This window comes from Triticum urartu, chromosome 3A, assembly GCF_056163025.1.
Source record: "Triticum urartu cultivar PI428250 chromosome 3A, HENAU_Tu73, whole genome shotgun sequence".
NCBI classification, from domain to species: Eukaryota; Viridiplantae; Streptophyta; class Magnoliopsida; order Poales; family Poaceae; genus Triticum; species Triticum urartu.
This window is the reverse complement of record NC_141875.1, coordinates 108,472,621-108,544,709: the sequence shown is the minus strand read 5'-3', so window position 1 is coordinate 108,544,709 and position 72,089 is coordinate 108,472,621. Positions and strand designations below refer to the sequence as shown.

General features: G+C 45.1%; 1 protein-coding gene and 1 pseudogene across 3 annotated transcripts; one reads left to right on the top strand and one right to left on the bottom strand.

The window, feature by feature from the left end:
- The first annotated feature begins 26,049 nt into the window (after positions 1–26,049).
- On the top strand, positions 26,050–55,282 carry LOC125543113 (putative RNA-dependent RNA polymerase 3). 3 transcript variants are annotated; one of them, XM_048706362.2, is made up of 19 exons: positions 26,069–26,623; positions 28,823–29,582; positions 29,808–29,937; positions 30,614–30,697; positions 31,119–31,290; positions 35,538–35,754; positions 36,096–36,183; positions 36,254–36,385; positions 37,269–37,343; positions 37,435–37,506; positions 43,011–43,177; positions 45,932–46,080; positions 46,233–46,455; positions 47,321–47,546; positions 47,973–48,124; positions 52,334–52,493; positions 53,436–53,574; positions 54,412–54,587; positions 54,678–55,282. In XM_048706362.2, exons 1-19 carry the CDS (start codon positions 26,290–26,292, stop codon positions 54,924–54,926), a joined length of 3,705 nt encoding a protein of 1,234 aa, XP_048562319.1. In that variant the 5' UTR covers positions 26,069–26,289; the 3' UTR covers positions 54,927–55,282. The 3 variants fall into 3 exon arrangements, 2 of the variants coding, with proteins under 2 accessions (XP_048562319.1, XP_048562320.1); XM_048706363.2 differs by having other exon boundaries at positions 26,070–26,623; positions 31,242–31,290; XR_007298297.2 differs by lacking the exons at positions 53,436–53,574; positions 54,412–54,587; positions 54,678–55,282 and adding an exon at positions 48,266–48,363 and having other exon boundaries at positions 26,050–26,623; positions 52,334–52,469.
- Positions 40,990–42,275, bottom strand: LOC147978813 (uncharacterized; annotated as a pseudogene).
- Positions 55,283–72,089: the final 16,807 nt, after the last annotated feature.

Sequence of the window (72,089 nt, the reverse complement as noted above, 5' to 3'; positions counted from 1 at the left end):
TGATTTATTTATTGATTGTCTTCCTTATGAGTGGCGGTCGGGGACGAGCGATGGTCTTTTCCTACCAATCTATCCCCCTAGGAGCATGCGCGTAATACTTTGCTTTGATAACTTGTAGATTTTTGCAATAAGTATATGAGTTCTTTATGACTAATGTTGAGTCCATGGATTATACGCACTCTCACCCTTACACCTTTGCTAGCCTCTCTAATACCGCGCACCTTTCGCCGGTATCATACACCCACCATATACCTTACTCAAAACAGCCACCATACCTACCTATTATGGCATTTCCATAGCCATTCCGAGATATATTGCCATGCAACTTTCCACCGTTCCGTTCATGACACACTCCATCATTGTCATATTGCTTAGCATGATCATGTAGTTGACATAGTATTTTTGGCAAAGACACCGTTCATAATTCTTTCATACTTGTCCTCATGAATCATTGCATATCCCGGTACACCGCCGGAGGCATTCATATAGAGTCATATCTTGTTCTAAGTATCGAGTTGTAAGAAAAATAAAAGTGTGATGATCATAATTATTAGAGCATTGTCCCAGTGAGGAAAGGATGATGGAGACTATGATTCCCCCACAAGTCGGGATGAGACTCCGGAGGAAAAATAAAAAGAAAGAAATAAAAGAGGCCAAAAAAAGGGAAGAAAAAAGAAAAGGCCCAAAGAAAAAAATGAGAGAAAAAGAGAGAAGGGACAATGTTACTATCCTTTTACCACACTTGTGCTTCAAAGTAGCACCATGATCTTCATAGTAGAGAGTCTCTCATGTTATCACTTTCATATACTAGTGGGAATTTTTTCATTATAGAACTTGGCTTGTATATTCCAATGAAGGGCTTCCTCAAAATGACCTAGGTCTTCGTGAGCAAGCAAGTTGGATGCACACCCACTTAGTTCTTTTTGTTGAGCTTTCATATACTTATAGCTCTAGTGCATCCGTTGCATGGCAAACCCTACTCACTCACATTGATATCTATTGATGGGCATCTCCATAGCCCGTTGATATGCCTAGTTGATGTGAGACTATCTTCCCCTTTTTGTCTTCTCCACAACCACCACTCTATTCCACCTATAGTGCTATATCCATGGCTCACGCTCATGTATTGCGTGAAGATTGAAAAGGTTTTGAGAATGTCAAAAGTATGAAACAATTGCTTGGCTTGTCATCGGGGTTGTGCATGATTTAAATATTTTGTGTGGTGAAGATAGAGCATAGCCAGACTATATGATTTTGTAGGGATAACTTTCTTTAGCCATGTTATTTTGAGAAGACATAATTGCTTTGTTAGTATGCTTGAAGTATTATTATTTTCTATGTCAATATAAACTTTTGTCTTGAATCTTTCGGATCTGAATATTCATACCACAATTAAGAAGAATTACATTAAAATTATGCCAAGTAGCACTCCGCATCAAAAATTCTGTTTTTATCATTTACCTACTCGAGGACGAGCAAGAATTAAGCTTGGGGATGCTTGATATGTCTCCAACATATCTATAATTTTTGATTGCTCCATGCTATATTATCTACTGTTTTGGACATTATTGGGCTTTATTATCCACTTTTATATTATTTTTGGGACTAACCTATTAACCAGAGGCCCAGCCCAGAATTGTTGTTTTTTGCCTGTTTTAGGGTTTCAAAGAAAAGGAATATCAAATGGAGTCCAAACGGAATGAAACCTTCGGGAACGTGATTTTCTCACCGAATACAACTCAGGAGACTTGGACCCTGTTGGAAATATGCCCTAGAGGCAATAATAAAATGATTGTTATATTTCCTTGTTCATGATAATTGTCTATTATTCATGCTATAATTGTATTATCCAGAAATCGTAATACATGTGTGAATACATAGACCACAATGTGTCCCTAGTGAGCCTCTAGTTGACTAGCTCGTTGATCAACAGATAGTCATGGTTTCCTGGCTATGGACATGGGGATGTCATTGATAACGGGATCACATCATTAGGAGAATGATGTGATGGACAAGACCCAATCCTAAGCTTAGCTCAAAGATCGTGTAGTTCGTTTGCTGTAGCTTTTCTGAATGTCAAGTATCATTTCCTTAGACCATGAGATTGTGCAACTCCCGGATACCGTAGGAGTGCTTTGGGTGTACCAAACATCACAACGTAACTAGGTGACTATAAAGGTACATTACAGGTGTTTCCGAAAGTGTCTGTTGGGTTGGCACGAATCGAGACTGGGATTTGTCACTCCGTATGACGGAGAGGTATCTCTGGGCCCACTCAGTAATGCATCATCATAATGAGCTCAATGTGATCAAGTGGCTGATCACGGGATCATGCATTACGGTACGAGTAAAGTGACTTGCAGGTAACAAGACTGAACAAGGTATTGGGATACCGACGATCGAGTCTCGGGCAAGTAACGTACCGATTGACAAAGGGAATTGTATACGGGGTTGCTTGAATCCTCGACATCGTGGTTCATCCGATGAGATCATCGAGGAGCATGTGGGAGCCAACATGGGTATCCATATCCTGCTGTTGGTTATTGGCCGGAGAGCCGTCTCGGTCATGTCTACGTGTCTCCCGAACCCGTAGGGTCTACACACTTAAGGTTCGGTGACGCTAGGGTTGTAGAGATATGAGTATGCAGTAATCCGAAAGTTGTTCGGAGTCCCGGATGAGATCCTGGACGTCACGAGGAGTTCCGGAATGGTCCGGAGGTGAAGAATTATATATAGGAAGTGTAGTTTCGGCCATCGGGAAAGATTCGGGGTCACCGGTATTGTACCGGGACCACCGCATGGGTCCCGGGGGTCCACCGGGTGGGGCCACCCATCCCGGAGGGCCCCGTGGGCTGAAGTGGGGAGGGGAACCAGCCCATAGTGGGCTGGTGCGCCCCCCCCCCCACTTGGGCCCCCTTCGCGCCTAGTGTTGGAAACCCTAGGGTGGGGGGGCGCCTCCACTTGCCTTGGGGGGCACTCCACCCCCCTTGGCCGCCGCCCCCCCTTGGGAGAACCAATCTCCAGGGCCGGCACCCCCCCAGGGGGCCTATATAAAGGGGGGGAGGGAGGGCAGCCGCACCTGAAGTCTTGGCGCCTCCCTCTCCCCTGCTACACCTCTCCCTCTCGCAGAAGCTCGGCGAAGCCCTGCTGCGATCATTGCTGCATCCACCACCACGCCGTCATGCTGCTGGATCTTCATCAACCTCTCCTCCCCCCTTGCTGGACTAGGAAGGAGGAGACGTCAGCCGCTCTGTACGTGTGTTGAACGCGGAGGTGCCGTCCGTTCGGCACTTGGTCATCGGTGATTTGGATCACGGCGAGTACGACTCCATCATCCCCGTTCTCTTGAACGCTTCCGCTCGCGATCTACAAGGGTATGTAGATGCACTCTCCTCTCATTGCTAGTTGACTCCATAGATTGATCTTGGTGAAACGTAGGATTTTTTTTGTTTTCTGCAACGTTCCCCAACAGAACCTACGTCAAGCCAACTAACAGGAGGCCACGAGGTAGGGGGGCATGCCCTCCACCCTCGTGGGCCCCCTGTTGCTCCACCAACGTACTTCTTCCTCCTATATATATCCACGTACCCCCAAACGATCAGAACAGGAGCCAAAACCCTAATTCCACCGTCGTAACTTTCTGTATCCACGAGATCCCACCTTGGGGCCTGTTCCGGAGCTCCGCCGGAGGGGGCATCGATCACGGAGGGCTTCTACATCAACACCATAGCCTCTCGGATGAAGTGTGAGTAGTTTACTTCAGACCTACGGGTCCATAGTTAGTAGCTAGATGGCTTCTTCTCTCTTTTTGGATCTCAATACAATGTTCTCCCCCTCTCTTGTGGAGATCTATTCGATGTAATCTTCTTTTTGCGGTGTGTTTGTTGAGACCGATGAATTGTGGGTTTATGATCAAGTCTGTCTATGAATAATATTTGAATCTTCTCTGAATTCTTTTATGTATGATTGGTTATCTTTGCAAGTCTATTCGAATTATCAGTTTGGTTTGGCCTACTAGATTGATCTTTCTTGCAATGGGAGAAGTGCTTAGCTTTGGGTTCAATCTTGCGGTGTCCTTTCCCGGTGACAGTAAGGGCAGCAAGGCACGTATTGTATTGTTGCCATCGAGGATAACAAGATGGGGTTTTCTTCATATTGCATGAGTCTATCCCTCTACATCATGTCATCTTGCTTAAGGCCTTACTCTGTTTTTAACTTAATACTCTAGATGCATGCTGGATAGCGGTCGATGAGTGGAGTAATAGTAGTAGATGCAGGCAGGAGTCGGTCTACTTGTCTCGGACATGATGCCTATATAGATGATCATACCTAGATATTCTCATAACTATGCTCAATTTTGTCAATTGCTCAACAGTAATTTGTTCACCCACCATAGAATACTTATGCTCTTGAGAGAAGCCACTAGTGAAACCTATGGGCCCCGGGTCTATCTTTATCATATTAATCTCCTACTACTTAGTTATTTACTTTGCTATTTACTTTGCCTATATTTTACTTTGCATCTTTATCATAAAAATACCAAAAATATTATCTTATCATATCTATCAGATCTCACTCTCGTAAGTGGCCCCATAGGGATTGACAACCCCTATTTGCGTTGGTTGCGAGGATTTATTTGTTTTGTGCAGGTACGAGGGACTCGCGTGTAGCCTCCTACTGGATTGATATCTTGGTTCTCAAAAACTGAGAGAAATACTTACGCTACTTTGCTGCATCATCCCTTCCTCTTCGGGGAAAACCAATGCGATGCTAAAAGAGGTAGCAGGCGCGCCTGCCCCCCTAGGGCGCGCCCCTACCTCGTGGGCCCCTGTTGCCTCTCCTACAACAACTCCAACTCTATATATTGTGTTTCGAGGAGAAAAAAAATCAGAGAGAAGAATTCATCGCGTTTTATGATACGGAGCCGCCGCCAAGCCCTAAAACCTCTCGGGAGGGATGATCTGGAGTCTGTTCGGGGCTCCAGAGAGGGGAATCCATCGCCATCGTCATCATCAACCATCCTCCATCACCAATTTCATGATGCTCACTGCGGTGCGTGAGTAATTCCATCGTAGGCTTGCTGGACGGTGATGGGTTGGATGGGATCTATCATGTAATCGAGTTAGTTTTGTTAGGGTTTGATCCCTAGTGTCCACTATGTTCTGAGATTGATGTTGCTATGACTTTGCTATGCTTAATGCTTGTCACTAGGGCCCGAGTGCCATGATTTCAGATCTGAACATATTATGTTTTCATCAATATATGAGAGTTCTTGATCCTATCTTGCAAGTCTATAGTCACCTATTATGTGTTATGATCCGTTAACCCCGAAGTGACAATAATCGGGATACTTATCGGTGATGACCATAGTTTGAGGAATTCATGTATTCAATATGTGTTAATGCTTTGTTCCGGTACTCTATTAAAAGGAGGCCTTAATATCCCTTAGTTTCCGTAAGGACCCCGCTGCCACGGGAGGGTAGGATAAAAGATGTTATGCAAGTTCTTTTCCGTAAGCACGTATGGCTATATTCGGAATACATGCCTACATTACATTGACGAACTGGAGCTAGTTCTGTTTCACCCTAGGTTATGACTGTTACATGATGAACCGCATCCGGCATAATTCTCCATCACCGATCCATTGCCTACGAGCTTTCCATATATTGTTCTCCGCTTATTTACTTTTCCGTTGCTATTGCTATCATCACTACAAAATACCAAAAACATTACCTTTACTACTATTACCTTTTGTTACCGTTATCACTACTATCATATTACTTTGCTACTAAACACTTTGCTGTAGATATTAAGTTTCCAGGTGTGGTTGAATTGACAACTCAGCTGCTAATACTTGAGAATATTCTTTGGCTCCCCTTGTGTCGAATCAATAAATTTGGGTTGAATACTCTACCCTCGAAAACTGTTGCGATCCCCTATACTTTTGGGTTATCAGAAATCGCGCCCAGCGAAGATGAACATGCCCTCATATACTCTGAAAGGAGACCACCATGATCAAACCCTCCTTCTTCAATTCCGAAGGGGACCCCTGCCCCTCGCCCTGGATCGAAGGGTGCCAAACCGTCGCAAATTGAAGCAGCTCACCGTAGAGCAAAGAATGGTAGAGATGCTGTGGCACCTTGGGAGAGATACTTAGCGTGACCAACCCACTGTGCAAGATCACCAAGAGAAGAACCTCACCGCAGCTCAATGGTCCATACACGAAGAAATGAAGCTGTTTAAGGACGAGGGCATCAAAGAAACAAACGCAGAGTTGATAAACAACTGGAGCATATGCGAGAATAGAGCTCAAAAAATTATAATCCATGTCCGAGGCACCCACGCCATGTAGTTGCACATAGGGGAAAGGAACCCTATCCCCTCCCCCAACCATGGCAACCATAAGTGAACACGGACAGCCACAGGGAGCTAATCTTGCGAATCCCAATGAAATCGGCAACTACGATGTCGCTGCGCGCCGGAGAACCGCATCCAAGTGCCAACGCACACCCCCAACTCGCCCAAGACGACACCTTCAGGAAGGTGATGACGCAAGCCGCACCGCTGTCCCCCAGACCAGAGTTGGCTGAGGTTTTCACCCGGGTATGAGAGGGGAGGGAGATGGGAACGAACCTCGACGGCGCCTCCGAGAAGGGGAACGGCGCCAGCAGGCGTCGCCGCCGTCGTGGCCGGAGCCATCGGCCAAAGATTTCTCCCGGTCCGAGCACGCAAACTCCGGCATCCCCACCTTCAACAGATCCGGCGACCGGCGACCGCCACGACCCAGATCCAGAGGGGAAAACGCGTAGGAAGGGGGAGGAAGAGAGAGGATCGGCGACCGGCGGCGGCTTGTATGGTTTAGTTAGGGCACACGTGGAGGACGCCTAGGTGAGTTTTTTCTAGGTGTTGCAATCGTGGGTAAAAAAGATAGAAGGAACAATGTGTCCGCCTCAACACCTGAGTCGGCAAGCCTCTTTTCTTTCCCCGATTGGAACTCTCTGTGCGCAAGGATGCAAGCCGGCGGGTTGTAGATCTACTATTAAATCTTAGCCGTCAATCTTATAAAACTAACGGATATTAAGAGGTGACGTACAAAAAACTATGAAAGGTTTCATCCTTTAATATTAAGTAAAGATTTTTTCCAAAAATATGCACTAGTGGGTCGGCCTGATACAGTAGCACTCAACGTGAGAGGTCCTTCCTTTCGTTTAATGCGAGATAGAGCTCACCCATTTTTAACTCTATTTTTTCCAAAAATATACATTAATGGGCCGGCCTGATACCGTAGCACTCAACGTGAGAGGTCCTTACTTTCTTTTAATGTGAGATATAACACTCGTGTCACCGATCAGCCAACCGTGAACTAGTTAGATCATCTCCAACCGAACCCTCCATAGCCGCCCTCTAGGTGGGCTGCCCGATCAATTCCCGGACAAGAAAATGTCATCAAACCAAATGCACCATATCTCGCCCAAACGCCCATATTAACTGACACTCCCCATATCCGGCCCATATATGGGACGGATATAGGGACGCCCGGCTGCGCCTGCCACATAACACTAGTGAGAAAATGGCTAGCCACAACTTTTATTGGTGGCGTGCCATTTTCAACCAATGCCAACACTATTTTTTTCTAAATAGTGGTGGCGTTGGTTTATTTGGTACGTCAAATTTTATGGTTAGTGGTGGTTGGCGTTGGATTTTGTTAACACGTCACAAATATGTTGGCCCAGCTGTAATCACCCATTGAAAGATAGTGGTGGTCCTTCCTTTCGTTTAATGCGAGATAGCGCTCACCCATCTTTAACTCTATTTTTTCCCGAAACTATACACTAATGGGCCGACATGATACTGTAGCACTCAACGTGAGAGGTCCTTACTTTCGTTTAATGTGAGATATAACACTCGCGTCACCGACCAGCCAACCGTGAACCAGTTAGATCATCTCCAATCGGACCTTCCATAACCGCCCTCTAGGTGGGCTGCCCGATCAGTTCCCGGACAAGAAAATGTCACCAAACCAAACACACCATATCTCACCCAAACGCCCAGACTAACTGACACTATATGGGACAGATATGGGACGCCCGGCTGCGCCCGCCACATAGCACTAGTGAGAAAATGGCTAGCCACAATTTTTGTTGGTGGCGTGCCATTTTCAACCAATGCCAACACTATTTTTTCTAAATAGTGATGACGTTGGTTTATTTAATACGTCAGCTTTTATGGTTAGTGCTGCTTGGCGTTGGATTTTGTTAACACGTCACAAATATGTTGGCCCAACTGTAATCACCCATTGAAAGATAGTGGTGGTGTCGGGTTTCTATGCATGCTGTAGTTAATTAGCTATTATTGGTGTGCTAACTTATGTTACACCAGAAACAATTTTTCGTTTTATCAACTGTTTTAAGTATTTAGTGAACATTTTATATTATATTTTAGCCTTTATTATTAGTAGTATCTTTATCATTTTGGGTCTTTTATTTCTTTACTACTAGTTATCGTTTTCATTTTCAAATTATTTTTGAGTCTTTTATTATATTAAGTTTTTTATTACTTATAGTCTTTTATTAATCTTAGTCTTTTTTTATTTGGGATGTAGTTATCTATGGCATCGCGTTTTAGGCTCATGCCAGCACTGGCCCACGTCAGTAGTCGTCGCCCTTCATTTCACCCACACACGCTCGACCCTCCTCGCGCCGCCAGTGCCTACGGACCTCGCCGCCCCTCGCCACACCGCCAGCAGCAAGATTTGATCCTCTCCTTCCCCTCGCAGCGCTTACCTCCTTCCTCTCCACTCGAACCTCCTCCGTCCACAGACGCTACAGAATTCATAGGATTCATGTATAATTAGTAGATTGTGTACAATCTAAGTAGTATTGAGTCAACATTTTTAGCGATGTAGAGTCCAAAGTTAGTTCCGTGGATTGCTTTGTGTAGAAATTTTAGTGGTGTAGAATCGGATTGCTATTGTGTATAATCTGTTTTTATCAGTGTATTTAGTGTAGAAATTGGTTATACTTGGTGTTGATTTAGCATTGTAGTATCTGATTATGTTTAGTACAAATTGATTTATTAGTGTAGAAACCAATTGTACTTAGTGTTGATTTAGTAGTGTAGAATTCGATTATACTTAGGGAGCCGCTACGCGTCCGCCGGCGGATGTATTAGAAACATCCGCCGCATGGAGCTCCGTTGGATCAGCCTATGACAGCCGCCAGATCTAACACCACACGCGTGACCACCTCCTTACTTCCTACAACAACCGCTCAGTTTCGGAAACATACTCCCTTTTTTGCCGCCCTACACCACTACAAAATCGCTGCCGCCGGCGCACCGGGGGAACTAGTCCTTGTCGTGCTCGTCGGAGTTGCCGCTCCTCCATCGTCTCAGCCCAGCGAGCAACTGCTATCTCCAATCGAGCACGACGGTGGCAACCTCTCATGCCCGACGCTTCTTCGGCGTTTTCTGCAACCGGAGCTATGTTTCTGAAACATGCCTCATGTTGCAATGTCTGACCACTCACTCTCTAATGTCGGGCGCTCCTGCGGCGCTGCAACTCGGGCTATGTTTCTAAAACAAGACCCTTGTTGCAGAAAAAACCCTTCACAACCAAAACATTTCTTTTCTTTCTGAAACAAAAGATATGTTGCAGAAATCTTTTGAAACAAGCCGCTAGTTGCAGAAAAAAAAACATCAGCGCTGAATCATTTTTTCTTTCTTTCTGAAACTAGTCATGTGTTGCAGAAATCTACTGAAACAAGACCCTTATTGCAAAAAAAGACTGGCCGCGTGGGACTGACTTGTGTCCAGCGTGGCCGCTTGATTAGGATTGATCTGACGGCTACGTGAGGGGCGGACGCTCGCGCGTGCATCAGCCGGCTGAAGGTAAGATTTTCCGTTATACTTAGTGTTCAATATCTTTTGTGTAGAATGGCACAACAACGCCATGTTGAGTGTGCAAGTCAAGATGCGCCATCAGCCTTGCAACTAGCATACTGTTCGGCATCTACTTTCAACCGAGTTTTGTTCCTGTTGTGGTAACGAATTATATGAACCTTCTATATGTTAATCCTTTTGTTTTTGTTGCTATATCCATTAATGCATTGTGTGTGTTTTTTGTTTTTTCTTACACAGATTGTCCCATGCAACGTGAGATTCGAATTCAATGAGCTAATCGGAGACACTGTTATCTTCAACACTCCTGGGGGCCCTACACTATGGAGGTCAAGAAGGGACGAAAGATGTCCTAGATTGGAGGCGATGAATGAGATCGTTTCATCGCTCACAACAAGAGTTTGTATTTATATCAGGCAGGCTTGTTAGCATGAAGTACAAAATACAGGTCATATGGCATACTACCTCTCAACTCATGCAGCTAGATGGAGGGGAAAGTACCCAGATGAGTTCACGTAGTTGGGATTGGCACAGTGCCCATTAAGCTCAGGAGCCTTGCCCTCCAAGGCAACTTTCGTGCATCGCCGATCATTTTTCACAATCATCTCATTGAAGGTATCTGGGGTTATGACGAAACCCCAAGCCAGGCCCCGTGTCTCATGCTTGAATAAGTTCAGGAAAATCCTGACACTATCCTTTTCCAGGATGGGCACCAAGCGGGGTAATTTATTGACAAAGGCATCATTCACTGACTAGATTTATCCATACAGAAATGAAAAGGGTGAAGAGGCAATCAATTTCCAATCAACAAAGCAAAATAGGAAAAACAGAAGACATGCTGCAATACATGGCCATCTATGGTACAAGCTGCTTAGAAAAATAAGCCGGTTTTGCTTAAGCACGTTTGCTTATCGATAGAGGGTGGCGACTCCTCCTTCCCACTCGCCCCCTGCGAGGCGACGGGAGGAAACCCTACCGCGCCGCCGCCAACTCTTTCCCTGTCTCCTCCTCCCCCCTTGCCGCCGCCAAAGGGCGCGGCCGGGCGAAGCCTAGCCGGCGGCGGCGGCGGCGAGGCCTCCTCATTCCCCATCCCAGCGGCCTTGGCACGGGCCGACGCGGCTGGATCGGGGTGCCTCACTATCCCAAGGCGAGGCGACACTACGGCACGGAGGCGTGGTGATGGCGCTGTGCATGGCGGTGGCGCGACGGGCTGGGCGTCGGAGGGCGCGCCGGTGCATGGAGCGGCGGGGGCGGCGAGCGGCTGGTGTGGGTGGTCCTAGCGACGGGTGGATCTGGCGTGACGATGGTTGCGTCAAGGCAGGGCATCGGTGGTGGGCTCCGGTGGCCTGGGCTGGCTCCTGGCTGGGCGCTGCGATGGTGTGGGTCGCGGGCGACAAGGATCTGCGGGCGGCCGCCCCTACCCTGGCTTCGGGCTGGTGGGGGTGGCGGCGCAGTGGTGGTGGCTGGCCAGGCGTGTTGGTCGAGTTCGCGTCAGATTCTTCCTGGTCTGGCACTCGGACGTCGGCGGACGGCGCGAGGAGGCATCTCCGGTGAGCTTTCATGGCTGCAGCTGCGGGTTGATTTGGTCTCCCTCGTCGGCGGGCACGCGGTTGCCGATGGCCTCGCGAAGATGTGTGTCAGCTACCATGGTGGGGCGACATGGGGGTGCTCGCGGGGGAGCTTGGTAGGAGGGATAGGTGGCCTCGATGCGGTCGTGCCACCTGTCGCCGACACGGTTTGCCGGTCCGGATGCGTCCGCTCCTCCTTCTTCCCCTTTCCTCGTGTTCAGTGGGGAGCTTGGTTGGAGGGATGGGTGGCCTCGATGCGGTCGCGTCACCCGTCGTCGGCACGATTTGCCGGTCCGTATTCGTCCGCTCCCCTTTCTCCCCCTTTCCTCGGCCGCGGGCGGGTTGGCGCAGGTTTACCAGCGGAGCGTCTGCGGGTGGTTCCATCGGTCGAGGGCCATCGGTTGATCCAAAGCTAGGGCCTATGTGTAGGTCTTGGGGTTGTCTGGTTGCAGGACGGCGGCTCTGGCGGCGGGAGGCGCGACATTCATGGGCGGAGCGTGCGTCTCAGGTGCAGGCAGGCAAACATGGCCGCATGGGTGGCATGGTTGCGGGTGGTTGGCGGAGTTCAGGTTCAACGGTGGAGCGTGAGTGCCGGGGTACACCACTTGTCCAGTCCTTTGACTGGCCAACGGTGACGGTGGCCGTTGCCGCCGTACCCTTCCTGGAGGCTCCGTCGCGGCGTTTCCACTCTTGTCTTCTTTCTCCGGGTGAAAACCTGATCTTCGTTGATCGGGCGGTGGCTGCTTTCCATGGTCGTATCCTTCTTGGAGGAACCGCTTTGGAGGCCAGGCTTCGTTTTGGTCTCGTTCACCTCTCTATTGGTAGTCGGTGGGGTGGTGTGTCGGTGCCTGGCACCATTGTATCTTGCCTTGGGTGTGTGCGTTGTTCGGTATCTCAATTGTACTCATGGTTTTCAATTTCAGTTTCAGAAAAATTTCAGCACCAACCGAAATCACCGAAATTCAGTGAATTCCAGTAATTTCAGTTTCCATTTCAGCCAAATGACTGAAATATTCACTCAAATTCAATTAGAAATTTGAAAATTTGAAAAAATATTTTGAAAAATATTTGAATTCTTGTGTTGTACTGAAACTGCTGAAATATTTTGGCTGAAATGTAATATTTCAGTGTCTACTGAAATTCAGTGAATTTCACCGGAATCTCAGTGAAAGTGAAAACCATGATTGTACTCGGTGATGTTCGCTTTATAATATAAAGCAGGGGGAAACCCTTTTTTAGTATTGATAGAGGGTAGGTGCTTAATTAGGCACCCCGGTATAGAAATAAGCACATGTGCTCAACAAAACACAAACACTGGATAGACCAAGTTAAATATTCACAAGTACTGCAGGTTAAATACTATAATGATTTGGCAATCCAATTATAGTAACAAAGACAGCAAATACCTCAGGAGTACGGTCTGGGATGATCGAATGGGTTGTTCTGGAGGCATCAAGAAAAGCATGTTTCTGATTCATCCACTGAGACAGAGAATGTGCCAGCATGAAGAGGCATGAGTAAGAAAAAGAACAAGAGAGGAGAGAACTATCATAAGGGTGGTTTAGTCCCTCCACCTGCTTGATCAATTTGATATGCTCAGACATGTCTTTTTTTAGATGAATAGGGAGGATCTCCTCCCCCGTTCCATTACTCAGCATGAAACCAAAAACGTGTTCTCCAGTTATACAACAGCTCACTTAGAGGAGCAGTTCAGCCTTAAACGGCACTACGAGAAAAGGGAAACCGAAATACAGATCTTTGAAAAGATCGGTCGGCACGCAGGCCCGAAACTAGAGCAACACAAATCAGACTGAAATCTCCAGGTTTGAGTCTACTTCCATCTCCGCAGCCTTTCTGAACTAGAAAGGTGGCGCTGAAGCTGCTTGAGGAGACCAGCAGACAAGAGTCGAGACTGGGCTACTCAGCATGTTTTTGCTCTTCAGGTCCCCCTGCTTCTTTGGGGAATGGAAACGCCAGTCATCTTCATAGATCTTCAGTCTGCCCCACTGATTCAGAACCCCATCTTTCACACAACCTCCCAACATCAGCCACTCGTTATTCTCAGCGGCTGTAGCAAGAAAGTTGTTAGTGCTGTCAGGAAAATCTACAGACGAGCCTTGCCATTTTCTGGTGCCAAGATCGCCCAGAACTTCAGGGTTCTGAGGATCAGCCTCCAAACCTACAAAATCGAGGTCCAAATGGTGTTGTTAAAGATGATAGAGTTCCTATACTTCCACAAACACCAGAGGACAGCTGAAGAAACTATGTTTAGAGCAGAATTCTTCTTGTTAGATACCCATAATCTGGCTACAGATTCATATCCTGTTCCTATTCGGACCTGAAAGTGGTCAGCCACAAACGACCAAATGTTTTTTGCTACGATGCATTCAAAAAACAAGTGAGTGTTAGTTTCTCGATCAGAGCAGAAGACACAATCAAGGGGTTTAAGGATGTGCTTTTTCCTCGGGTTGTCTCTGGTCATCAGTTTGTTATAAGAGAAAAGCCAAAAGAAAACATGGATCTTCGGGGGCACATAAAGTTTCCACACCGCAGGGATGAAAACTGGTAGCACCCCACGAAAATTGATCACATGATACAGGGAGCTTGAGGAGTAACCCCTTTGCTTTCAAGCTGCCATATCAGCGAATCTATGTCCTCACAGAGAGCAATGCTCCTGGCACATTCAACTAGATGGTGCCATTGCGGCATGAGTTTGTCATTGAAGTTCCTTCTGAAAGTCAGCCTGAGAGTTTCCCCATCCCAGACCTCTTTGACAGTTTTAGTTTGCTCATTATAGACTAAGTAAATAGGCCAAAATTGGGTGGCTAGGGGGGAAGTCCCAAACCAAGTATCTTCCCAGAATCTAATCCTCTCACCATTGCCTACTTTCCATCTAAATCCAAACTTCAGGTTTTGGATGATGGATTGGAATCCTTTCCAAAACCTAGAAGAGTTAGGAGTGGGGTTACAACAAATAGATTAGGCTTCCTAGACAAATATTTTTGTTTTATAATGGATCTCCAAGGTTTCTCTCCTTCCTCATAGAATCTTTTGACCCAAGATCCTAAAAGGCAGGTGTTCACCTCTTGAAGGTTTGGAATTCCAAGACCTCCAAATTCTTTCTTTATACATATCATCTTCCAACTAGCAAGGTGAAGTTTTCTATGCCCTTCAAAATCATTCCACAGGCAGTTAGCCATCTGGGAATGATCATGCCTATGGCCCACTTAGGGAATTTGAAAAAAGATAGAAGATAAATTGGGATGCTAGCCAGACATGCTTGAATTAGCACAAGCCTGCCTTTGTAGGAGAGCAGCTTCCCTCTCCATCCAGCAATCCTTTTCATGATCTTATCTATAAGGGTTTGTATATCCTCCTTTCTAAGCTTGTCATAGTGAAGGGGTATCCCCAGGTACTTAATAGGGGAAGTCCCTTCAGCACATCCTAGAGCTTGAATGAAGCAAGTTGTTTCCTCTATTTCCATGTTAATAGGGATCAACTCACTTTTTCTGTAGTTGATTCTCATCCCAGAAACCTGTTCAAAGCAGTTCAAAACCATCTTAAGGTTTGAGGCATGTTGTAGGGTTTTGTCTAGGAAGAGGATGGTATCATCTGCATATTGTAGGCAAATGATCCCCCCAGGGCAGGCTTCAGGGCAAAGCCCTGTGATCATATCCTGATTAGCTGCTTTCATCAGCATTCTGGTGAGAGCATCCACTACTAGGTTAAATAACAGTGGGGAAATGGGGTCTCCCTGCCTGAGCCCTTTCCCTGTGAGGAAGAAGTCACCCTCACTGTTATTCACCTTGACACCAATGGATCCCCCATAGGTAACCTGCTTAATCCATTGGGTCCATCTCCCCCCAAACCCTCTAAACTTAAGAAGTTCCTCTAGGAATTCTAGGTTAACTTTGTCAAAGGCTTTTTCATAGTCTAGTTTTAGCACCAGACCTTGTCTCTTACTAGAGTGAATTGAGTGCAGCACCTCATGTGCTGTGACCACACTTTTCTAAGATATACCTGCCTTTTAGGAAGGCAGATTGGTTACTAGCTACCAGCCTTTGCAGGATTTTCGAGAGTCTATTGGTGAGTACTTTAGTAAAAATCTTGAAGCTACAGTTCAAAAGGCTGATGGGCCTAAATTTCCTCATGGAGGAAGCATCTGTTTCTTTGGGGATTAGGGTCAACATAGCAAAGTTAAGTCTGTGTATGTCAAACTTTCCTTTGTGGAAGTCTAAAAACATATCCATCAGATCTTTCTTCACCAGCTCCCAAAAGTGTTGGTAGAAAAAGAAGGGAATCCCATCAGGCCCTGGGGCTCCATCAGAATATGAGTCAAAAACAGCCTGTTTGACCTCTTCTTCTGAGAAAGGAGCTTCTGATGTGTTATTCTCCTCGGGAGTTACTTTTTCTCCCTTAGAGAAAAAGTTTTGGTTCATCTTGAAGCCATTTCTATCTTCTTTTTTGAACAATTCTTTATAATAGTCACTAGCAATTCTAAGCATCTCAGCATTATCAGTGACAGGGCCTTCAGGGCCATCCAGAGAGTGGATGACTGTTTTCCTCCTTCTCTGGTTGGCCACTGCATTATAATATGCAGTGTTCCTGTCACCTTCTTTAATCTCTCTATCCCTAGATCTCTGCTTTGCATTAACCTCTTCCTGGAGCCAGATTTTCTGGAGCTCAGAGTGGATGAATCTAATTCTAGAAAATTCAGCTTCAGAGAGGTTTGTGGTTTCAGACTTAATATCAAGCCTATCAAATTCCTATAGGAGGATTTTTTTTGTATCTTCTAAGTTGTGCTTCCTCATTGGAACTCCACCCCTTAGTGATTTTCCTGAGTTTCCTAATTTTATTCTGCCAGCTCTCAATATGGGAGGAGGCATTTGTGGTCTCATTCCAAATTCTGGTAACTAGATTGGAGAAGTCTTCTCTTAGGAGCCACCATTTCTCCATTTTATAACTACTGCCTTTAGGGGTTTGGTTTAGACTAGACTCCCAAATTAAAGAAACATGGTCACTCCCACACCTAGGCAAAGCCCTATAGGATGCCATGGGGAAGATCATGTCCAGCTCAGTATTACAGAAAAACCTATCTATTGTGGACATGATCAGGTCCACCTGATTATTAGCCTAGGTGAATCTTCTGCTGGACAGCTTGATCTCAAGCAGGTTCTAGATTTCAATCCAGGCATTGAAATTATCACTCCATCTATGGTTAATATTACCATTACTTCTATCCTTGGCATATCTCACCAAGTTAAAATCTCCCCCTATAAGGATGGGGAGGTGTAACGCCCTCGATGCGGCTATAGCTCCCACGTGTCGAGGCACGACTTAGAGACATAACCGCATTGAAAGCAATGTCGCAAGTTAGGCAATCATCACAACATCCAATGTAATAAAGATAACAAAAGGGGAGATACATATCTGGCTTACACTCGCCACGTCAATCAAAGTACATAAATAACATACATCATCCAAACACTCATGGCCCGGCTACGGCGCCAAAATAGAAGAAAACCCAACATGCGACACGGTCCCGATCACCCCCAACTGGGCACCACTACTGATCATCAGGAAAGGACACATAGTAACGCTGAGAGTCCTCGTCGAACTCCCACTTGAGCTCGTACGCGTCACCTGGAGCGGAATCACCTGGACCTGCATCTGGTGTAATAGTAAACTGTGAGCCACAGGGACTCAGCAATCTCGCACCCTCGCGATCAAGACTATTTAAGCTTATAGGAAGGGGTAAGGCAAATATATGTAGAGCTGCAGCAAGCGACTAGCATATATGGTGGCTAACTTATTCGCAAAAGAGAGCGAGAAGAGGAGGCGAAGCGCAAGAGAGAATCTAGAGAGAGCAACCTACGCAAACATTACTCCAACACCGTGTCCACTTCCCGGACTCCGCCGAGAAGCGACCATCACGGTAACACACTCAGTTGATTCATTTTAATTAAATTAAGGTTCAAGTTGTCTACAACCGGACATTAACAAATTCCCATCTGCCCATAACCGTGGGCACGGCTTTCGAAAGTTAAATCCCTGCAGGCGAGTCCCAACTTAGACCATGACAAGCTCTCACGGTCAACGAAGGAATAGACCTCCACCCGAGACATTCCGATCAGACTCGGTATCCCGGTACAACAAGACATTTCGACAGGTTAAAACAAGACCAGCAACACCGCCCGAATGTGCCGACATATCCCGATAGGAGCTGCACATATCTCGTTCTCAGGGCACACTCAGATGAGCTCTCCATACAACTAAAACCAAACCTCGAGTTCCCCCGAGGGGGCGCTGCACAGGACTCTAGTTCGGACCAACACTCAGAGGAGCACTGGCCCGGGGGGCTAAAATAAGATGACCCTCGGGCTCCGGAAACCCAAGGGAAAACGAGGCTAGGTGGCAAATGGTAAAACCAAGGTTGGGCATTGCTGGAAAAGCTTTAATCAAGACGAACTATCAAGGGGTTCCCATTATAACCCAACCGCGTAAGGAACGCAAAATCCGGGAACATAACACCGATATGACGGAAACTAGGGCGGCAAGAGTGGAACAAAACACTAGGCGAGAGGCCGAGCCTTCCACCCTTTACCAAGTATATAGATGCATTAAGATAACATAACAATATAATGATATCCCAACAAGTAAATAAATGTTCCAACAAGGAACGGCTCCAATCTTCACCTACAACTAGCAACGCTATAAGAAGGGCTGAGCAAAGCGGTAACATAGCCAATCAATGGTTTGCTAGGACATGGTGGGTTAAAGGTTTGACATGGCAATTGGGTGGCTGACAAGCAAAAGGTAGGCATTGTAGCATTGGCATAGCAAAGAGTGAGCAAACTAGCATAGCAAAGATAGTAGTGATTTCGAGGGTATGATCATCTTGCCTGCAAAGTTGTCAGAGTTGACTGGATCCTCAAAAGCAAACTCAACGGGCTCCTCGTTAGCGAAGTCGTCTCCCGGCTCTACCCAAACAAGATAAACAAGCAACAAGGATACAATCAACCACGTGCAAGCTCAAACAATAAGATGCAATGATGGTATGCTATGCGGGATGCGATGCGGGATGCAAAATGCAAGATATGACAGGAAATGCATGAACCTGGCCTCAACTTGGAAAACCAAGTGTGCCATTGGAAATATGAGATGAAATCTCTTGAAAACGATATAAAGATCGCCGAAATCGGAGTTACGGTTTGGAAATGGCAAGCGATTCAAATATGACACCGGTCTGCGATTTACAACAAGTAGGCCTCTAAATGCAATGAAATGAACATGCTACAGCACTCAAACATGGCATCAAAATACATGGCAGGGAAGCATTCAATATGCTTAACAAAAGTCTAGCACTGAGCTATGGCCAATTCATCCAATAACAGGTTCAAACAAGCATGGCAAAAACGCAAATGGTAAACAGATCTCAGACTTAGTGAAATTAACACTTGTCTGAAATTTCAGATCATATAGCCCTCTTCGGATCAACAAAACAACATGCTACAGGACCTGAACATGGCAAAGAAAGACATGGCATGGAGCTACTCAACAAGCTTAACAAAAGTCCCTTAGTGACCTTGAGCCAAAAGGGATCACAAAATATACTAACAAGCCCACGAACATAGCAAAAACATAATCAGTTTTCAGACTTAGTGAAAACTGACACATGCTGAAATATAACTCACGAAGGCATGTTTACGAGCTCGATGCACTCACTACGGTGCAAGTCATTGCAATACAAGCATACATCCAATAATAAGGCACAAAATGCAAGCTAGACATGGCAAGAACAATGGCATAGCATGCACGGATCAACTACAACAACACCAGCAAAATTGCAAACGAGTTGACAATCTGCCCAGATTCACAACGAAGCAAAAGAAGAGCTCGATTGACTCAAGCTAGGGTGCTCCAAAATTGCAAACAAAGGCATGGATGGATAGAGCACTACAATATTAACAAAACTCCTTTACTGATCATTCTCAAAAGAGGCACGGATCACTAGGAAACAGCAAGAACATATGGCATCATGAACTAAACAATCCCAGGACTTAGTGAAATTCCTAAGTCCCTGAAAACAGAGTTACCGGGTGCCTCACTTTGCAAGCTTGCACTAGGCACCACACACATCACAAAAATACATGGGTTGCACCTCTGGAAAGATGACAAAACCCTTAACAAAACATATGTAGGACACATGGGCATAGCATGCACACAATAATCATGGCAAAAATGACAAATGTCTAAGATGAACTAGCAGATCTGACAATTAACTCATGAAGCCCTCTTCTAACAGCATTTCGAGCATCAAGATGAACTCAAATGAAAATGATGCAATGGAGTGAAATTATGTACTCTCTGAGACGAACATTTTGATATGCTATACGTCCAAATCGGAGCTACGGATGCGGAGATATCACAGGTCAAAGTAGGCATGAAAAATTAGGGTTCGGGGGAAAAAGTCAACCGGATCCGAAAATATCTCAGATCTGAGATCCGACGTGCACTGTTCACGCGCGCGACTCCCGAGGTTCGATGGCACCGGAGCTTGAGGTCGCCGGTGATGAAGTTTCGGCGGAGGAGGAGGCCGGTCGCCGGCGAGGTCGCCGTGGCAGAGGCGGCGGAGGACGGTGGGCGTCGCCGGGCGGCGGCCACCGGCGGAGGCGGCTGTCGGAGCGGGCGGTGGAGGTAGCCGGCGAGGTCACCGGAGCCGGGCGGCGAGGCGGCAGCCGGCGAGCGCGTCGGGCGTCGGAGCTACAGGCGCGGGACGGCGAGCGGCGCGAGGCGGCGGGGAGGAGTTGGGCCGCGGGGGCCGGCGCTGGGCCTGCGGGCCTGCGTCGGTGGGAGGCGGCGGCGATGCGGTCCCGGGCCACGTGGCAGCGAGTGGTTGGCTGCGGGCGGCGGCGCGCAGGTCGGACACGTCCGACTCGGCGCGGACGTTGTCCGGCGGCGCGAGGAGGGTGGATCTAGGGTTAGGGGGAGAGTGGAACCGCGAATTTCGGAGGGGGGGGTCTATTTATAGGCATAGAGGGAGCTAGGAGAGTCCAAATGAGGTGCGGTTTTCGGCCACGCGATCGTGATCGAACGCTCTAGATGATGGAGCAGAGTTTGGTGGGTTTTGGGCCAAATTGGAGGGGTGTTGGGCTGCAACACACACGAGGCCTTTTCGGTCCCTCGGTTAACCGTTGGAGTATCAAACGAAGTCCAAATGATACGAAACTTGACAGGCGGTCTACCGGTAGTAAACCAAGGCCGCTTGACAAGTCTCGGTCCAATCCGGAAATGTTTAATCCCCACACACGAAAGAAAGGTAGAATTGACCACCGGAGGAGAACGAAGCGCCGGAATGCAAAACGGACAACGGGGAAAAAGCTCGAATGCATGAGATGAACACGTATGCAAATGCAATGCACATGATGACATGATATGAGATGCATGACGACGACAACAACACACGGAGACAAAGACCCGAACCCGAGAAAATAAATATAACTTAACGCCAGAAACGACAAGAGTTGGAGTACAAATTGGGAAAGTTATATCCGGGGCGTTACAGGAGGGGGTCTTCTAGGAACAAGGAATGTAGTTCAGAGATAAAACTTTCTTTTCCCTCTTCATAAGGAGAACCATAGACAGTAATGACTCTATAGGGGTTATCAGTATTTTTCAACTTCATAACACAACTAACAGAAGACTCTAAATTGGACCAGGAGACAACATCTAAAATGTCCAGGTCTACTCCCATCAGGATGCCTCCAGCAGAGCCTTGGGCTGGTAAGTGATGCCAGGAAAAATTTCTATTACCTACTAGGGATTTTAGAAAGGAGTCAGAAAACTCCTCTTTTTTAGTTTCCTGGAAGCCCACAATGGAAGCATGGGTTTTAGCCATAGTTTCCAGGATCAAAGTTTTCCTACCAGGGGCAGCAATCCTTCTCACATTCCAGAACAGATCGTTCATGTTATAAGTCTAGTTCTGGGGTGCTTACCCCTTCTATTCTTACAGACCAAATACCACAGTTCACTATTGCTAGATTCAACACTATCATCCACAGGCATTTTCTTTGGGGTGATGAAATTTGAAGCAGAACCTTCAGTTCTGTCAGGGATCACACCCCCCTCTCTACAATGATCAGCTACATTGCTGGTAGGATCAACATCTACTCCTTCCTCTAAAATAACATCTATGCCTACTTTATTAGCAACAGAAAGGAAATTGAGATTATTGAAAAGGGAGAAGGGTTTGTTCTTCATACCTTCTCTGTTGGTTCTTGCATCTTGGGTGCATTTGAACCGTTGAGCCTTCTGAAGAATGGTTCTGGTGTCCCCAGCAACCCTAGCACTCATTCTGGTAGCTTGGACAGGCCCCCAATTTTTTGCATTGTTATGCTGTTGGATTGGTGGGAAATCTTCCTCATAGTTCTGGCTCTTATCCTCCACTGCTTCATCAGCATTGCTCAGACATGTCTTTAGCAGGACCAGAAGCACGAGGAGGATATGGAGAATTCCACGGATCTTTTTCTTCCGTGCTTGATACATCCTTACCTTTGCCATCATCTTCATCATAAGCAGATTCAGTTGCCTTGTGCATTATTTCCATTGGTGAAGAGCATGCGTGGGGTTCCAGTTTCAGTGCTTATTTGCCTGAAAATAAGTGTAACCTGGAATTACAATCCATGTTGCTATCATATCTTGTTTAGTTTTATGTTTTTTTATTTAGAGAATTTGCGCTAGCAAATATGAGGCTGGAACACTGAACTTTTTCAAAGAAACCTCAAAGCTACACTTAGTGTGGCACTTGTATCATTCAGCAAAAAGAACCGACGGTTTGCTATAAAGAAGATGGCATTAGCATATTTCTAGCTAGCGCTCCCTCTGCAAAATAGGTCCACAGTTTCATATTCAAATATTGCGAACTTTGACCTACTATTGCTTCAGTTTCACTATGTCCTTGCTCCCACAAATTGTACCGTCCGATTGAATTTAAAGTCATTTGACAAAATGAAGCCTGATAGTATATTGTAATCGTTATATACAGCAATGGTCAACGCTGATGTCAAAGATCATGATGACAAAATGAGACCTTATGTTTAAGTGTGTGTTTTGGTGAAAATGCTTCAGATAACATGAGCATAACACATAGGTGTGTTTCACACATGACATTCTGGATTGCAAGTATGGACATCATGGCAGTACGGCATAATTTGATTGAAGCATATACATGCATAACAGTTATGGAAGTTGATCAACCGATAGCTAAGGCCGATATTTGTGTTCGTCAGCAAGGGAGTGAGGCTTAAGCTTGAGATTTCCGTCGGACTAAACATGTATATTCATGAGCAACTAGCCTAATCATGAAGGATCGACCATTCATCCCATATATCCAATTAAGGTATGGAAGCAGAGAACACTCACGAAACAGAAACAGGATAAGACCATGGGGCGCACGGCGCACCGGCTAGATGGTGGATGCGACGAGCGCGCCGCCAAGTGCGGAGCGCGTAGGACGCGTACAGGCGATAGATCGGGCGGCGATCTGCGATGGCCGACGGACGAGGGACGACCTAGCGCCCATGCGGCGATTGCACCAGTTTTACACGCTCCGATGCGGGCATGGGGCAGTTCGCTCAGCATGAATCACACATCGGCTTTTTTTGAGGGGGGAATCACACATCGGCTGTCTCCCGGACTTCGGCGCATAGGCTAGCGGCAATCGTCAAGGCCCAGCATCACCGTATCAACTATCTTTTTTTTTTCTAAAAAAACTACTCCCTCCATTTCAAAATATAGTGCACCTGCGCTTCCTGAGGTCGAACTTTGACCATAAATTTAACAAACGAGACCGACTGCGGCGGGAGAAAAAGTTACATAATTAAAAACTTCTTTCGATTACGAATTCACTGATATAACTTTTGCTCCCGCCACAATCGGTTTTGATAGTTAAATTTACGGTCAAAGTTGAAGCATAGAGATAGAGGAAACACTACGAGTGAATATTTTTTTTGAGGTACCGTATCAACTATCTAACGGTACTCCTTCTAGATGTCACTTTTGGGCACTCGAAGTGCGTCAAATGGTGTGTCCAGCCGTCGTCACGTGTCTCGCACGTTGCATCCCAGGATTTTCAGTTTATATAACACGTATTTTCAGTTTTCTTTTGTATTTCTTTTGTTTTTACTAAGCCTTTTTTGAATTTTTGTTTCGGGAAGTCGTGCTTTTTTACCAGAAGAACAACATATGCTTCTGTGATCTCTAACGGAAGGAAAAGCACAACCCATATTTCCCTTTTCGGAAAGCACACTCATAAAAAAAGCACAACCTATGCTTGCATGACAAGCGCAATTGTATTTTCCAAAAACGAAAAAACACAATTGTGCTTTCCCAAATAAAGTATAACTAGAACTATGCTTCCTGAAAAGGGAAAAACACAACATGTGTTTTCGCGGGAAGCAAAACTGCGCTTCCCAAAAATAAAAGGCGCAATTGTGATTCATGTAAAGTTTTACATTTTTTTCTCCGGTTTTTTTGGTCTTTTTTAGTTTTCATTTTTCATTTTTCATTTAGATTTTCCTCTTTTTTCGTTAAAAAAAAGTTTGTTGAAACCTATTAACATTAGATCTAGTTTCGAAAATCTTGACATGAGGAATCAAACTATGAGTTTGTGATTTAGACACACGGTTCAAGAGATATAAATATTTTGAAAAAAAAACTTTCAGATTGCGACAAATGACACACATGCAATGCGTGACTTGTCAACGCTAGAGTAGGTGGTGAATGACCTTTGCAAGAGACATCCCTATATCTGTTCACTCATCAACTGACCGATCAACATCTCACGCATGGATCAAAAGCAACACAAATCAAAACTAATAGCAAGGCGTGAGATGTTAGCTGAAGAGTGAACTGATACATGGATGGGTACAGTGCACGTATATAGAGGGTGCTTGGATACATTTTAGTCCCATGACTAAAAATAGTGGGACTAAAATTTGCTAGCCTCTCCCATATTTGGATCCAAATACTAAATACACTAAAATCAAGTTATTGAGCATTTATTATCCTCCAAACCCTCCAATCCAGAACTCGCATGTGTTAAAGGAGAGGAATTAAATGAGGAGAGAGAGGGCTAATACATATTTTAGTAGGTTTCCTATGACTAAAAAATTTTAGCCTCAAGACAAGTCCTAGCCTCTCTTTAGTTAGGGGTGCTTGGAACTTTAGCCTCTAAAAGAGACTATTTTTAGTCAGACTAAAAATAGTCCCTTGGATCCAAGCATGCTCATAGTACCCATATATGCTTATGCCTATATACTCGCTCCTTTCCGGTTTATAGGGCTTATCTCAAAATTTTAGTTTTTCCATTTTATAAGTTTCAATTTGGTTGTTCCCCATCACATTTTTAGATTTCAAGATGCAATAAATCACTGCATGCAAGTATTAAGAGAAAATTGACAAATGCATGTACTTTATGTATTGCAATTAATGCATTGGTAAACACAATTTTTTGAAGAAAATAAGCGCATTAATCGAGTAGTTTGCAAATTACAAAATTGTTTCACCACTCACCATCTACCTTGGTTGGTGAGATTTTTGAATTGAGCCCTATAAATCAAAAAGGAGGTAGTATATTTTTGGATAAAAATGTATTTTTGATGAAAAAAATTAAAGCATTCCATGGAGCTCGGCCACCAAATGCACTTCCCGATCAGAACCCAGTAATCTAAAAACAAGGGACACAATGTTTCTGAGCTGGGGCTCAAATGAGTTTGTGTGAGTGATAAAATCTGGAAAAAATGAAAATAAATTAAAAAAAATATAAAAAAATTGTGGATAACTTGAAAAATGTATTGAGTGCTCACAAAATTTCATTATGGAATGACATTTGCGGAAGTCGTGGCAAAAAAAAAATCAATGCTTCAAAAGCGGTATTTTTGCAAGCATTTAGGAGTGATGTTTTTTTTGCCATGACTTCCATGAATGTCATTCCATAATGAAACTTTGCAAGTACTCAAAACATTTCTCAAAGCTTACTACACACACACACACACACACACACACACACACACACACACACACTAAGGGAGTATATTTTAATTTTGTTGGATTTTATTGTTCATCACAAGCTAATTTGAGCTTCCTTTTTTTTTGCGGGGGGAGCTAATTTGAGCTCACGAGCGGAAGATGGCTTTGGGAAAATAAGCTACGACTGGAGCAGTAGTAATTGGTTGGGCGCCTCTAGGCCGGGAGGGAAACATTTGTGAACATTTGAATTTCAAATAAGCGAGCCTGACGACGACGTGAATGGACTTGCCACTTGTCAGTAGGGAGGACAGGATCGATTCCTTCAGGGTTTCCCTCGGAATCTTTTCGTCAGCAAGACTATGGGATTGGAAGGTAACGTGTACAACACGACGAACCCCGCATGCCCCGCGGCTCCCTGACACCCGGCCCCACCGTCCATCCTCTCCGAAGATTCTCCCTATCCCGCCACGTGCCAGTCCTTCCGAGCAACCCCAGGGCCGGCGCGGTTCCCTCGTCCCACAACACAGGTCGCCATTCAAGTCCACACCACACCACACCAACGTCACGCGGGCCCCGCACCCGCCGCCTCCCCCTCCCCTGCAGCGTCGCTCCAGCGCCCGTGATCAGCCCAGGCGGCAGCTTTCCCCTCCCTTGGCACAGTTTGATTCCCCTCTTCGTCCCTCTCGGCCTCTCCACCGCCGTCGCGGGCCAGCATTTGCTTAGCCGCGAAGGAACGGCGCCGCCGCCGCCGTCGCGGGCCGCGGCCGGAGACCCTGCATCCTGAACCCTAGCCGAGATGCTGAGCTACCAGAGCCCGACGGCCCAGCGGACGTGCGCGGCCCCGCCGCTCCCGGCGGCCGCGGGCGCGGAGCTCGCGCGGCTCGAGGCGCGCCTGGGGCAGTGCGCCGACCCGGACGCGCGGCAGCGGCTCGCGGGGCTCGGCGAGGCGGCGGCGGCGCGGGTGCTGCGCGCGATCGCCGAGTCCCGGACGCCCGTCAAGACGCTCTCCGGCTTCATCAGGTACCTGGCGGACAGGGCCGACAAGGACTTCGAGGCGATGCAGCGCAACGCGCGGGGCATCCCTCCCGCCAAGAGCGCCGCCTGCTGCAGCTCCGGCCCTTCGCAGGGAGGTGAGCCACCTTCCCCCTCTTTTATTTGTTATGGTCTGCTTGGTTGGATGTGGAGTGCAGTTAGGGGATGGGTGTGCATCGTGCGGGAATGCGGCTGCCGCAATACTGCATTTTGTGGCGAAAGTGACCCTTTTTATTCAAATTCAACGGCTGGATCCTCGGTTCCTGCTCTATTTTTGGAAACCCTCCCACGTTTCAATGTAAAATAAGTGGAGTTAAGTGGTGCTTTCTTTCTGTTGCTCGGGTGGATCTGCTTTCATGCTCGGCAGTAGGGATCACAAATGGCCATGTTCTTTTCTTTTGTTGATTTCGTGGAGCTCTGCTTCAGATTTCGTCATCATATTCTTCTTTGCCATTCGCCAAGCAGTGCTTTTGGATTTTTCTTATTAGGCATGCTATCGTTTGAAAGACAGAGCAGAGCATTCTTGGCACGTGTTCAGTATAATGATGTTTCCACAATAAATTGCACTGATACGGATACGTGTATCAGTAATTCAGTATCGGGGCAATATACGTAGAATATGGTATCAATATGGGAATATGTTTGACTATTTTTGAACCCCCTCCGTCCAAAATAAGTGTACAAACTTTGTACTAAATCAGCGACATGACATGGCCAAGTATGCTGATCCCAGTCAGGTGCAGCGACATGACATGGCCAATTAATCAATTAAGAAAGCTCTGTTTTGCAAGGATTTCCTACTAGTCTCTGGTGCAAACCAATTCTCCTTGGTTGTATACAACGGTGAACTAGCATAGCAGAGCGCAAAGAGCAATATAGCAGCACAGAGCTAAAGGGCATTCCACAGAGGAGAAATTACCAGACAGAGCAGAGCAAGAAGCACCAGAAACCTCTCTACTTCTGCTTTGATATCTGCTACTGCTTCAGCTTCTTGTAAATTTTGTTGTGCAGATAACACCAGAATTAACAACTTCCAGGCGCTAACTGAACTTCCAGTCACCATTTTTCAAGACATTCTGTTGCATTTTCAACAGCTGCATTGCATTTTCCGAAGCAAGGCTATACAGTTTGTCAGGTCCACACTTGGCCATCGCAGCAGCCTCCTGCAAAAGCCTCAGTGCTTCCTCCTGTAATCTCAACTTCTCTGTGTGAGAAGTGGAGGGCCTAGCAAAAGGTCCACCAATAAAATGGTTTACACGCTGATAAAATGTTTCTCATGACTTCTGAAAGACTTCATGGCTTTATTTGCCAATTTTATTCCTTCAGAAGCATGCATTCTTACAGCATAGTTTCTTTGGCCACTAAAAGAAGAGATGGAACATGATGTTTTCCCTTCCTTTCTAATACATGAAAGCTATTCCTTATAATATTCAAGGCACTATTGTCCATGCCAGTTGCACTGGAGCAAAGTGCGAGAATATACCACATTTCTGATCTGCTATAGGTTCCAGGCAACAATGTTTCTAGATGGTTGGCCAAGACTTCAACTACCCAGATACTGACAGTGCATACATCAAATCAAATGATTCACAAAGTCAGGATCCCACTTTATTTCTCTGAGGGCTAGCTTTCTTATAAGTACGAGCAGCAACAAAATTGCTTCTTCCTCAATGCTGTTTTCTGGGGTTACCGGATTCTGTCGCTGATTGTATTCTTGAGGAAACTACACCTCAACACCGCAGCACAGTAGAGTCACTGCCCTTTCTTTTTGTAAGTTGGTGGACCTTTTGTACAAACTTTGTACTAAATCAGCGACACTTATTTTGGGACGGAGGGAGTATTTCGTAAGTGCAGTCCATTTCTATCTTCTTATCCATGATTTCAACAAAAGCAAGAACCAGCAACCACAGGGTAGCAGCAATTTACCAAACATAAAAGTTCGCTTAGAGTTCACTTAGAGAGAAAGGGGAGCGGGGAAAGGGGAGCAGGAGCACCGGGGAAAGGAGCCCACCACCAGCACCACTAGAGCCTGAAAGGTATCAGGGACGTATCTGGAAAGAATCGGTATCTGATACGGTATCCAATACGGATAAGTATCAGTATTTTCTTGTTTCCACACTTCCTGCCTTTGCAACCATGCCTGATTTGCTATGCATATTGTTCATGTGGAATATTTTTCTGCATTCATTCAATTGTGTCTGCTTCTCGTTCTCCTTGCTAGATTGATGATTCTTTGCTTTTATGTTGTATATACTGTAATGTTCCTTGAACTAACCATGAAATCTTTGGTTAAACAGATGACTCTGTATCTGGGCCACAGTACCATAGCGATGATCAAGTTGAGGTTCAAAGCCCTTACACTGAAGAGATAGCTTTTCGTCTCTCAAACCGTGCTGGGAGTCCCAGTCAACCGCGGCCTATCAATTTGCAAGATAACATGGGTCCTGTCAGAGAAATTGTTTGTATAGAACAAAACGTGACCGCGATGGCAGCTAATACTCCATCTGGCCGGGCCTCCTTGCAAATCCAGGATGACATTCAGATTAATGATCGTATCCGAGCAATGACTCCTGCTATGATGCCGGCAACAACCCAGCCCAGGATGGCAGCCGAGAACCCATCCTCAATGACACCTGCTATGATGCCGGTTCCAACCCTGCCATGGATGGCAGGCGAGAACCCGCGCGCTTGGATCCCGCTCCTGAACCTGGACTATGTTCCTACTCCTGATGTTATGATGCAGGGAGGTAGCCCTGGCCATTGTGTGTCCATTGGGCTGCATAATGATATGAGGATTGAAAGCCCCATACCAAATGCCATTCATACACCTCCAAGGAGTGTTTCCACACCAAGCCCTGTGCGGGATCTTTCAAGACCTGTTCAGCGAATGGTTCTTCCGTCAGGAAGCCCACATAGCCCAGCATGGGCAATGGCGCCAAGTTGTGCAACCTATCATGCCACAGAAAATGCATTGAGGGAGAAAGCAAGTCCTCAAATGCAAGCACTGGAGGAATTGGAGTTCATGAAGAGATTTATGATTTGTGCATACCTTCGTCAGTGAGTTCCTCTTTGAGTTACAGTTTTTGGAGTACATGGTTTTGTTATACTTGTTAGTAAATAGAATCAAAACGTTTAATTTGTTCACTTCCATGGATGGCTTATCCAGACATCACTATTTCCTAAAGTACATGTGCCTCTTGTTCCCAGTAAATTTAACCTTTAAGGCAAAACTGTCTTGTACATGTGATGAAGTTCCTGTTATATCTTCTATTTGATTTACAGGAAGAGGATAGAAGATGAACTATCTGTGGACTATATTAGATCCTTGAAGTACCTTTCCATGGTTCAGTTTGAGCCAGAAATCTGGAGAGCATTTGGTTGCAAGTATATAAAATTTTCAGATAGAGTGAAGGTTTTTTTTATCAATCTCTTGTTTTATCTTATTTCATGATAGGTCTCTTAACAATGGTCAAGTATGATGCTCTTCTATCATAGTAGCACATGATATATTCATCCAATGGAACCAGAGCTATATATAATTTGCAGATGTGCAGAAAGTTTCAAGTGTTTTGGCTTTTAGTTTGCACATGAACGTATATCGTAATGTCATGCCTATTGTGCCGAACATGTATATCACAACTTGTGCCTAACTAACGCTTTAATTAATTGATTTCAAACTAGGAAAACAAGTAGAATTAATTACATGCAAAAAAAGAGCTTGAAATTGCTGCAGCTGGTTTGCTGGCTAGATGGGACATCACATGTCATTTCCCCTTTATTTTTTTTTGGCTGCTAATTTTGTACAGTCGTACTGATCCATCATAGTTCTGAAATCCTTTAGCGATACAACTAGATGAATTAATTTGTTCATAATTTTGTTATTTTGAACCTTGTGTGCTATCAATTCCATGTCTCCACTCGCAGTTCTCACACTCCTTATAAGAATTATTATAGACACATTAAGCAGCAAGAATAATCTCTCTCAATGAGAATAATGTGCTGGCATATATATTTGATTTTCCCTCTATAATAAATGATACCTTGAGGCTGATAGAATTGTTCCCCTTTTCTCAACTTGATGCTTGTAGAACCTTGATTCCGACCCAGGTGCACCAAGAGTCTACCATTGTATTGTAGAGATAACAGGGGATTCTGTAGTGAAACTTTTCAAGGTTTGTAACACTTCTAATATTTCTGCATCATCTTCTTATATTTATTGTTTCACTGTGATATTATGTTGATGACCTGCTATTCGATGTATGCACACCTACCAGCCATGTTTCTTTTATTGTTTCTGTTGATTCATTTTGGGTGTGTTTGTTCCTCTAGATTCACATATAGGTGTATTCCAGACACGCATACTGTGCAAGCTCTAACAAAGTGTAAATATGCAGTTTATGATAATCATGTGATTGTGATTGCATAAGTTGGTAAGTCATGCATACTATGGTAGTAGAACTACAAATATTTAGGAAAATGTCAACAAAAGTAATTCGTTTAGGGACCAAAATCGACAAATGTTGCGTACAACAAGGAATTTCTATTTAAAGCTCAGACCAATCTTATATTTTAACTTCATTTGACTGGAGATAGGGACCATATATACAAAATACGCGGACTCATTTGCAAAAAATTGTTGGTGATGATAACGTCCTCTTGGTAAAGTTTATGGGGCAATCTTCAGAATCTGTGACTGATTTTCTACCTTACCATAAGGTTGCTGAAGATGGTATTATTCTGGGTTTACGCCGCTACCGGTTTTTTGGTAAGTTCTCCTCTTATAATATTCTCAGTTTTTCTTTGTTAACAAGATTGCCATACCGAGGAGTGTGCATACTGTACATACAATTTCTGCCTTCTGTGGTGTGCCACTAGGTGTTAATAAGCTGATCCCTACATAGGCTGGTACATACGGATTATTTGGAGGTGTATGAGAATGAGATAGAGCAGGATTTCATTTAGTTATATGACATTTAGATGAGTAGATCCAGGAAAAGATGTGTTTGTGTTTGGCTGATTAGAATTGAATAATATGCATATCATTGTATTCCATTTTGATTTGTCCAATTAATGCCAAACTTGATTTATAGAACCACAAGCACCCAACCCACCCTTAATTACTACTCCCTCTGTATCAAAATATAAGGCGTTTTTTTACACTACGAGAGTATTAAGTAATATGGTTTTCCAGTATTACCACTGCCTAATCTTTCCTACTTATAAAGGTTGGAGTTGGTGAGTTCACATGTGCGACCAACAACCTTCACCAATAAACAAATGCTCCTCTACCCACATTGGGAACAGCAACCTTCCAAGAATATAAATAAACAAATGTACTCATATGTGGGACCTAACGCAAATAAACAAATACACTACTACTTTCATGCGAGACCAACACTTATAGAAGGCACAAATAACAAATGCAGAAATGCGACTCCAACTCAATATAATGCTCTTGTTTGTCATTTTTTTTCTTCTCAACCAAGTTATTTCAGTTTTAGATCATAGAACAAGAGAGTGAACAAATTATAATTCCAAAACGACCATAGACCTTGTCCTCCTGTCCTACCCGATCCACGACCTTGTGCAGTCAACTTACCAATGTCAATTCCATGCCCGTACATGCACAGGTGCAAGTGGAGCCGCTGCACAGGGCCCCTCAAAATCTAGGGCCCCCAATTTTTGTGCAAATACTAAATCCTGAGATTATGGCAAGTAGACAATGAACTGCAGGCTCGTGTCTGCAGCAACCTATAAATTGGGGTGTTTTCTACTGCTTGTTCCATTGATCCATCAATCCATCCATCGTCCCCTTAGGAAATCAAGAGGTTGGAATCTTGCTGCTTGGTCGCGGCAGTCCCTGGAGGTGAGCAATCAGAGCGCCTCCGAAAAATCAGAATATAGAGGCTGATGTTCATGATAATGTTGACAACATTAGGTTGAGAATACTAATCCAAGATTTTGTATCAAAAAATGCTCATAGGATGGCACGCCTTGGCTAAAAGAGTAAAAGATGGACTTGTAGCTCAAAATTGTAAGATTTTCCTTTTTAAGTATGTATAGTTCCTTCAGAAATCTGTACTACCGCAGTGACTAACAAAAATAATGTTTTAATTACCTACTTGACTTTCTTATACATGGGGCCTAAATTGTGATTTCGCTCCGGGGCCTCAATTTCCGGGGTACGGCCCTGGTCAATTCTCATATGTTTAAACATTCGGAATGTTGTGTCTGTAAAGGACTATGGTCACTTAAGACTCTCCAATGCCTCATGATCTTTTGTTGTTTGTATGTTTGTTCTTTTTAATAGTGAACCGCATGCAAAGGGCGCATGACACGAACGTATTTGGATGATTTCCTAAGCCAGTGACCTAACTCCTCATATCCTATAGTTTTGTAGCTATGCACGGGTATTGTGGTAGTACTGTAATCCACCACCAAGAGAGTGTAGTCACAATAAATTCAGCTATAATCATTAATAATGGATATTTGTTACCATGATGCGCCAATGCCCCACCCGCAGTCACTTGGGTGATTCTGTTCACAGTGGTGTTCCCGGTCACTTGGGTGGGTGTTGGGGGAGGGGGGGGGGGGGTAAACTTAGCCTCGTGGAATGTTGGTAAGAGGTATACCTGGCCATGGGAAGCCTGGCCCGGCTTCCTAAGCCAGTGACCTAACTCCTCATATCCTATAGTTTTGTAGCTATGCACGGGTATTGTGGTAGTACTGTAATCCACCACCAAGAGAGTGTAGTCACAATAAATTCAGCTATAATCATTAATAATGGATATTTTTTACCATGATGCGCCAATGCCCCACCCGCAGTCACTTGGGTGATTCTGTTCACAGTGGTGTTCCCGGTCACTTGGGTGGGTGTTGGGGGAGGGGGGGGGGTAAACTTAGCCTCGTGGAATGTTGGTAAGAGGTATACCTGGCCATGGGAAGCCTGGCCCGGCCGGCCCGGCCCGACGCTGCTCCTGGGCCGGGCTCGGGCCTAGATTTTGAGCCTGATGGCCGGGCCGGGCCTGGGCTTGTCATTTTTGTGATTTCCTGAAGGGCCCGGCCTGAGGCCCGAGGCCTGCCGGGCTTTTACGTGTTCGGGCCAAGCTCGGGCCTAAAAACCAGGCCCGATGGCCGGGCCGGGCCTGGGCCTGGGTTTTTTGCCTCGGGCTTGGCTAGGCCCGGCCCGGCCCGATGTTTGGCCAGGTATAGTAAGAGGTGCCAAACTGTAGCAATACAAACAACTTGTCTTGGAATTTAAACTGCTAGATTGTCCATATGTTCACTTCTTGGATCATGGGGGACAGTCCCTTACCTTTGCCCCTAAACAATGGTGTCACAAGAAGCAGCGGCCAAAGAAGCCAAACATAGAAGAAGGTGTCTAGAGCATAGGAGTCTAATGTTGAGATTGGCATGGCTCTATGCAGCAAAGTGGAGACCATGCCTACCATAAGTATTGTCAATGTTGGTTCAAATATTGCGATGATGGCAGCAACAGTAAATCATGGACAATGGTGGCCTTGCTTTTCTTTTTTACCTTTTGAGGAAAGGTTGGTACAGTTGTGGCCTCATGATGGTTAGAGGAGGTTGGCGAACCATCAGATCTAGGATTGTATGGTTGAAGTATATGTGAATTACCCAACCTTCTCCATCAGTTTGGACTTTTGGTTCAACTGGCTGGTGCTTGAAACTTAATATGCTATTAGAGCCAAAAGTCTTGGGTTCAAGTCTCGACTTTCACATCTAAATAAAAAAATATTGCTTGCCCTCTTTCTGTCCTTTTTTAGGCCTTATCACGCCACACCTAAGAGGGGGTGTCGAAGTATATGTAAATTACCTAACCTTCTCCATCCATTCGAACTTATGATTCTACTGGTTGGTGCATGGAACTTAATATGTATGGCATAGAGCTGGAGAATGACATGCTGATCTTGTTATAACTGCCCTATGTTATGCTGTGAATGGACAAGAGAAGCATGGGAGGTTAAATCAGAGGTCCAGTGGAAAGGGGATGTCATTTCCGTGAGTTGAAAGTAGTGTCTGACAATGATGTGCTAGGTGGGAACACATGCTATTAGATTGGCAAACAATAGTAGTGAAGAGTCCTTGGTATTTCTCTTGTGAGATGTGTGTCATGGAGGTAGTATATTGGTGACATAGGGTTAGGTTTTAGGACCTCTCTCTTAACACATGTTAAGAATTGAGGGCAATAACTAGTATACAATTGGAAATTTGCAACTGATACCTTGATCCAAAATAGTTAATCCCCCAGTCCCAAAATATAAGGCCTATCATGATTTGTTAAGACAAGGTCTTGACCAATAATTACTCCATTCGTACGTGATATGTGTGATGCAAAGTCACAATCATAAGTACTTCTGCATGCGAATTCTAATGAGATCAATTTTATACCATAAATTCTATGTTTATGGAGTAATTGTTGTTCGAAGCCTTATCTTAATGAATCAAAGTACACCATATTTGGGGCAAGGGGTATATTGGTGACAATTGTTACCCTAATTTATTGGTGACACATATAACCCTAATTTATCGGGCAGTGGCATGGAAATGGAAGGGTAAGTACGTACCTTTCTCATGAAAAGACAACTTAGACTTGCAAATACACTCATCTACGTGTTTAATGTGCGGGACAGTCAAGTACTCCCTCCGTTCCAAAATTAGTATAAAGTTGAGTCATCTATTTTGGAACGGAGGGAGTATATTCTTATGATTTCTACTTTTGCTCGTTGCCTCTGTTACTTGCACTGGGAATATGGTATCTTCCATGTTTGGAAAATTGGCTCACTTATGTTGTGAGCACGTGCATACTGGAAAACACAGCGCAATATATGGTTGAAAAGTAAGACTTGTTTTCACCTGCCAAATGAGACACCAGTGCTATTTTTTTTGTTAGCAAAATCTTTTGGTATTGTAAAGTGCTTCCCTTAGGTTTCTAGCAGCTAACTTGAGGTTGGTTGCATGATCTTTCTTGACTGATGTCTGTTTATTTAGTTTACAAGGATGGAGGAAAAGATGAGAAAAAGAAAGAAGAGAAAATAAATTGGGAAAACAAGAACTGCGCTTCAGGCGTGAAATGCTACTTTGTTCGCACAGAGTCTGGATGGAATATGGATGAACCTTACATACTCTCTGGCAAGACAATCAATCAGGCTCGCAAACTATTCATGCACATACATACCGCTCCCACCTTGGCAAAATACATGGCCAGGTTTGTTCTTCTAACGTTATTGAGTAGTAGCAGTCTATTGATGTTGTTTTGTTGTTAAATGAATGATACATTGTTGCTACCATGTGGGAGTATTCTTAGAAACAAGCAAAAAGAGGCATATTTCAGAAGGCTAAAGTTCCATTTAATTGGAAGATAAGCTTGTATATGGGAAATCCCAGTACCTAGGTTTTCTGTTCCCTTGTCCCCATGCTGCTGCTGTTGAACTATTTAAAACCCTCTAAACAGACAAAACCCTGATTTTTTATGATAATTTGCTGTCCCCATGGCTGTTGCTGTAGTCTCTCTGTTTAAAACTTGCGTTCTTCCATTGGATGTTGCAGGTTTGCTTTGATACTATCGAAAACTATCACAATGGAGGTTAATTTATCAGCGGTTCATGTTATACAGCTTGATGATAAACCTTGCAGCGTAAGTCTCTCGTTCCACTGTATTTGATCTTGCTTCTGAAATGTAAACTTATCTCAATGTGATATTTCAGGATGAAAATGGGGGAATTGTTCAACGAGATGGGGAACTCCTGATCCATACTGATGGAACTGGCCTAATATCTGAAGATTTGGCTGAGAAATGCCCAACAATTATGTACAAGGGAAAACTTTTGAAGTCACAAGTTTGTGCACTTTCCCTTTATGCCTTACACCTTTATAGTACTCCCTTTGATCCATATTACTTGTCGCTCAAATGGATGTATCTAGACATATTTCAGTGCTAGATACATCCATTTGAGCGACTACTAATATGGATTGGAGGGAGTAGAATTTATGAACCTTAGTTATAATATATTTTTCTTATGTAGAATATTTTTGGCTCCTCTGATGTTTATTGTTTTGTGAATGATGAAGCAAACTTGAATTATGGTTTACTAGATCACTGTGTGGTGTATGCATACCAAAAAACTTGGATAAACAAGATTCCTTACTGTTGCTAAATAATACACCATGATGGCAGAACTACATTTAAACTGGCTCAGGTGGTTAAATAATAAATAGACATTTTTTTATCTTCAGGGCATTGGTTAGATTGCAGTCTGGGGTATTAAACCATTAATCTCCCCAAGATTCAGGGGGTTAAATAGAAGGGACATTTCAGCATGCAACTTTTCTGCTTTCAGATTGCTCATATCACTGCACTATTCCTTTTGGGTTCCTTTGAAATTAGATTGCATTTGAAAACACGAATATTGTAAAGGTTTATGCATATGGTTACTGTTACCATATTCACTTAATTTTTTTTCCAAGAATTCCATTAGATCAATTGCTACTAGTAATTTCACTGATCATTCCTTATTTTTCAAAGAATTCCATTAGATCAACTGCTACTAGTAATTTCTATATCTGTCATTCATGTACAAAACAATTACTGCTGCATTTCCTCTATAAATGTCCCCCCTCGTGGAATTCACGCTCTTCAGACTTCAGCAAGGATTGCTATTGGCAGTATTTTATTCTAACACTTCTAGCAAACCTCTTATTGCTTCATTATGCCTTGTTCAGGATGTTCAGGCTTGTGATGATACACTTATGACGTCTCCCCATGCGAAGAAACAACGGCCTATTGCCAGTAAACCTGTATTGTGTTAACCATGTTCTGATATACTGCATTATGAATGTGTTATGATTTAACTAATATATTTGTTGTTTCTTGTCTGTTCTTCTCTAGCCTCTTCTTATTCAGTTCCGGATGTTCTATAAAGGATCAGCTGTTAAGGGAACTGCATTAATTGACAGAAGGGTATGGACTAAGAGTTTCAGACATTGTACCACTTCAAATTCAAACTACTAGTCTTATTATTGGTTGCCTTCTTTTTAGCAAATTTGGGCGGGGGCAAGTGTGCATCTTCTTTTGATCGTTATAGCAGGATGGTCTTAGTTTTGTTATGGGTCTGAAATTCAGTTTGTTGGAGAATGAGCAACTAACTTTCACAGGGGGCCAAAGGCCAATACATGTACATGTATGGTATACACATCTACCCCCCCCCCCCCCCCCCCTCAAACTCATGGTGGATCAACAACACTGAGTTTGGAGAGAAAGAACCCATGCTGCCCTCGAGTTTGTGCCTTTGTGAAGAAGTCCGCCAACTGTAACTCAGAGGGCACATAGTGAAGAGCGAGAATCTGATCCTGCACAGCAGCACGCACAAAGGAGGCATCCACACCGATGTGCTTGGTGAGCTCATGCTTCACCGGGTCACGCGCAATACTGATAGCACCTGTACTGTCTGACAATAAGGGAGTCGGTGTAGTAGCAGACACACCAAAGTCCTCAAGTAACCATCGCAACTAGGTACCTCAGCCATCAACATAGCCATCGCTTGCAACTCAGCCTCTGTGCTCGAGCGAGAAACTGCAGTCTGTTTCTTTGTCTTCCAGGCAGTGAGAGAGCTGCCAAGAAAGACACAATAAGCAGACAACGAGCGTCGATCAGAAGGATCACCAGCCCACGTAGCATTAGAGTAGGCCTGGAGCTGGAGTGGGGAAAGAAAAGGCGGTGAGAGATCGTGCCACGAAGATATCGTAGAACATGGAGGAGGTGACTAGTGGACAGAGGTGGGGGCTGAAACGAACTGACTGGGAATGTGGACAGGATAGGATATGTCAGGATGAGTGACAACTAGATAGACAAGGCTCCTAACAAGGTGGCGATAGCGAGTGGGATCAGGAAGAGGATCACCATCAGAAGCACGAAGCTGAATGTTGAGCTCCATAGGAGTCACAACAGTGCGCTCATCGCCAAGAGCGGCTCGAGCAAGAAGACCCTGTATATATTTTTCCTGGGAGATGAAGAAGCCATCAAAGGTCGAAGAAACCTCAATCCCAAGTAAATAGTGAAGTGGACCAAGATCAGACATTAGGACTGGTCGTGAAGGCAGGCCTTAACAAAGGCAATGTAGTCAGAGTCGTCGCCGGTGATGATCATGTCATCTACATATAGAAGGAGAAGAGTCCGACCACGAGGAAATGTGTGAACAAACAAGGCGGGATCATGATCACTGGACGAGAAGCCAGCAGCAGTCACGACAGAGGCGAACCGCTCGAACCAGGTGCGAGGGGCCTGTTTAAGACCACAGAGAGAGCGCCGAAGTCGACAGACCATACCATCAGGAACAGAGTACCCTGGTGGTGGCTGCATATAAACCTCCTCACACAACTCACCATTAGAAAGGCGTTCTGAACGTCAAGCTGAGACACAGACCAATGACGAACAGAAGCCACAACAAGGAGAGTGCGGACAGTGGTCATGTGGGCCACATGAGCGAATGTCTCATCATAATCGCGTCTCTGCTCCTGCTGAAAGCCACGTGCCACAAGACGAGCTTTGTGACACTCAAGAGAACCATCGGAGCGAGTCTTAATCGTATAGACCCACTTGCACGTGATGGGACGAACATCGGAAGGGAAACCAGATCCCACGTGCCAGTGCGCTCAAGGGCAGCAATCTCCTCGGCCATCGCAAGCTGGCATTCAGGCCGAGTCATGGCAACCCGATAGGAAGGGGGCTCAGCAACAGCAGAGAGACCGTACCGGTCAGGAGAATAGCGATCAGGTGGGGGGCGAGGCCGAGCACAAAGGTTATGAACCGGTGGAGGCGTGAAAGGAGGCGCTCTGGAAGTGGAAGGTGAGTCAGTAGAATCATCCTCGATACGAAGGCGCGAGGGTAGTGGAGAGGAAAAGGAGAGAGAGGCCGACATACTGGAGAGGATGGTGGAGGTGGATGATGAGGGTGGGGAGGAGGATGGAGGGGAAGGTGGTGTCGATGGTGTATGAGGAAGAGAGACATGCTAGAGGAAGGGGGGAGACATGAGGCACATAGGAAGGTGTATCGGGAAGGAGAAGGAAAGAAATATCGTCCACAGAAAAGCTCGAGGAGAAAGGACATGGGTAGTAAGAACGAGACTCATCGAAAGTCACATCACGCGAAATGCGCAGCCGACGACCAACAGGATCCCAACATCTATAGCCCTTGTGCTCATCACTGTAGCCAAGAAAAACACACTCAATCGACCGAGCAGTCAATTTGGTGAGTTCTCGTGGGGCAAGAAGAACATAGCACACACACATCCAAACATACGGAGAGCTGAGTAGTCAGGAGAATGACCAGTGAGACGCTCCATAGGAATACCACCCTGCAAGGCAGCCGATGGCTGAATGTTGATGAGATAGGTGGATGCGAAAACGGCCTCAGCCCAAAAGTGGGGTGGAAGAGAGGCGGCGATCGTCAGCACACGAGCCGTCTCAAGCAGATGATGATGCTTACGTTCCGCAACGCCATTCTGAGCATGGGCACCAGAACATGAGAACTGGGCAAGAGTACCTGGTTTCGCAAGAAAACCACGCAACATCTAGGAGATATACTCTCCAGTGGAGTCAACATGAAAAGTACGAATAGGCGTGGAAAACTGGGTTTGAACCATGGCAGAAAATCGCTTGTATATAGAGAGAACCTTGCTACGAGGTTTCATAAAGTAGAGCCAAGTGTAGCGAGAGAAATCATCAATAAACAGAACATAGTAGCGATGACCACCTTTCGAATCAAAGGGAGCATGACCCCAAACATCAAAATGAACTAAGTCAAAAGGACGCCGAGATACCAACTCACTGGTAGACTAAGGTAACTGGGCCTGTTTGCCAAGTCTACAACCATCACAATGTAAAGAAACATCTCCAGAGATAGACCCTAAGACGCCCTAACGCACTAACGATGACAAGCGGGAGCCACAAATGTGACCAAGTCGATGATGCCACTGCTGGAAGGACGCGGAAGAGGAGGCAGCAAGAGCATGAGAATTGGCAGAAGTGGTGGTAGCGGAAGGAACACGAAGCCAGTCAACCTCCCAAAGGCCCTCTGACTCACGGCGCCGAGGGCTAGCACCAACCAGAGCGTTGGTGCGACGATCCTGAACAGAGCAAGAGTCGACATCAAGAATGACACGACAACTAGAATCAATAAGTTGGGCAGCGGAAAAGAGATTCATGGTAAGACGGGGAACATGAGAAACACTAGGAACAAAAAAAGACGGAGTAGAAAGAGTGCCACGACTAGCAACAGGAAGGGGTGTGCCATTGGCAGTGAGAACATTAATAGGAGAATCAAGAGGTCGAAGAGAAGACACCGCGGAAGAATCAAAAGACATATGAAAAGAAGCTGTAGAATCCAGAACCCACGAAGATGTACCTGACTGTGTAGGTGCCGGCGGTGATGGAGCGGTGGAAGCTGTCACAGCGGCAGTGGAACCCGTCGATGAAGAACCGGAGGAAGCCAGTATGTGCTTGAGCCGCACAATGTCCTAGTCAGTGAGTGACGGAGTCGAGGAAGACGCATGAGTCCCACTGGAAGAAGAGCGCCTCTGGTCTCGCTGCTTTTGGCGACAATCAGACTTTGGGTGACCTGGCCTGGAGCAGTAGCCACAGAAGGTGTCACGGCATGACCGGTCCTTCTCTGCATAAGGAGGGCACCCCCCTGAAGGTATGGGCAGGAGCGGTGGAGCAGTGAGGCGAGCAGACGACAAAGGAGCTCGAGCAGCCAGCACAGAGGGAACCACAAGCAACCCAGCAAAACGAAGATGGGTCTCCTCAGCACGAAGCTCAGCAAGCACCTCCAAGATAGGAACACGACCATGAGCAAGCAAGTGAGCACGTCGAGGCTCAAACTCGGAACGGAGGCGAGATAAGGACTCATGAACGCGCTGAAACTCCAAGTCGGACCGCATAGTTTGGCAGCAACGGCAAGCACCACAAACAACTGTCCGGAGAGAGTCAAGCTGGCGCCAGATGTCAGAGCTCTGTGTGTAGAACTCATCAACAAAAGAGTCACCCTGCTGAAGAGCATGCTCCTGACGCACCACAGATAAGTAGAGAGCATCACAAGAGGGCTGATAGCGCTGACAGAGATAAGACCACATCGCTGCAACGGTGCCGAGGCCCATAAACTCCAAAGCAAACTGAGGGAGGACACTCGCAGTGCGATCAGCAGCAACTCGAGCATCATCATTGCACCACTGAGTATAAGCAGACAGATCATCTTGGTAGACAAAAAGAGCATCTGAATAAGCTGATACCTGCTGATGATAAGCATCAACCGCAGCATCATCGAGAGCCTTGGCTGCATCCCGATCAGCCTGAGAAGCATCAGCAGCAAGAACAGGCGGCACCGGCGGGGTAGGAGCCACGGGGGCAATAGGGCATGGCGGACAGGGGACCTCGCCAGAGAGAACGCCCCACAGGGAAAGACCGCGCATATGCATACGCATGAAACCCACAAACTCAACATAGTTGGTGCCATCGAAGATCACCGAGCACCGAGGAACAACCACATAGCCCGAAGAAGACGTGATGAGCTCTCTGTTTTTATATTTTTTGAAGTCAATTGTCACAGGAGGCTGCATCTGGATCGGGCAGAGGCATGCCCGAGGCCAAAACGCGAGCGGGGAGCCGTGGATCCGGCCGGACAGGGGTGGCGGCGGCCAGACAGGGACGGCGGCGGCCGGACGAGGAGGGGGCAGCCGGATGAGGGGTGGGGGCAGCCGAACAGGGGCGGCGACGGCCGAAGTAGAGAGGAGGGCGTCGGGGGCGGATCCAGGCAGAGCATGGGTGGCGGCCGGGCGGCGGATCAGGGTGAGGCCGAACAAGAGACGGCCGGCGGCGGGCAGATCCGGGCAGGGGGCGGCCGGAGACAATGCAGACTAGGGACGGGGCCTAGCGGTGGCGGCGGCGGCTGGGGTGGAGCACGCACGGAGTTGCATCGTGCGGGAGAGAGGCTAACTTGGCCACTGATACCATGTTGGAGAATGAGCAACTAACTTTCACAGGGGGCCAAAGGCCAATACATGTACATGCATGGTAAAGTGCAGGAAGCCCCTTATACGATGGGGATATACAGAAAAGGGGACTATGCACATCTAACACAGTTTAGTTGTACACTTTTGTGAGCTCTGAGTATAATTTCAAGAAATGCAGCAGTTAGCTGTTTTCTTCATGTAGGATAGACAGATTGGAGAAGCTATTACCACCTTTTATATCAGTTTACTGATATCAGCACAATTTCTTTGGTTCATGTTGATTTTCTCAGTGGCGTAGTTACATAAGTTACATAGCACGTGTTGGTCATTCTTAATTTGTCTTTCTCCAATATACTCATTTGCTATACACTTTTGAAGTTTACATAGCACGTGCTCTTATTATCTTATCTTGTCCAAACTTTGGACACTTTCTAAAGAAAAACTTTATTTTCTGTTGCAGCTTCCTCCTGGAACTATTCTTATACGGCCATCAATGATAAAAATAAAATCTGATCCAAAATTGTGTGGTGTACAGTCCATTAACTCTTGGGAACTGATAAAAATGAAAGCTGATCCAAAATCATATTGTGTCCAGTCCGTCAACTCTTTGGAAATAGTGACAACGAGGTATGCCACGAACCTTTGAGCTGCACTGTTTTTTTTTTAATTTTCGAGCTGCACTGTTATATTTAGGTATTAAGTACATACTTAGTTACACGTCTGAATACTATGGATTGCTATGTCTGTGCATGTTGTTGGAACTTTAAAGCCTCCTAGAAGTATTTATTTAATCCTTTTTCTCGAGAAAACGCAAAAGACCTTTGCGTTTCGTTGCATTGAAAAGATAGAATTTTGTTACAACCCTCCAAGTTCAGGTAAGAACAGGAAAAATTAGCGTACATCCCAGGTGGTTGGCAAGATGACCCGCAGGCCACGGACACCAGCTTGTGCCCATTGCCCTACTTCATCCTTGATCTTAGAGACCAGGGCATGGACGAGAGGCTGGGCACCGTCGAATATGCACTTGTTGTGCTGCTGCTGCTTCCAGATCATCCATGACGCCAGGAGGGCAATGGAGGCGAAACCCTTGCGCATCTGTGTAGGCGTGGAGCCACCAGTCCATGAGGGTATCTTCCTGGTTTGGGCCTGCGTTGGTCATCCTGAGCCAAGCTAGGACCTCATGCCAAGTCTGTTTGGCGAAAGGGCACGCCAGGAGTAAGTGACGCATTATCTCAGGAGCCTGGTCGCACAGCAGGCATAGCGATCAGCAGTCCAGCACCTATCAAGGTTGGCCAGCCAGTGGAAAAGTTCCACACGTGGCGGCGCCCAACTCTTCCAAAAGAAGCAAGTTGTGGATCCCTGGAATGTGGCGGGTGCCAGAGGCCGTCCACTTCCAAACAAGCTGGTCAGGGGCATCCGGGAGCAAGAAGTGTTCGATCGCCTGCCAGACTTGCACGTATTGGCCAATTTCGTTAATGCCAACGGTCCCATGAATGTCTCGTGCCCAGCTATGGCCCTGTATACCTTCAATCCTTATCGGTGGCATTACAGATTATGCACAATAGTCATGTCTCATGTGAACTTATTTTGTTGCAGTTCACTGTGATTTTGTGTGGCTATGCTTCATTTCTCTTGTCCCAAGTCATTTCTCAAATTCCAGTTGAAACAAATCCCTCCTAGGTTTAGTTTCTCCTTTGTATCAGTCCTACAAAATAACTGCCAAAAATTGTATGTGGTGGCAACAGGGAAAAGTCTTTTTAATTTTTAGAGGAATAAAAAAATCTGAACCTCCGGAGTTTCTCATTTTCGGCAAAAAAGAAAACATTCTAAGAGTTTGCACTGTACTCGATCCTTTTCAAAGGAAAGCACATATTCCAAAAATAGAATGTTCTTGGTTGACTTGTTATTCTGAATTTATTTTATAATTTCACTACTAAAATCCTTCCTTTTTTGCTTGGTTTGGAACGTTCATGAAACCCACTGGCAAGTCCGGTAAACAGCAGATTGAGTTTACCCGGAGTGGGGTGTTGATATCGAACTTAGTTTTGGTTCCTTAGAAGCTCTGTCCCACAAACCTTTCAAACCACCACACTTGTTCTTCATTTTTCACACCTATACAAATAAAAAATATACTCCCTCTGTTCCAGAGTATAGTGCACATAAGTTTTTGGCATATTCCATACTGTAGTGCGTAATAGCAGCCGCAACCGATTTTGGACGAAAATAGCCTTGCCTTATCCCCTTCCTCCCGCAGCAGTACCACGATGATTGAGGACCACCGCGGCTGGAACGACGCATCTCCCTCGCCGCCCTCTTCCTCCCCACAACCTCTGGGCGGACAGCGGTGCTCCAGTGAGCTCTGGATCAACCTCCTCTCCTCTGTGCCGACGAGATCCAGGAGATAGCGATGACGAGGTGGTCAAAAGCGTGATGTATGGACACCCATGACCCATGGACGTCGGTCAGAGCGCACCATCGCCCGCCTGTGAGTGAGCCACTCCGAGCACTCCGCCATTCGCCCATCCACCTTGCATGGGTGCCAATCGACTTCCTCAAGCACCGGCTGCCTCTTTCTCGGTCTTCTCCTCCAACACCGGTGAGCAGCTCCCCGCTGGGTTCAAGGTCGATGCCAACGAGGCTGGGCGATCCTTGGACATGGAGCGGCAGCACGCCGGCGCCAACTTCATATGCAGTAGCGGCAGCACGCCGGCGCCAACTTCATATGCAGTAGCGGCAGCGGCTCACAGGTGGCAGAGGCGCCTTCCACGCCCATGGCCGATGGCTCCGCATCAGCCATGGCCGGCGTCTCCACGTCCAGCACGTCCATGGTGGCGCTGCCGCGTTCTTGGCTGCACCTCCGCTTCCCTGGCCGGATTTGCTTGCTGGTCGTGGACGCTTGCGTCATGTGAAACAGAGAAGGCCGGAGTACAGCATACTACTACTTCTTGCACGTGGGCTGGGGACTTTCTCGTCCAAAATTTAGCGCCAGCACATACATTGGTACCTGGTCTAGAAACTATGCGCACTACAATCTGGAATGGAGGGAGTACATGTTAATATCAGGAAAAAGAAAGCAACCGGTTTTTCCTTTGACGGTTAAACATGCTGTTTAGTTCTTTTAGCTATGACTAAGATTACTTGCTTTTGCAAGATAGTTTAAACTTTTTGATGAGTTCATTTGTGCATGAAATTTGATGTGGTAGCATTTGGCAACTCATGGTGTAAGACTTCGGTGGGTATTGGTTAAGTGGGGAGGTAAGAGCATATTAAAGTGTGAGCAGGAGTGCCTACCTTTCTGCAACAGATTAAGCCATGTGAATTAGGACATGTTGATTGTGCTTGGTTCACAAGAGGTGTAATATATTTTTTTTGTTTCCTCAGCGCTAAACCGAAAAGGACATTAACATCGAAGCTCTTGATTGCACTACTTCGCTATGGAGGAGTTAAAGAAGAGTTCTTTATGGAGCTTCTAGAAAATGCAATTGAAGGGGCTAAGACCGCTCATTGTGATTATGAAGACGCACTAAACAGTTAGTGGCATATTTTCCATGCACTACGTTTTATGAATTGCCACATATGTGCTTCTTTCTGCTCTTATCTTACTGTTAGACTATGATAGTCTGCCATTTACATTCACCTGCTTGCATTTGATACAAACCTCTTTTTGATCTGGTCCTTGCAGTTGCATTTGTCTATGCGGACATGGAGGATTCGATATCAGCACGAATGATTCTGTCTGGAATTCCACTAGAAGATGCATATTTGCAATCCAGGCTGGCTATCATGGCTCAACAAGAAAGAAAGGGAATCAAGCAAGGAAAGCTACCAATCAGTGATTGCTTTTATTTGATGGGTACAACAGATCCTACAGGGAAACTCAAAGCCAATGAAGTTTGTGTGATCCTGTAAGTGGCAGACATACTCTTTTGGATCTGCATGCCTTTTGAATTCTGTTATGTGTATATTCCCTTGATCCATGATTTTACTGGTCACACCATGAGTTTCTGAAGACACAGCTATTTTATTGATATTTAATGTTTATGAAGAAACCTCGGATAGGGAAACTCTTGGGACTGCACATGCCTTTTTTTAGTAGAAGTGTGCCCACACGACGTGAGGCTCTCACACCTCTGCTAGTTTGTTAGCGTGTATATTGTACTCACAAGTCACAAGGATATGCGTATTCTTGTGTGCGGACTATAAAGTATTTTTAATTACAGTTCTAGAAGTGTGTGTGTTAGTTGACCTAACTGTGCTTCTGGTTGAAAAGAAGAGCTGTTAACCACTGATAATAATCATAATATGCTTTCATTATGACTTAATTCTTTGATAGAACTGATTATAAGATCATAACCATATGTGGGTATTTGGGGCTTCAACCTGTTGTTTTGAGGGAGTATTTTAATGTCATTATTCCTTTCGGTTGGTCAGATATAGACTGACCTGATGTTATATATAGTCTAAAGGGGGATTGAGATTTAATTTGTATGACTATTTGTAATTAGAAAAGTCTGTAGATATTTTGGATTCCTAAAAGGTTTTGATATCGTGGAAAACATTACAAACTTCCATTCTGTAGGTGGCCTTAGGGTCCTTAAAACATCGATCGTTGTGCAGCCATTATTTATTGGAGTACTGCTGATGTGTGAAAGCAGTTCCTTTTTTTCTGCATCAAGATTCAAGAATTTTGTGTTCTCTCAAATAAAAAACAGTTCTTTTCCTCTCTCCTTTTTCTGGTTTTTACTTACTTTATATGCTTTTATTAAACAGTGAGAATGGACCATATTGTGGAAATGTGCTTGTCTATAAACATCCTGGGTTACACTTTGGTGATATACATGTCTTGACATCAAGATATATCAAGGATATACAAGACGCAGTAGGATATTCAAGATATGCTATACTTTTCCCTACCTCTGGCCCACGATCTTTGGCCGATGAGATGGCCAATAGTGATTTTGATGGGGACATGTATTGGGTCTCAATAAATGAACAGGTCAGTTCATTGCTAATTGACATTTTATTTTGAATCTTCATTGGAAAACATTATCTTCCATGGCCCGTTTCAGACCTCAATAACCAAAGTGGCCCTTCTTTTTGCAAGGAAAAATGCCACATTGCTCATTACCCTTAAAATATTAACTATGTTAGCTTCTTCATTTTTGACTTCAGTCATTCATGTCCTAGCATTACTACTAATCGCTTATCCTAGTTGAGCCTTTGGCAGTTTCTGAACTATATATAGGTTTTCTAATACATGCTTTATTACCACACTGGCTACTATAGATTCATCAAGTCATGTGTATCATTGCAGTAGTGATGAAGCATTAGAAAATGGTTTTGGTATTGTAGCAATAACACATTATGCCTTTTAACCTCTCAATGTATTGTCCTGCTTTGATTGTAAATATGCCATTTTCAGTTATTAAAGCAGTTCAAGCCTTCTAAACCATGGGAATGGGGCCAAGTAAATAAACCAGTACAGGCCGAGAAAAAGTGTCTTCTGGATTTAGACGAACCCCTACTCGAGAGGAGTTTGTTTCATGAATTCTTAAAAGCAAGATTTGCACGCAGGTATTCATATCAAGTTGATTTATTATTTTTCTGATTTATGCTGATAATCATTACAAATTCACAAGTGTCCGTCTTTAAAACAGCACTTCAGAATGTATGTGTCACTAGGATACAATTTTCTTCTGATGATGAGTTTTGCAGCAAGAATCTTATTTAGAGGACAAATTTCTTGTTACGCTGCTTGTGCATGAGACCGGGGATTGGCATATGTGTTACGCGTGGCTTGTGCATTTTGATAGGTAAAAAATGTAATATAGCCATCATTCAAACGAATTAATTCACATGTAGCTGTCTTTCTTCATTCCACCCGGGAAATGCTTCATACATGTTATCAGTCTCAACTGGAGCAGACCCTATCTGTTGGGTTTATTGTTTCCTTTTACTCATTTGGTTAGCGTAAATCTTGAGTGAAAATTCCCTTATCTCTCATGTTACTGTTTCACAATACTCCATTGTAGAAGATAAATAGGATTTGCATTTTATTAAAATGGGATATTCAGTGTTGCATCGAAAGTCATCTTCTATTGCTCATTTGAGATCGCGATACAACAACAACAACAAAGCCTTTAGTCCCAAACAAGTTGGGGTAGGCTAGAGGTGAAACCCATAAGATCTCGCAACTAACTCATGGCTCTGGCACATGGATAGCAAGCTTCCACGAACCCCTGTCCATAGCTAGCTCTTTGGTGATACTCCAATCCTTCAGGTCTCTCTTAACGGACTCCTCCCATGTCAAATTCGGTCTACCCCGCCCTCTCTTGACATTCTCAGCATGCTTTAGCCGTCCGCTATGCACTGGAGCTTCTGGAGGCCTGCGCTGAATATGCCCAAACCATCTCAGACGATGTTGGACAAGCTTCTCTTAAATTCGTGCTACCCCAACTCTATCTCGTATATCATCATTCCGGGCTCGATCCTTCCTCGTCTGGCCACACATCCATCTCAACATACACATCTCCGCCACACGTAACTGTTGAATATGTCGTCTTTTAGTCGGCCAACACTCAGCGCCATACAACATTGCGGGTCGAACCGCCATCCTGTAGAACTTGCCTTTTAGCTTTTGTGGCACTCTCTTGTCACAGAGAATGCCAGAAGCTTGGCGCCACTTCATCCATCCGGCTTTGATTTGATGGTTCACATCTTCATCAATACCCCCATCCTCCTGCAGTATTGACCTCAAATACCGAAAGGTGTCCTTCTGAGGTACCACCTGGCCATCAAGGCTAACCTCCTCCTCCTCACACCTAGTAGTACTGAAACCGCACATCATGTACTCGATTTTAGTTCTACTAAGCCTAAACCCTTTCAATTCCAAGGTTTGTCTCCATAACTCTAACTTCGTATTTACCCCCGTCCGACTATCGTCAACTAGCACCACATCATCCGCAAAGAGCATACACCATGGGATATCTCCTTGTATATCCCTTGTGACCTCATCCATCACCAATGCAAAAAGATAAGGGCTCAAAGCTGACCCCTGATGTAGCCCTATCTTAATCGGGAAGTCATCAGTGTCGACATCACTTGTTCGAACACTTGTCACAACGTTATCGTACATGTCCTTGATGAGGGTAATGTACTTTGCTGGGACTTTGTGTTTCTCCAAGGCCCACCACATGACATTCCGCGGTATCTTATCATAGGCCTTCTCCAAGTCAATGAACACCATATGCAAGTCCTTCTTTTGCTCCCTATATCTCTCCATAAGTTGTCGTACCAAGAAAATGGCTTCCATGGTCGACCTCCCAGGCATGAAACCAAACTGATTTTTGGTCACGCTTGCCATTCTTCTTAAGCGGTGCTCAATGACTCTCCCATAGCTTCATTGTATGGCTCATCAGCTTAATTCCACGGTAATTAGTACAACTCTGAACATCCCCCTTGTTCTTGAAGATTGGTACTAATATACTCCGTCTCCATTCTTCTGGCATTTTGTTTGCCCCAAAAATGAGGTTGAAAAGCTTGGTTAGCCATACTATCGCTATGTCCCCGAGACCTTTCCACACCTTGCCTCCTTTCATCCTTTTTAAAGCCTCCTTGACCTCAGACTCCTGGATTCGCCGCACAAAATGCATGCTGGTCTCATCAAAGGAGTCGTCCAGTTCAATGGTAGAACTCTCATTCTTCCCATTGAACAGCTTGTCGAAGTACTCCTGCCATCTATGCTTAATCTCCACGTCCTTCACCAAGAGTTGGCCTGCTCCGTCCTTGATGCATTTGACTTGGCCAATATCCCTCGTCTTCCTCTCTCGGATCTTGGCCATCTTATAGATGTCCCTTTCGCCTTCCTTCGTGCCTAACCGTTGGTAGAGGTCCTCATATGCCCGACCCCTTGCTTCACCAACAGCTCGCTTTGCGGCCTTCTTCGCCATCTTGTACTTCTCTATGTTGTCTGCACTCCTATCCAGGTATAGGCGTCTGAAGCAATCTTTCTTCTCTTTAATCGCCTTCTGGACATCATCATTCCACCACCAGGTATCCTTATCTTCGCTTCTCCTTCCCCTGGACACTCCAAACTCCTCCGAGGCCACCTTACGAGTGCAAGTCGCCATCTTCATCCACAGATTGTCCGCATCCCCTCCTTCCTCCCAAGGGCCCTCCTTAATGACCCTCTCCTTGAACGCCTGTGCTACCTCCCCCTTGAGCTTCCAGCACTTCGTTCTAGTGACTTTGGCACGCTTATCCCGCTGGACACAAAGCCGAAAGTGGAAGTCAGCAACCACTAGCTTACGCCGGGGTACAACACTCTCTCCAGGTATCACCTTACTGTCTAGGCACGCACGCCTATCTTCTCTTCTCGAGAGGATGAAATCAATCTGGCTAGAGTGTTGGCACTACTAAAACTCACCAGATGTGATTCTCTCTTTCTAAAGAGGGTGTTAGCTACAATCATGTTGTAGGCTAGAGCAAAGCTTAAGACATCTTCTCCTTCTTGATTCCTGATGCCATAACCAAAGCCCCCATGCGCCCCTTCAAAACCTGTGTTAGATGTACCCACGTGGCCATTGAGGTCTCCTCCTATGAAGAGCTTCTCACCAATCGGTACACTCCTAACCATGTCTTCCAGGCCTTCCCAGAACTCCCTCTTGGTGTTCTCATTGTGGCCTACTTGCGGGGCATACGCGCTGATAACATTGAGAACCAAGTCCTCAACTACCAGCTTGACCAGGATAATCCGGTCCCCACGTCTCTTGACGTCTACCACTCCATACTTGAGGCTCTTGTTGATCAAGATGCCTACATCATTTCTGTTTGCAGCCGTCCCCGTGTACCACAACTTGAAGCCGGTATCCTCCACCTCCTTCGCCTTCTGTCCTCTCCATTTGGTTTCTTGGACGCAAAGGATATCAACCCCTCTCCTCCCCGCTGCATCAACTAGCTCCCGAAGCTTCCCTGTCAGAGACCCTACGTTCCAGCTACCTAAGTGATCCTCCTAGGCTCGGCTAGCTTCCTTACCCTTCGCACTCATCGAGTCAAATGTGAAGACCCTTGCTCATTTTCCACTACATCTGGGCACCGATGTAGCACGCCTCTAAGGATGCGACGGCCTGATCCTCGCTCACATGCCACCGTATCCGGATCAAGATACGGCGCGCCACCTGGGGGGTGACGGCCCGGCCCTTGCCATTTTCCACCAACCCGGGTTCCGATGTGGCGCGTCATTTGAGCTCGCGATAAATAGCAAAATCCAAAAATATTGGAAAAGTTCTAATTTTTTTGTGGCAAACTTTGATAATGTTTTCTGCGCCTGCAAAATTTCATCATGAAATGACATTCGTAGGAGTTGTGGCAAAAAAAACAGTGCCCCAAAATGCTTTTGAAAATAACACTTTTGGAGCATTGGTTTTTTTTGCCATGACTTCCACGAATGTCATTCCATGATGAAATTTGGTGAGCACTGAAAACTTTTGTCAATGTTTGCCGCAAAACAATTTCAGTTTTTTTTTTGTTTTTTTCCTGGTTTTACTGTTCACTTGAGCTCACCAGACCGTGTTGTATGCCCTATTTATTACTGCTTGTTGAGTTTTCACATGGTTTTATTTGTTTCCGGCTTTTACCTGTTAATGTTTTCAACTAGAAAAATAAAGCATGGATCCATGTAGTTCTTGGATTCCTGCTGTCAGCGGCTATCTGCTAAACTATCAATATACAACCTTTTGTAATATTGTATGATCTAACTCTTGTTTGGAATTTTCCTACTTTCAGTAATGCGCTTGGCACAGCAGCTGATAGTTGGTTAGTATATATGGACCGACTGTTAACAGATGGTGTTGATGAAGATGAAAGTAATGTACTAGAAAAAAAGATAAAGAAGTTGGTTGATCTTTATTATTTGGCCCTGGACGCTCCAAAGGCCGGGACCAAGGTTAATTCCATTCTTGAGTTTACGCATTCTGTAGTTTCAAATGCTTTTATGCACTATACTATATAGCTCCATGTGCATCACCTTTCCATATTATTGTTTATTATCATATTTAGAATTTAACTGCTAGATGTCCAGATATCATCCGTTTGGCTAACATCTAATAGAAGCGAACTGAATGAACTGTTCTCTTATAAAAGATAGACCACCTTGCCTAATTAATTAGGTGTATTGTAGTATCCAGCATGGTTAAGTACTCCCTCCGTCTCATAATATAAGAGTGTTTTTGACACTACACTAGTGTAAAAAGGCTCTTATATTATGGGACGGAGGGAGTATTTTCTTAAATCGGACTTCAAATTCAATATGCACTAGAAGTAAGAAAAGGAATAGGTTGTCTGATGAATGGTGGCAGTTATCCTTTTATTTTCTTCTTTCATTTTGCTTTACCATCTGTCAGATTTTTCACATTTTTGTTAGTGCTGACACAGAATGATTTTGAAATTTTACATAGTTAGAGTAAATTGCTAGAATGTTTTGTCAGAATAGTTACATGTTAATTTGGTTCTTAAATTAAACACAGCTGCATAACCTGTATATATTTCCCCTCCCTGCTCTCTCTTAGTTTTCTCTCTCCTCCCCTGCTCTCTCCTGTATATATTTCCCTCTCATGTACATATTTTCCTATTAATATATTTACTGTCAGGCCCTCCCCTACAGTTTTCGCTAAAAAGAAAGAGGTTGATCAGTACCTTGTGTTGGTTACTTGTTTGATACTAGCTCCGTTCCTAAAGATAAGACATTTTGGCAGTTTAATTTAAACTGCCAAAACGTCTTACATTTAAGAATAGAAGGTGTACTTGTAAGGCAAAAGTTGACCACATGCAAAGCATTTATACTAAACAGTTTTAAGCCTTTTTCTAATCATCCTCCTTCCCTCAACAGATCAATGTCCCTGCTGAGCTGACACCAAAAAAGTATCCGCACTACATGGATCGAAAGGAAAGCTACCATTCAACATCCATACTAGGAAAAATTTATGACGAAGCAGAAAAAAAGCAATCTGAGAAAGTTGAACCAGTCGGTAAGTTGCTACTTCATTTAGCTCTTTCTTGTTGCGTTTTCACTTCTATTTTTATTTAGCCAGTTTTTTTTACATTACTACAGTATGTAACTTCAATCGCTAGAGCTTTTTTTTTTTTGTGTGTGTGTGTGGGGGGGGGGGGGGGTCATGATATGAGATCTTCATTACCGAGGTGGCATCCCAGATGCTGTCAGATGGGGAGAGCGGGTGGCTGCGATGTGAAAACAGCGCTGTAGCTGGAGCAGCACGGAGGAGGCCAGATAGCGTGGCCAAGCTCCGCCGCGCGCTGCTGCCGTCGAACTCGACACACACGAGCTCCTATGAGGAAGAAGACATAGAGGCAGGAACGTATAGCCGAGCGAGGGGAAGCTCCAGGACAAGGCTTTCAAGGCGAGGAGGAGGTGTTGGACGCACGGTCGAAGAATTGCAGCGCTGTTGGCATGAACTGAGCTCCGGCTGCGCTCTCGGCATACAGGAGGAGAGAGGGGCTGCCGCTGACGAGAGGGCCCCACTGGTCAAATACCACTTTGACCTTGTTCACATCAGCAAACACCTGAGCAAACCCACCTAACACGATTTCTGAACGGTATTGGATAGATCAGGGGGTTAAGAGAGCAGAAAGAATGGTCACAGGGGGTTATGTGAACCATCCATCCTGTTCAGGGCAGTAAAATGGATGTTTTCTCAAGAAGAAATATAGTGACTGCAATATGGCAAGACCAGCGTCTATCCTTTTTGTTCCGATGGCATGCAGCTCCTGATTTTGTTGTTAGCTGTTCGGTCAGATGACATTTTAGGTATAATCTCTTGTTTGTGTTTTGGTCTTGTTATAATCAGAGATATTGTTGGACCCGTGTTTCACGGAGAGAGCAGCATCTTCAGGATACAAGTACCTGAACCTCTGGGCAGGCCGTTATCAGGAGTACTTGAGCGAGAGTGGGCCACTGATTGACAATCAGGACAAGGAAGAAACAGACCTGAAGTTCAAAGAACTCTACCAAAAGTACAAATACGTAAGTTCCCCCAGTCTTCCCCTGAACGACAGCAGCATATAACCGAGGCTCCTACAAAAGCACTCTGAAACGGCTCGTTTTGCCTTGCAGATGCTCTACGATGCCGCTGAATTCGAGCAAACCCAGAGGAACCTCGACGAAGTGTTCGACGAGGCCTGCACGATCTACCAGATCGTCTACGAGAAAGCAGCGAGGTTCAAGAAGGCTGGGAGATGCGGTTTCGTGTGGAACGTGGCGGGCGGTGCGCTGTGCCGTTTCTACGCTCTCGAGGCCGAGGGCGACAAGGTGCTGGTCCCGTTGACGGTCGCTCGGAACCTCACGAAGAAGCGCCGTAGGTAGCAGCGACGAGACGGGCTGCTGTGACTTTGATCGACTCCGTGTTGTATAAAGTAGGCGTCTGTTGTGGCTCGTAATAACAGGTGTGGACGTTTCAAACCGATGGGTTGACTGCAGGCTGTATTTATTCGTACCTGCCTCAAGCTTGTGGTGTGTGTGTGTGCGCTCGAAGTGCGCGTTGTATTGCCACCAAGAATCCCACTTGTATTCAGAGATGGCATGTCATCTCCCTGTTCGTTGCGTATCCTCTGTGTAATCTTCTCAGAACCTTAACGTTAATGCAATGCAGTGTAGCCAGATACAATGTCACGCTGCAATCTGGTGTTGCTTGTTTCGGTTGCTCTAGAATTTTGTTTTTATGGACGATTGCTCTATTTTTTTACTTGGTGTTTGTAGTTTACAAAATCATGCCAGTGCTGTTGTACAAAAAGGTTGGGAAAATACTTTGAAAAAAGCAATTTCAAAGTGCGGTTTGAAAAAAAAGAAGCAATTTGATTGTATTGAGAGCGTGAGGCAAGTGTTTCATATCTGTAATAAATGTTAGCAACGTACTACTCCCTTCAATCCATATTAGAATGCAATTAGACATATCTTAGTGCTAGATACATCCGTTTAAGTGACAATTAATATGGATCGAAGGAAATAGCATATTTTACTTAGTATTCTTTCTGTCTTATGATGTAAGACGTTTTTTTACACCGAGGGGGTACTTTGTAGACGACCACGCATTATTCTGCGCCAGATGTCCGCATCAGAAGTACTCCAATTTTCCCACCTTTCGCTCGGACAAGACTGAAATCCCAGCATGCCTGCACTGCACTGCTCATCTATGAACGGATCACTGGAGATGGCGACCGACGAGTCTATCGAAGAAGAGGAACACGAGTGAGGGAGAGATCCTGCGTGATCTGCCACAGATCTCCCGGGATCCTCACGGGATATCGCAGACGACCGATCGACGGAACGGGTCGCCGTGGCCATCTTGTCTTAGGGGTTAGGGCGCATGCACGCATGTGTTACGTGGACGTGGTGCACACATACAATGTGCAGCGAGTCAATTCAACGTGGTTACTTGTGGCTAGACAAGCAAGGAAGGAAGGGGATCCCAGTGTCGCCATAGGCATCTTTCATGGAGATTCACCTGACCTGAGCTGCCAGCGACCGGGAACACGCGACGTCCACAGCTAGATTCGCATCGAATTTGGCCAGGCTGACGAAAGGGACGTCTTCAGGCTTCATAGTGGATGCATGTTGCCTTCCTACCCCCCCCCCCCCCCCCCCCCCCCCTTCCTTCCTTCCTTGTAATATGGTCTTGTTGATCGTCGTCTACTAGAAGACTAGAACGCTTAGTTCTCGGATCACTTTTTACATGGCAAAAAAATCCCTCAAGCAACTAAGAAACAACTACCCTAATCGATCTTATCGGAGGTGAGGTCGAGGAACCCATACCAAATGGTCTGGCCTCCTCATCGTTGACGGCTGGCGCGGATGTGGCGGACCTGATAACGGATGCCTCTTTGGTATGGAGCTCCACCGCGATTTTGGCGTAGCATACCTGCGACAGCTCCTCCATCATGAACGAGTGGTGCCAGCCATCGTGGCGACAGCCGACAGACAAGGATGCGAACTACAAGGTGGTTGGGCGACAGCTCAGATGATGGGAGAAGGGGTGATCGTTCGGAGGGGTAGGGTTTTGGGGCGTGTACGAACAACTTGAAATAGTCGAGGTACCTGGAGCGGCGATGGTTGAATGTGGGCAGCTAGATTAGGCTTCTCGGCTCTGTCCGTTGTGAATGCCAGGTAGGCGGACGAGTCGTCGGACGATTTTAATGTGGGTAGGCATCGGTCACATTCGCTTTGAATGCGCCGGAGGGTTTTAGGAGGCCAGAGAGGGTTTTTTGGTTGGTCTCTGGTGTCGGAGTTCAACGTGGCAGACGTGCGGACTGCCCTAGACCACCCCCAATTTAGTGCAGGTTTGTGCGAGTTCGGTTGTCCGGACTGGTTTAGGCATTTTTGGTGATCATCGTTGAATAACTAAAAGTGCCCGGACCACATTTACAAGTGAATAGCAATAGCTGATCCGCCATGGAGTTTCCCTAAGACTACAATCGTCGTCCTGTTAAATCCATCTAGTGGAAATATATGTAGTCTCGGTCTACACTCTCAAGATTGTCCAGGATAATAGTAGTGCAACTGCAAGTACATGTCTTTAACATGACTGCAACTGCAACTACATGTCTTTAACATGTCTACAACTGCATGTCTTCGATATGGGTTGGGGAGGTGGGATGACACAATTGCGTGTTTGCCACTAGACATACAACTGCATGTGTTTGCCTCGACTGCAATTGTAGGTTCTCAATGTGAGTGCAACAAGGGTTGTTTGGGTGCAGAAGTTTGCGGAGTGGCATTTTGTCGAGGGATGGGTAGTTGCATATCCGCCATTACACATGCAACTGCAAATGTTGCTCTCGACTGAAACTGCCCACCCTCAACGTAACTGCAAACATGACAGTAAAAAGAAATGTAAAAGCCCAACCCAACCCACAGACAAAAGACTGAATCAATTCAGAAAAAGTACAAGAAATAAAAACAAGCTGATAAGGATAAGATGGAGGAAATGAATAATGGACACTGTTGAAGTATAATGTCCAACCCTCTCTCATAGATCGATCCTTTGGTTGCATTAGTTAGAGCATGCACTTCTATAGATACAACACGGTCTTATCTAGATAAGCGTTAGAGTACCCATTTCACTTACTTTTTGGTTGACCACGCATTTTTCTACTCCATAGTATGCCCAAGTTTTCAGAAAAACTAACGCCCACACGTGTGGGCGTTTGCACATCGCCCACACGCCTCCATCACCACTCATTTTGCCACGTATGAATAGATGACATCAGCGGAATTTTTTTTGGTTTTTGGCTTAAAAATGTTTTATCTCTTAATTAAAAAAGCGAATTAAAAATCCGTTTTCATCATTAAATCCGTCATGACGAGATCTTCAAAACTAGACCCCATGTTGATATGTTTCGACGAAATTTTTTTTTGCCCAGAAGTTGCCATGATGTTTACACTGTAGTTGTCATAGTGTTTAAACTAAAGTTGCCATGTGGCAATTTTAGTTTGTAGATCATGGCAATTTTAGTTTTTTGATGATGGCAATTCCAGTATTTTAATCATGAAAATATTTTTTTGTATGAACCGTGACAATTTTAAGTGCATATATCATGGCAATTTTAGTTTATGGTGCATGGCAAGTCTAGTTTCTTAATTCCTCGTTTATAATATGTCAAAAATTTTCTTTTAAATGTAAAAGAAAATAACTGAAACATATCATGTCAACTTCAGTGTAAACACCATGACAATTCATGTGCAATAGACATGACAACTTTTAACCAAAAAAAATTCGTCGAAATATATTGATATGAGATCTAGTTTCGAAGATCTCGTCGCGAGGGATTTAATGGTGAAAACGGATCTTCAATCGGATTTTTCGTTTAAGAGATAAAACATTTTAAAAATTGAAAATTCAAAAAAATTCTCACATGCATGCATGCGATGACATGATAATCTATTTATATTAGGAACGTGTGATGCGTCTCCCTTCCTGCCACACGTATGGCAGTTATCGACGTTCCAGGAATCGTGCATTGTTTGTCGTCCATATAGCATGATTCTTCGCTTAGACACAAGACTGAAATCCCAACACACACCGGCTGCTCATCTAATGACACGCACTGATCGACCAATCGCTTCTATCTTCAGTCGCATGCATCATTCGTGTTACGCGTCGTGTTACATGCACATATTTTTATACGTCTTCTTTGACTGACCGCGCATCTTCAAAATTTTTAAAATAAATCCAAAATAAATATGAGCATCATGACTTGAACCCTGATGGGCATCGGATACTAGTATCCTTTTAACTATTCAATCACAAATTGATTTACACATACGTATATTTAGTAAGTATTCTCTCCGTCCTAAAATAAGTGTCTCAACTTTATATCAGCTCTAGTACAAAGCTCAAGCACACGTATTTTGAAACGGTGAGAGTGTAATATAATAATGCAGCGCATCAGTTCAACTTTGTTAGTTATGGTCAGACAAGGATATAGAGATCACAGTGTCGTGATGTGCATCCTTTCTGGAGATTCACCCTGCCTGAGAACCGCTAGCGACCGAGAGCACGTCACGTCCACAGAGTTAGATTCACATTGGATTTGGCGGGGCTGACGAAATGGACGTATTCAGAGTGGATGCATGCTGCCTTCCTACCTCCTCGTGTACAACAAGGTTTTTTTCTCCTAACTTCTTATTGGTGGATTAGCTCAGCTAGATCTCGCTTGAAAGGTCCTGACATTATTTGATTCGCGACCTACTGTTTAAGCTCTTTCTTTTCTTCCGGCCAGGGAGCAGTGGCGGAGCTTCGAAGAAAATGTTGGGCGGGCCAAACTAAAAAAAACACAATGCTTTCTTAAAATTCTGCACTGTAGGCAGTAGTATATGATATTACATGGGTACCTACTAATACATATGATGCAATTTTTAAAATGCAATGAACAATCGAGTGAATAAAATCAGGCAATAAAATCGCTAAGTTACCACGTAACACATGTGGTAAGCAATTCAAACTGTTTGTAAACAAATTTGAAAATCTTCAAGCCGGAATTTGGGAAAACAAAATAGATTACATGTGATGTCTTGCACGCTGCCTCCTGCCTTGCTGCTGGAGGGCTGGACCTCGTGGTACTGACGTGAGTAGGGTTGCTGGTGGGTGATAGCTGCTCCTTGTTCTGTATGTGCGGCTGCCTTGCCGCCGCCGCTGGCTGCTAGTGTTACTGTGTTGACCTAGTGCCTCTGTTGCGCTGCTCAATACTCGTGCGAGAGGAAATGGAGCCTTCAGACTGTATCGATCGTGTATTGGGGATGTGAAGTGTGCGTGGTGGACTGCAGGTGGTGGGCTGGGCAACGTAGCAAGCATGTGTAAAAAAATATGTGCAAAAATCTTGGGCGGGCCATGGCCCGGTTTGGCCCTAACTAAGCTCCGCCCCTGCCAGGGAGACCAAGACTACTGTTGTCGTCCTGTTAAATCCAGTGGCAATCCATGAACTCGCCTCGGTCTACAGTCCCAGGATCCTCCAAGATCGTATCTGTGTTTGCATGTGCATGGTCCATGAGTTGGTATTTGATCGGGACTTCTGAGAGACTTCCTGTTTGACCGGTTACATGCAAAGTTGATGCTCCGGGCAGAAAGTGCATAGGACCTGTATCGTATAAAGATCCAGGATCGGCGTGAAGATCTCACCTACGAAATGAAGAAACTGAGACGGATCGATCTTGCTGGTCAGTCCATCGTATCGTCCCGCGGCCGGCTAGCATTCGTCCAGATCTTGCACACCAACTCAATAATCTCTGAGCGAGACAGGACAATGCATACATGCATATAACCATGCATATTGAAAGACTGGCTATAAATGCCACTTGGTTTTTAACACGTACGTACGTTGATCTGTCATTTTGCTTGATTGGAAACGAAGGTGCCCACTGTGCCCAATTTGTCAAGGTAGCAAGATTCGGGCAGGATGTAACCATGGACGCATGTGACCGGATATAGTCGATCTGACAAGGCGAATCTGGGGAAGGATTGAGCTGCTTGATTTGACTACTGTTTTTCGCGAGAAAAAAAGAACTCTTTTTGACAGGGAAATGAAAAGCACTTGACTTTTTTTCCGAGAAGACTTCCTATTTATTCATCAACTGTCAAGGTAGTAAAAAACACTAGAAGTAAAATTTACATCTAGATTCGTAAACAACCTAGCGACAACTACAAACACTGGACTTACTATGACAGATGGATACGTTTCTGATTTACTGTACAAGGGCAACTCAAACGCAGATCACCAAACCTCTCACAAACAACACTTTTGACCATCCAATGAGCGGTCATCAAATATGTCTAGACTAAGTCCGGACATCGGAATTTCCCAAACCAGCACTAAACAAAGGAAAGGTTTGCGATCGTTCGGACATCAGCCAGCAGGACTCCGACAAGGCAGGCCCGCCCAAAATTGTGGCGGAGCGCGTACATTGGGACAATACTACCACTGTTTTATACACATAGTCCCTCATCATATTCTTGTTCAAGACGCACACCATGACCAATGCCATCCGCGGACGCGAATGGGATGTTGTCAACTCCGGCAGTAATAACAATATGACGAGGGATAATAGTGTCTAGGATGTTGCCAGCATTTAGATGAGTAGATGTGACACTCGGCAAAGATTTTTGGGCTTTGCCAACTGCCGGCACTCGGCCAACCTAACGAACACATGGCTCTCTCATGTTCAATCGCCTTCGCCAGAAAGGCACTCAATGAACATTTGTGCCATGTGGCAAGCGATGTCTTTTTCTGCCGTTCGCCAAACCACTTTATGTTTTTTTGAATAGTTAAAACAGCAGGAGAGGCTCCTACTATTGCTTCACTAAGAGAAAATATTTACAGGGTGGTTTTACATGGCACTAGAGCTAGAGGAAAGACAATGAGGTTATCATGAGGACTAAATTTATACAATAAGGGAAGCAGAGAAAGTGTTATCTATAACTTAGAATTAGGAGGTCAGACTTGAGTGCCCTCAGCTAGTCAAGTCTTGAGAAAACAGCACCTGTTCCTTTGCTTCCATATGTTCCAAGCTAATAGGATCATGATCTCTTTGAAAAGAGGTTGATGCCATGTCAGAACAAGAGTGATCAATCATCTCATGTATCAGTTGGTTTTGGTCCCATGATATTCCAAGCGTAGACCAGCAAGTTGAACTAAAATCACATAGGAAGAAAAACGTTTCTAGATCTTGAGAGTTGCAAGTTAGGCATGCATGATTATTGCCTGGAGTTGTCTTCTAAGTAGCATATCCCTAGTGTTGATTCTGTCCATGAACATAAGCCACGCAAAAACTTTGTGGCGCAGAATAAATTTTGTTTTCCATATTTGTGATATGCTTTGGTGCTTTAGAATTCCTAAAAATGAATTTGTAAAACTTCCTAGGTTTTATATACTGTGTCACCTCAACAGAGAATCCATTCATCCTTGGACATGTGGTTAAGTTGGAGATTGTTGATAGTAGCGACCAGAGAGTCTAGTTCAACTCTAGCCTCCATAGATAGTGGTAGAGCAAAATGGTGCTCGGGGCTGGGATCAGAGTGAAATTCAACTAGTGAAATTGTTGGGTTATGTAGCATGTAATTTCAAAAAATTTACTATGATCACGCAAGATCTATCTAGAAGATGCATAGCAACAAGAGGGAAGAGCGTGTCCACTTACCCTCATAGACCGAAAGCGGAAGCATTAGGTTAACGCGGTTGATGTAGTCGAACGTCTTCACGATCCAACCGATCAAGTACCGAACGTACGACACCTCCGAGTTCAGCACGCGTTCAGCTCGATGACGTCCCTCGAACTCTTGATCCAACAGAGGGTCGAGGGAGAGTTTCGTCAGCATGACGACGTGGTGACGGTGATGGTGATGTGATCCGCGCAGGGTTTCGCCTAATCACTACGTGAATATGACCGGAGGAGTAAACCGTGGAGAGAGACGCCACACACGGCTTGGAACAATTGGTGTGTCTCCAAGGGGCGCCCTGCCCATGTATATAAAGGAGGGAGAGGAGGAGGCCGGCCACCAGGGGCCGCGCCAAGAGGGGGGAGTCCTACTAGGACTCCAGTCCTAGTAGGATTCGCCCCCCCCCCTTTATTCCTTCTCATGGAGGGGGAAAGAGGGAAGGAGAGGGAGAGGGGAAAAGGAAAGGGGGGCCGTGCCCCCTTCCCCTTGTCCAATTCAGACAGCCCATGGGGGGGGCGCCACCCCTTGTGGGCTCCCCTCTCTCTCCCCCATGGCCCATGTTGGCCCATTGCTTTCATGGGGGTTTCCGGTTACCCCTCGGTACTCCAATAAATACCCGAAACATCCCGAAACCATTCCCGTGTCCAAATACTATCGTCCAATATATCAATCTTTACCTCTTGACCATTTTGAGACTCCTCGTCATGTCCGTGATCTCATCCGGGACTCCGAACAATCTTCGGTCACCAAAACACATAACTCATAATACAAATCGTCATCGAACGTTAAGTGTGCGGACCCTATGGGTTCGAGAACTATGTAGACATGACCGAGACACATCTCCGATCAATAACCAACAGCGGAACCTGGATGCTCATATTGATTCCTACATATTCTACGAAGATCTTTATCGGTCAAACCGCAATAATAACTGTTCGCACACGAACACGTCACCGTGTACCCTCGACGCCGGGGGTGATGCACCGCAGCTCGCGTGGAAGGAGATCTGACCGGCAGCGCGATAAGCAGGACAGCCGGCAGATGCTTTTGTAGACCCGAAACCCCGTTTGCTCGGAAGGGACCCCGTTAGGGCTCGCGGCGGCTATGGGCTGCTCCAGGTCGATTTGCTCGCCCCTAGAGCCTCGTGGATCCGCAGCCCTCCAGCATGAAGAACTAGCGAAGAATGAGAAGAAAGATACAAAGGGAGATAAAAAGTAGATGAACACGAAAAAGTAGTAGATGTATTTGTTCGATTGGTGTTGTTTCAATCGGCCGTCACCCCCAACATATATAAGAGGCGGTTGGACTTCCCGTACAAGCAAATAATTTATGTAGGCTTTCCTTACAAGAAAAAATACATCAATTCACGTCCAAAACCCTAATCAAATTCGGAATGGTTTTATCCGAACTTTCCAAAACTGTTCGGTTTAAACTGGATGTACTTTGAGGGTCCTTTTTGTGGTGACAAACGACCTTGGATGGAAACGAGCCCCAAAGCAATCCTGACCGTTTCGACGAGACGAACAATTTTCATGTTGAACGTTTTTTCATCAGAGGTAATCTTGAGGGTCAAATCGCTCGTTCAAGACAGCTAATTATTCACGCAGCACATCAGACATACCCACATATGTGTGTGGTTCCGGGCGTCATATTTTTGAAGGAAATATGCCCTAGAGGCAATAATAAAGTTATTATTTATTTCCTTATAATCATGATAAATGTTTATTATTCATGCTAGAATTGTATTAACCGGAAACATAATACATGTGTGAATACATAGACAAACAAAGTGTCACTGGTATGCCTCTACTTGACTAGCTCGTTAATCAAAGATGGTTATGTTTCCTAACCATGAACAATGAGTTGTTATTTGATCAACGAGGTCACATCATTAGTTGAATGATCTGATTGACATGACCCATTCCATTAGCTTAGCACCCGATCGTTTAGTACGTTGCTATTGCTTTCTTCATGACTTATACATGTTCCTATAACTATGAGATTATGCAACTCCCGTTTGCCGGAGGAACACTTTGGGTGCTACCAAACATCACAACGTAACTGGGTGATTATAAAGGAGCATTACAGGTGTCTCCAAAGGTAGATGTTGGGTTGGCGTATTTCGAGATTAGGATTTGTCACTCCAATTGTAGGAGAGGTATCTCTGGGCCCTCTCGGTAATGCACATCACATAAGCCTTGCAAGCATTGCAACTAATGAGTTAGTTGCGAGATGATGTATTACAGAATGAGTAAAGAGACTTGCCGGTAACGAGATTGAACTAGGTATTGGATACCGACGATCGAATCTCGGGCAAGTAACATACCGATGACAAAGGGAACAACGTATGTTGTTATGCGGTCTGACCGATAAAGATCTTCGTAGAATATGTAGGAGCCAATATGGGCATCCAGGTCCCGCTATTGGTTATTGACCGGAGACGTGTCTCGGTCATGTCTACATTGTTCTCGAACCCGTAGGGTCCGCACGCTTAAGGTTACGATGACAGTTATATTATGAGTTTATGCATTTTTATGTACCGAAGGTTGTTCGGAGTCACGGATGTGATCACGGACATGACGAGGAGTCTCGAAATGGTCGAGACGTAAAGATTGATATATTGGAAGCCTATGTTTGGATATCGGAAGTGTTCCGGGTGAAATCGGGATTTTACCGGAGTACCGGGAGGTTACCGGAACCCCCCGGGAACCATATGGGCCTAGATGGGCTTTAGTGGAAAGGAGAAAGGGGCAGCCCAAGGTGGCCGCGCGCCTCCCCCCTCCCCCTAGTCCTATTAGGACTAGGAGAGGTGGCCGGCCCCCCTTCTCTCTCTTTCCCCCTCAGGGAATCCTAGTCCAACTAGGATTGGGGGGGGAGTCCTACTCCCGGAAGGAGAAGGACTCCTCCTGCGCCCTCCTCCTGGCCGGCGCCCCCCTCCCCCTTGGCTCCTTTATATACTAAGGCAGAGGCACCCCAGAAAGACAAGTTGATCCACGTGATCTATTACTTAGCCGTGTGCGGTGCCCCCTGCCACCATATTCCTCGATAATACTGTAGCGGAGTTTAGGCGAAGCCCTGCTGCTGTAGTGCATCAAGATCGTCACCACGCCGTCGTGCTGACGGAACTCTTCCCCGACACTTTGCTGGATCGAAGTCCGGGGATCGTCATCGAGCTGAACGTGTGCTCGAACTCGGAGGTGCCGTAGTTTCGGTGCTTGATCGGTTGGATCGCGAAGACGTACGACTACTTCCTCTACGTTGTGTCAACGCTTCCGCAGTCGGTCTGCGTGGGTACGTAGACAGCACTCTCCCCTCTCGTTGCTATGCATCACATGATCTTGCGTGTGCGTAGGAATTTTTTTGAAATTATTACGAAACCCAACAGTGGCATCCGAGCCTAGGTTATTTATGTTGATGTTATATGCACGAGTAGAACACAAGTGAGTTGTGGGCGATATAGGTCATACTGCCTACCAGCATGTCATACTTTGGTTCGGCGGCATTGTTGGACGAGACGACCCGGACCAACCTTACGCGTACGCTTACGCGAGACCGGTTCCCCCGACGTGCTTTGCACACAGGTGGCTTGCGGGCGACTGTCTCTCCAACTTTAGTTGAACCAAGTATGGCTACGCCCGGTCCTTGCGAAGGTTAAAAGGGAGTCTATTTGACAAACTATCGTTGTGGTTTTGATGCGTAGGTGATATTGGTTCTTGCTTAAAGCCCGTAGCAGCCACGTAAAACTTGCAACAACAAAGTAGAGGACGTCTAACTTGTTTTTGCAGGGCATGTTGTGATGTGATATGGTCAAGACATGATGCTGAATTTTAATGTATGAGATGATCATGTTTTGTAACCGAGTTATCGGCAACTGGCAGGAGCCTTATGGTTGTCGTTTTATTGTATGCAATGAAATCGCGATGTAATGCTAAGCGGTAGTGATAGTCGTGGAAGCATAAACTTGGCGAGACGACAACGATGCTACGATGGAGATCAAGGTGTCACGCCGGTGACGATGGTGATCACGATGGTGCTTCGGAGATGGAGATCACAAGCACAAGATGATGATGGCCATATCATATCACTTATATTGATTGCATGTGATGTTTATCCTTTTATGCATCTTATCTTGCTTTGATTGACGGTAGCATTATAAGATGATCTCTCACTAAATTATCAAGAAGTGTTCTCCCTGAGTATGCACCGTTGCGAAAGTTCTTCGTGCTGAGACACCACGTGATGATCGGGTGTGATAGGTTCTACATTCAAATACAAACGGGTGCAAAACAGTTGCACACGCGGAATACTCAGGTTATACTTGACGAGCCAAGCATATACAGATATGGCCTCGGAACACGGAGACCGAAAGGTCAAGCGTGAATCATATAGAAGATATGATCAACATAACGATGTTCACCATTGAAAACTACTCCATCTCACGTGATGATCGGTTATGGTTTAGTTGATTTGGATCACGTAATCACTTAGAGGATTAGAGGGATGTCTATCTAAGTGGGAGTTCTTTAATTAATTTGATTAACTGAACTTAAATTTATCATGAAACTTAGTACCTAATTAGTATCTTGCTTGTTTATGTTTGATTGTAGATAGATGGCTCGTGCTGTTGTTCCATTGAATTTTAATGCGTTCCTTGAGAAAGCAAAGTTGAAAGATGATGGTGGCAATTACACGGACTGGGTCCGTAACTTGAGGATTATCCTCATTGCTGCACAGAAGAATTACGTCCTGGAAGCACCGCTGGGTGCCAGGCCTGCTGCAGGAGCAACGCCGGATGTTATGAACGTCTGGCAGAGCAAAGCTGATGACTACTCGATAGTTCAGTGTGCCATGCTTTACGGCTTAGAATCGGGACTTCAACAACGTTTTGAACGTCATGGAGCATATGAGATGTTCCAAGAGTTGAAGTTAATATTTCAAGCAAATGCCCGAATTGAGAGATATGAAGTCTCCAATAAGTTCTATAGCTGCAAGATGGAGGAGAACAGTTCTGTCAGTGAGCATATACTCAAAATGTCTGGGTATAATAATCACTTGATCCAATTGGGAGTTAATCTTCCAGATGATTGCGTCATTGACAGAATTCTTCAATCACTGCCACCAAGCTACAAGAGCTTCGTGATGAACTATAATATGCAAGGGATGAACAAGACTATTCCCGAGCTCTTCGCAATGCTGAAAGCTGCGGAGGTAGAAATCAAGAAAGAGCATCAAGTGTTGATGGTCAACAAGACCACTAGTTTCAAGAAAAAGGGCAAAGGGAAGAAGAAGGGGAACTTCAAAAAGAACGGCAAGCAAGTTGCTGCTCAAGAGAAGAAACCCAAACCTGGACCTAAGCCTGAAACTGAGTGTTTCTATTGCAAGCAGACTGGTCACTGGAAGCGGAACTGCCCCAAGTATTTGGCGGATAAGAAGGATGGCAAGGTGAACAAAGGTATATGTGATATACATGTTATTGATGTGTACCTTACTAATGCTCGCAGTAGCACCTGGGTATTTGATACTGGTTCTGTTGCTAATATTTGCAACTCGAAACAGGGACTACGGATCAAGCGAAGATTAGTTAAGGACGAGGTGACGATGCGCGTGGGAAACGGTTCCAAAGTCGATGTGATCGCAGTCGGCACACTACCTCTACATCTACCTTCAGGATTAGTATTAGACCTAAATAATTGTTATTTGGTGCCAGCGTTAAGCATGAACATTATATCTGGATCTTGTTTGATGCGAGATGGTTATTCATTTAAATCAGAGAATAATGGTTATTCTATTTATATGAGTAATATCTTTTATGGTCATGCACCCTTGAAGAGTGGTCTATTCTTGTTGAATCTCGATAGTAGTAACACACATATTCATAATGTTGGAGCCAAAAGATGCAGAGTTGATAATGAGAGTGCAACTTATTTGTGGCACTGCCGTTTAGGTCATATCGGTGTAAAGCGCATGAAGAAACTCCATTCTGATGGACTTTTGGAACCACTTGATTATGAATCACTTGGTACTTGCGAACCGTGCCTTATGGGCAAGATGACCAAACCACCGTTCTCCGGTACTATGGAGAGAGCAACAGATTTGTTGGAAATCATACATACAGATGTATGTGGTCCGATGAATATTGAGGCTCGTGGCGGATATCGTTATTTTCTCACCTTCACAGATGATTTAAGCAGATATGGGTATATCTACTTAATGAAACATAAGTCTGAAACATTTGAAAGGTTCAAGGAATTTCAGAGTGAAGTTGAAAATCATCGTAACAAGAAAATAAAGTTTCTACAATCTGATCGTGGAGGAGAATATTTGAGTTACGAGTTTGGTGTACATTTGAAAAATTGTGGAATAGTTTCGCAACTCACGCCACCCGGAACACCACAGCGTAATGGTGTGTCTGAACGTCGTAATCGTACTTTACTAGATATGGTGCGATCTATGATGTCTCTTACTGATTTACCGCTATCGTTTTGGGGATACGCTCTAGAGACGGCCGCATTCACGTTAAATAGGGCACCATCAAAATCCGTTGAGACGACGCCTTATGAACTGTGGTTTGGCAAAAAACCAAAGTTGTCGTTTCTGAAAGTTTGGGGCTGCGATGCTTATGTGAAAAAGCTTCAACCTGATTAGCTCGAACCCAAATCGGAGAAATGTGTCTTCATAGGATATCCAAAGGAAACTATTGGATACACCTTCTATCACAGATCCGAAGGCAAGACTTTTGTTGCTAAATTCGGAAACTTTCTAGAGAAGGAGTTTCTCTCGAAAGAAGTGAGTGGGAGGAAAGTAGAACTTGACGAGATAACTGTACCTGCCCCCTTATTGGAAAATAGTACATCACAGAAAACTAATGATAATGATCATAAAACTTCAAATCAAGATACTGCTGAACCTCGTAGATCAACCAGAGTAAGATCCGCACCAGAGTGGTACAGTAATCCTGTTCTAGAAGTCATGCTACTAGATCATGATGAACCTGCGAACTATGAAGAAGCGATGGTGAGCCCAGATTCCGCAAAATGGCTTGAAGCCATGAAATCTGAGATGGGATCCATGTATGAGAACAAAGTATGGACTTTGGTTGACTTGCCCGATGATCGGCAAGCAATTGAGAATAAATGGATCTTCAAGAAGAAGACTGACGCTGATGGTAATATTACTGTCTACAAAGCTCGACTTGTCGCGAAAGGTTTTCGGCAAGTTCAAGGGATTGACTACGATGAGACCTTCTCACCCGTAGCGATGCTTAAGTCTGTCCGAATCATGTTAGCAATTGCCGCATTTTATGATTATGAAATTTGGCAGATGGATGTCAAAACTGCATTCCTGAATGGATTTCTGGAAGAAGAGTTGTATATGATGCAACCAGAAGGTTTTGTCGATCCAAAAGGAGCTAACAAAGTGTGCAAGCTCCAGCGATCCATTTATGGACTGGTGCAAGCCTCTCGGAGTTGGAATAAACGCTTTGATAGTGTGATCAAAGCATTTGGTTTTATACAGACTTTCGGAGAAGCCTGTATTTACAAGAAAGTGAGTGGGAGCTCTGTAGCATTTCTGATATTATATGTGGATGACATATTACTGATTGGAAATGATATAGAATTTCTGGATAGCATAAAGGGATACTTGAATAAGAGTTTTTCAATGAAAGACCTCGGTGAAGCTGCTTACATATTAGGCATAAAGATCTATAGAGATAGACCAAGACGCTTAATTGGACTTTCACAAACAACATACCTTGACAAAATTTTGAAGAAGTTCAAAATGGATCAAGCAAAGAAAGGATTCTTGCCTGGGTTACAAGGTGTGAAGTTGAGTAAGACTCAATGCCCGACCACTGCAGAAGATAGAGAGAATATGAAAGATGTTCCCTATGCATCAGCCATAGGATCTATCATGTATGCAATGCTGTGTACCAGACCCGATGTGTGCCTTGCTATAAGTCTAGCAAGGAGGTACCAAAGTAATCCAGGAGTGGATCACTGGACAGCGGTCAAGAACATCCTGAAATACCTGAAAAGGACTAAGGATATGTTTCTCGTATATGGAGGTGACAAAGAGCTCGTCGTAAATGGTTACGTTGATGCAAGGTTTGACACTGATCCGGACGATTCTAAATCGCAAACCGGATACGTGTTTACATTAAACGGTGGAGCTGTCAGTTGGTGCAGTTCTAAACAAAGCGTCGTAGCGGGATCTACATGTGAAGCGGAGTACATAGCTGCTTTGGAAGCAGCAAACGAAGGAGTCTGGATGAAGGAGTTCATATCCGATCTAGGTGTCATACCTAGTGCATCGGGTCCAATGAAAATCTTTTGTGACAATACTGGTGCAATTGCCTTGGCAAAGGAATCCAGATTTCACAAGAGAACCAAGCACATCAAGAGACGCTTCAATTCCATCCGGGATCTAGTCCAGGTGGGAGACATAGAGATTTGCAAGATACATACGGATCTGAATGTTGCAGACCCGTTGACTAAGCCTCTTCCACGAGCAAAACATGATCAGCACCAAGGCTCCATGGGTGTTAGAATCATAACAGTGTAATCTAGATTATTGACTCTAGTGCAAGTGGGAGACTGAAGGAAATATGCCCTAGAGGCAATAATAAAGTTATTATTTATTTCCTTATAATCATGATAAATGTTTATTATTCATGCTAGAATTGTATTAACCGGAAACATAATACATTTATGAATACATAGACAAACAAAGTGTCACTAGTATGCCTCTACTTGACTAGCTCGTTAATCAAAGATGGTTATGTTTCCTAACCATGAACAGTGAGTTGTTATTTGATCAATGAGGTCACATCATTAGTTGAATGATCTGATTGACATGACCCATTCCATTAGCTTAGCACCCGATCGTTTAGTATGTTGCTATTGCTTTCTTCATGACTTATACATGTTCCTATAACTATGAGATTATGCAACTCCCGTTTGCCGGAGGAACACTTTGGGTGCTACCAAACGTCACAACGTAACTGGGTGATTATAAAGGAGCATTACAGGTGTCTCCAAAGGTAGATGTTGGGTTGGCGTATTTCGAGATTAGGATTTGTCACTCCAATTGTAGGAGAGGTATCTCTGGGCCCTCTCGGTAATGCACATCACATAAGCCTTGCAAGCATTGCAACTAATGAGTTAGTTGCGAGATGATGTATTATTGAACTAGGTATTGGATACCGACGATCGAATCTCGGGCAAGTAACATACCGATGACAAAGGGAACAACGTATGTTGTTATGCGGTCTGACCGATAAAGATCTTCGTAGAATATGTAGGAGCCAATATGGGCATCCAGGTCCCGCTATTGGTTATTGACCGGAGACGTGTCTTAGTCATGTCTACATTGTTCTCGAATCCGTAGGGTCCGCACGCTTAAGGTTACGATGACAGTTATATTATGAGTTTATGCATTTTGATGTACCGAAGGTTGTTCGGAGTCACGAATGTGATCATGGACATGACGAGGAGTCTCGAAATGGTCGAGACATAAAGATTGATATATTGGAAGCCTATGTTTGGATATCGGAAGTGTTCCGGGTGAAATCGGGATTTTACCGGAGTATCGGGAGGTTACCGGAACCCCCCGGGAACCATATGGGCCTAGATGGGCTTTAGTGGAAAGGAGAAAGGGGCAGCCCAAGGTGGCCGCGTGCCTCCCCCCTCCCCCTAGTCCTATTAGGACTAGGAGAGGTGTCCGGCCCCCCTTCTCTCTCTTTCCCCCTCAGGGAATCCTAGTCCAACTAGGATTGGGGGGGGGGAGTCCTACTCCCGGAAGGAGAAGGACTCCTCCTGCAC

What these genes read in the sequence shown, in the direction of transcription:
- LOC125543113 (XM_048706362.2), top strand. Translation starts at nt 26,290, where the DNA reads ATGCTGAGCTACCAGAGCCCGACGGCCCAGCGGACGTGCGCGGCCCCG. An exon ending in AATTTTCAGATAGAGTGAAG is followed by an intron (nt 29,938 to 30,613) that starts GTTTTTTTTATC and finishes TGATGCTTGTAG; the next exon opens with AACCTTGATTCCGACCCAGG. An exon ending in TGAGAAAGTTGAACCAGTCG is followed by an intron (nt 53,575 to 54,411) that starts GTAAGTTGCTAC and finishes TGTTATAATCAG; the next exon opens with AGATATTGTTGGACCCGTGT.